This window comes from Octopus sinensis, linkage group LG12, assembly GCF_006345805.1.
Source record: "Octopus sinensis linkage group LG12, ASM634580v1, whole genome shotgun sequence".
NCBI lineage: Eukaryota > Metazoa > Mollusca > Cephalopoda > Octopoda > Octopodidae > Octopus > Octopus sinensis.
In genome coordinates this window covers 3,032,148-3,104,236 of record NC_043008.1, presented here as the reverse complement: position 1 = coordinate 3,104,236, position 72,089 = coordinate 3,032,148, and the positions used below count along the sequence as shown (strand labels likewise).

General features: G+C 34.5%; 1 long non-coding RNA gene across 2 annotated transcripts; it reads left to right on the top strand.

Annotated features, from left to right (window-relative positions):
- Nucleotides 1-18,145: 18,145 nt before the first annotated feature.
- LOC118765503 lies at nt 18,146-59,559 on the top strand. 2 transcript variants are annotated; one of them, XR_005001365.1, is made up of 3 exons: nt 18,146-18,256; nt 52,019-52,276; nt 56,348-56,475. It is a non-coding gene; the product is annotated as an uncharacterized LOC118765503 (long non-coding RNA). The 2 variants fall into 2 exon arrangements; XR_005001364.1 differs by lacking the exon at nt 56,348-56,475 and adding an exon at nt 59,226-59,559 and having other exon boundaries at nt 18,149-18,256.
- The last annotated feature ends 12,530 nt before the right edge of the window (nt 59,560-72,089 follow it).

Genomic DNA, 72,089 nt, shown 5'->3' with positions numbered 1-72,089 from the left:
TATTTGTGTTCTTTTATTTCATTTAGTTCTCGGGTATATATTGCTTACACTTATTTATAACCTTCAGAAATAAAGAATGAAAAATTATCATCGGTAAGGAGGTGATGAGGAACATTTTTACCGTTTCTTCTGTCTTTTTATGCAGTCTCTCCGTTCGTGCTTGAATTTTGTTTTCCATTTCGATATCGACATACATAGCCGCTCCTTTTCACATGGCGTAATATTTGATTATTTCTGTGAATTCTCATTCTCTCTCTCAATCTGTCTCCTCTCTCTCTTCCTCTCTAATAAGCAACTTCTTACCTTCCGGGTCTGAGCAGTTAGCTTTCTCTCTCCTCAAAAACATTAATCTCTCATTCCTACTGCTTCGTCTTTATTTGATATGCAATTCGAGCATTTATTGCTCTTTATCCCAATCGTCACGCCTTTACAAAATCATATTAAGTAATCTGCTTTCGTTATAGGTTTCTGTAAAGCATTAAATATACTTTCTGTCCTTCAGTTCGGATCTATAAAGCTTAAGACGATATATTTTTTCGTACTCATTGACTTTTATCTATTCCAGTAGATAAGATGTACAGAGCATCCAATTTCCAATGTGTACAACCGTATCCGTCATATGCAATGATTGATCAGATTGCTTCAGTTACCAAAGACAAATCATAATTCCAGAGTGGACAGGTAGGAGAATTTTACGATTTCACTTCATCTCTTGACTCAGCCATGTTATCCCTATTCTACGTTATGCACAACGACTTCTAGGTATCATTCGCATTGATATCTTTGGAAGTTCTCAGATATTATACTTTGAAGCTTGCTGTTCCATCTTGATCCAATTTATTTTCTACTCTCTCACTCTCAGGTTTGATAGACTCTAGTTTGGAAGAGAGCAGACCAGAAAGCAGCAAAGATGGATCTGTAAAAATTCTGTACCTTCTTGGCGGTATGGTTGGAAGCACCATCATGTACTACACATAATCGCCCTCCAGCTAGTTGACGTTAAGCCATAGCAAGACATCATAACGTAGCATTTGTAGTAGGGTCAACATCAACATTTTCACTGATCCTCTAGAAGTAGACCAGCATCTTTCTTCTGCCGGAGGCCACAATACTAAAGCCCTTGAACTGGACTGGATATTTTGTTCTTAAGGTGCCCCTGACGTCAGCTGTTGAATCAGAGATGTAGCGGTCGTTTCTGCGCTTCATAACGGCATCCACAGTGAAGATGCGTCAGAGAAATGTTTCACAATGGTTCCGTTCTTCCTGCACTTTTGTGCACTTTTCCTCGCCTTCTCAGGTTCTGTCAGCAAGTGTCTCAGTGTCCTGGGGTAGGACTTCATCCCCTAGTCCTCAGTCACAGCGGTTCGGTAAAAGTGACCGATGGGATAAGTACTAGGCTTTCAAAGAATAAGCTCCTGGGGTCGACTACAGGCGCTGTTCCAGCATGGCCGCAGTCAAGAGACTGAAACTACTAAGAGAATAAAAGAATAAAAGAATACTCATATTGCGTTCTATTTTTCTGTTTGCATAAACACATACACGCACAAATACATACAGGTATATACACGTATACATGCATATATATATATAATTTCTTATATATATATCTGTATATATACATATATATATATATATGTATGTATGTATGTATATATGTATATATATATACATCTCTCTCTCTCTCTATATATATATATATATATATATATATATATGTATGTGTGCGTGTGTGTGTGTGTGTTTATATATTTATATATATGTATGTTCATATACGTACATATGTACATGAATACATACATAGATAAATATACATTTGTGTCTGTGTGATCAAGTTGCGTTGTCTCGGTGCCTATTTATTTGTCTGTGGTTCTGTTGTGTTGTGTGTATGTGTGTAGCGAATAATTATGCTTTAGTTTACAGTGTACTTTCCTACTTTCTAATATAAATTCTAGCATTGCACTGATATCAGAAAATAGCTGTTGCAATAGCAAAAATTAATGAAAGATTTAATAATTTTACATGAACTATGGCATATTTCCTAATTATCTGTGACTTCAAATTTGTTTTCATAATTTTATGATTGCGTCTTTCCAAAGGTCAATGTTCATGAAGATATCTGAAATAAAATTAAATTTTAAGAAATCTGCTGGCGCTAAGATACTATGAGGATGTGATGTTAATCCAATTAAAGAGAGTTATATATTTCGCAATTGACCCCTATGCTTACACGAGGAATTCATAAGAGTCTCCTGGTTTCGTGAATATTATAATGAAACCAAATGTGATTCTTCAATCAGATCTAACTTTAATATCGCAAATTTTAGAAGCTTACTGCTTCTAATAAAATGATTTCTCATAAATTAAAGCGTGGTACCGTTTTTGAAAAAAGACCCTCTACATGTAACGGATTTCTTTGCAAGTCTGTGGCTCGAAAGTGAAAATCAGATTAATCTTTATATATCTATATATTCATAAACACTCTTATTACAGAAACAACAGGGTTTATAGGACTGCAGGGTTTATAGGACCGGATCTGTTGAGCAGGAATAATTGTGTTCTCCACGACGATAATGCACCCTATCATCGAACTCTTCTCGCTCGTGAATTTCTCAACCAAAACAACAAGGTACCGCTTCTGCACCAGCCCAATTCGAACGATTTAGCACCTGCAGACTTCCGTCTCTTCCCCAAGATAAAAGTCGCCGTTTTAATATCGTTGTGCAGATTAAGCGTGAATTGCAGAAGGTCCTCTACACGCTAACGGAAAACGACTTTCAGGCCGGACCCCTGACGTGGCAGGAATGATGTCACCTCTGTATTGTTGCGCAAAATAACTGTTTCGAAGATGATGTTAAAACTTATGTAAATAAGTTATTTTTTTACTAAACATACCTAATCCGGGAACTTTTTGGATACCGAATTTTTCCTGATAAATAGGTAATTTCTTAGTAGACCAATGTAACATTACAGACAACCTGAATTTCTTACAAATATTTCTGTTTCAACTGTTTTCTTATATAAACTGGACGGATTACAAAAGATAACTTTGCGTCTCTATAGCAGGAATGTATGAATGATCAGTTACTAGAAGCTCTGTAGCGTTCTTGGCATTATAGGCTTGACAGTGCTATGACGGAATAAAATGTTAGTGAATATAAAACTTTTGAGCGTCCCTGTATGACTAAATTATATATATAATTCTTTCACATTCAAAGACTGTATCTGCATAGAGTGTATAGCTTGCATAACTCCTAAACACAAACACACACATATGTTTGCTTGATGATATATAACCATAGGACGCGTAAAACCACTTGAATATTCGTAACGTTATTCACTAATATAATTATGAAAGACAATAGGATACTCTTTATTTTAACTGTCATGAAATAATTTGTTAGTTTTCCTGAGACAGCGTTGTACACAAAAATTGGTTGTTATATCCTGATTGCGAAGTAACAGGAATGCAACAAATGTAAGGACCGAAGTTAAGCAACATTACAAAAGCAACAATTCTCTTTGGGTTTCGTGTTTACAATTTCTCTTTAGAAATATGCCATTTCTTTGAAGAACATTACAATTTTACCGACTGAAATTGAATCTCTTCCAAATATTTCTGTTTCTACAGTATTATATAAGCCGGGGATAAAAAGTTAAAATCTAATACATTGCTTTTTACAGATAGTTCTTGAAAATCTTCAGATAAGGAGTTCAATGTCGTCGGGAATTATTCGATCAGATCTTCTACCAGCACGACACCAAAGGAACTTCCTCCGACATATCATCACTGGATTGAATTATATGTTGATTTATTGGCCAGAATGTGGAGATAGCTTTAGATTGCAACATAATGCATCTTAATGTAATGCATTGATATAGACTGCCGAGAGAACGGGAAAAACTATAGTTTTCAAACAAAACTCTATTTGAATTTTGTCGTGCACAAATAGCAAATGCTGTCTCATTTGACTCTAACCATTTTGCATAGAGGTAACCATTGATTGACACGGTGGAACGGTAAATACGACGAAGTTGCTATTGTTCTCAAATAAAATAAAATCATTTCAATAACTCAGTTTTCGCTTATAACTATTTGTTTTACATTCATTTGCCTTTATTCTCAGCAAGTCACGATTATCGCCTTGTAAATACGTGTGTGCATATATACTTCTCCACAATCTTATTGTAGATGTACAAATAAAATGTCAATCTATCTGTGTAAATCCGTTCTTTCTCTACCTATGTATTACTTCTCTATGTCTCTGTGAATACATACCAAGATACACATGCGTACACGCACACACAGAGAAATACAGACAGAGAAACACACGACGAACAGATACAGAAACAGACTTCTTTATTATCTAGTACGTTTCCAATATGGAGTATGTATATACGAAACATACAAGCTGATTAGCATTAGTAAAATGGAAGAAAATTAAAAAAAGTATATATACGAATGTAGAGGCGACAACTGTTAATTACTTTATAATCGGAGACAATAATGAGAGAGGAAAAAAAATACATTCAACAGCCAAACAAATATCTGACATTTTGCTAACTTCCTGACATTGCCAGAATGTTCAACACCTGTATCTGGCTATAATCGCTTACCTTTGATTGACAGTTTCAATAAAGATTCTTTAGATAAGCCAGTAATTTAAACGTAATGGTGTAACTACACATTGGAAAACATTTCTCACGGGCATTGCTGTATATCATAGACTCTGCCGCCGCCGCCTCCCTCTGCTCATCCCGCTCCTGCTGATTCTTCTCCGCCAGTTCCTCCCGCCCCTGCTGATCCGCCTTCTCCCGTCCCTGTCGCAGCTCCTCCACCTCTTCCTCCTGCTACTCCTCCTTCCTTCTTTTCTACCGCCACCAGCGCCACCACCACCACTACTACTACTACTACTACTACTACTACTACTACTACTACTACTACTACTACTACTACTACTACTACTTACTACTACTACATTTCTTTGTTTATTGTTATTTTTATTGTTGTTGTTGTTGCTGCTGTTCTTCTTTTTCTTCTTCTTCTTCTAACATTATTCGTTTCTTTTGTAGCCACAAAGTCTGCGTGGGGGAACATCGAGGCCAGTACTCAGATAATATTTATTTCATGGATCTCGACCACCACCACCACTACTACCACCAAAACCATCTCCACTACCACCACCACCACCACCACCACAACAACAACAACAACAACTACTACTACTACTACTAACTACTACTACTACTACTACTACTAGTACTACTATTACTAGGCAGAATAAAAGTCATGACAAATGTGGAAGAGGATTAATCGGTGACATGGACCCTATCGACTGTTGCTTCTTTTATCGGGGACGGGTGGATGAAGGGCAATGTTAAGCTCGTTTGGATTTGAACTCAGAGCATAAACGACAACAAAAACTTACTCAACGAATGTTTTATGGAGGGTGTGACCGTTCTGCTAATCCACCGCCCTGCAGTTAATAATTATTCCTCCTAATTTAGGTCCGAGATAAGCAATTTCAAGAGAAGGTTGTTTACGATAACACGGACACCACAGGCGCGAAATGTGAAATTGAAACCGGCATGATTTGAACAGTATTTATAATAGAAATACTGACATTCAGAGCATTTACAGTATTCATAGTAATAGTAGTTTCTAGAAGTGTTAATGCTGTTGTTTCTCTTAATATTATAAACCAACCAGACTGGAAAATTGTGAAAGGAAAAAGAAATAAATTACGGAGATGAATGCGCGTTAAAAGACTGAATACAAAGAAGTTAGAGTAGGAGGAGACGGGGGAACCAACGCCCACAAACCCCACACAAATACAATTACAAATATCGTTAACATTACATAAACCTCAACAAACAAAAATACATAGCGATCCAAACCAACAACATGAACAGAACTCCAAAGGCATCACTCCAAAGTACACGTCCATAGACACACGCAACAAGGACTTAAAGCATATTCAAAAATGCACAGACATTACGCTAAATGAACACTTACCGCACATAAGAGCCTTATTTACAGAAAAATTATAAAAACAACGGATTTTTTGGGGGTGGGACTTTTTGAATTGTTCTTTTATTTTTATAGCTTTGGCTGTGGTTGAGAGTTTTCGTAATTGTGCAGTTTTTATATATTGGCAAGTGTTTATCTCCTTATATTTTGTCGTGAATCCAATTTATTGGGTTCATTTGAGGACTTCTCTTTTGGATTATTTGTGAACTGTTATCTCATCAGCTTGCACTTCTTAATTTATCTGTATGTATTTATGCAATTACTTCTCCCCCGACTCTGATTTGGGCACGGAATTACATTATTATATGTGTATATATATATACATACATACATACATACATACATACATATATATATATATATATATATATATATATATATATATATATATATATATATATATATACATATATATAAATTTGAAAGAGGCAAGTTCCAAGGTCAGTAATACTGCTCATCAATACCCACACATATCTAAACACAGAGGGCATATATGAGCAATTATAAGCATGCGAAAAACATAATATACAAACACACACACACGCATATATGCATGTGGGCGTATGTATTTGCGTATATCTGTATATATTCTTATGTACACATGTAAATACGTACAGATAACATACGAAAGTACAACCATCTACATATATTCATTGAGAGTGCGAGAGTAAGTGTATTGCGAAAAAGTAGGAGAGAGAGAGAGAGAGAGAGAGAAATATAGAGAAAGATAGAGAAAGAATGAAAGATAGAAATAGTACAATGAAGCTACAATTAAATTCTACAGTAATTGTAGTTGATACGTGTCAATAATTCTTGTCGGTCAGTCATAAAATAGATTTAAAAAAAGAAAGAAAATGAATTTGGAAGCGAGAGAGAGAGAGAGAGAGAGAGAGAGAGAGAGAGAGAGAGAGAGAGAGAGAGAGCGTAAAGAAATATCTAAAGGGTGTGTTTTTATTATTATTATTATTATTATATTGTGTTTCTGCTGTGTCTTTCTTATTGAATTAGTAAAATATAAAATGTAGCTGTCATTTTCCTACTGCTTTAGTAATTTACCTCTCAGTCGTTTCGGAATGTCAGTAAGCTGTAAGATTTCAAGTATAGCTATAAGACAACAGAATTGCTAAACTTCTTCAATTGTATATAACTGTCAATCGAATATTTTGCCTTGAAAAAAGTCGTTGTCTAAAAGGTTATTGTTCCACACAGCTCTTGTTTTGAAGACCAATTTATCGTTGCCAATATTTGAGTACATATGTAATAATGTGAATTCTATAGTCTCACTTTCCTGCCTTTTCCTTGTTTTCCACCGAAGGGGGAAAAATGCTCATATTTTTTCAGATAATTTTTTTTATTGACACCATGTCTGTTTTTTTTGTTTGTTTATCAATATATGAGAAATTCTACAATTTTGTGTCTGCTTATTACATGCACTGATTATTAAATTTCAAACATTTTCACTGGTCCGCTAGACTTTTCCAGGTTTCCTGTATAACAGATTACCCCTGACTGACTCGTAGATGCATCACAACATTCTTTAGCAATATATAATACACAATGATATTTCAAAATGCAATAAAAATGTAATATATCGGAACATGCTTCGTTTAATGACAATATTCTCAATGTTCTCTAACGCAGAATATTATGTACCGTTATTTCTTGAATTTCTGCTAGCATTTTTCCCTATTTTAGTAGGAAAACTTTCTATAATTAAGACTAATGCTTTTTTTATGGGACTAACTTTTGAATGCTACCACTGACTTTCGTGTGTTTCTGCTGCAATTTCGTCTCATACTTTCATTGCTTTCTGTGTCATTAACATCACAGCTTGTAGGTATGCAATAATATATGCTACATAAGTTTTCCAACACTATCTACATATCTGAGTATTGGTTAATGTTATATAGAAGCCCTTTGATTCTAAAACCACTCACTTTTACTTCTTCCAATATTTTACGCTTCCGCAATCTGTATTACTCTATGCTTACACACACAAACACACACGTACATGTATGTATTCATACATATAGACATATATACATTGGGGGACTTGATATAGGTATTATCATACACAAAACCCACTTAAACAGTTATGCAGGTGTGTTTTGCAAACTAAGAAGGACACACAATCACATATGTACGCGCGAGAGGTGATGGTTGTAATGCTGCTTGTACTGGAAGCGAACCCCTTGTCAGCCTTGTTATCGAAATGCCAAGGTTACTTGCTGGGATATGCATAAAATAATAAAATTAATGTTATCCAGCCCATTCTTGTTGATGACCTAAAGATATAGTATGTTTGCATGAACGACATTGTATATACATACATAGGTACATAAATACTTACATAAAACATGCTAACATTCATTTATGCATTCATACCTGTTCGCATTGGTATACTCACATAGACACACATGCACATATATATATGCATGAATATATATGCATATATATGTTTATGTGTCTATATATATATTTACATATGTATACAAATATATATTTATACATACATATGGCGCCGTCAACATCGCACGTGCAGATGTAGAGGACCGTTTAAAAAGTTCGTCTTGAACGCCTTCCTCTAGTAATAGGCTGATCTCTCCAGCCTAAATTGGTAATTGGTTTATTTCTCCAATAATTAATAAGAGAAACACCTTTTACCCACCAACGTAGCATTATTATGAACAGATTTTACAATATACATCTACACCACGTGTATTTTCGCTAACACGGTTATGGCTGAAACTTACATCATAACAGATGAAACCAACAACGTCACCATCGATGAAAACAGAACTACTTTGCCAGTAAGCTATTTAAGAAGATGTCAGTACTCTCTACTCTCTACAATTTACTTGGACTTCCAGAAAGGGCAGTCGACCGGCCAATTCCTACATTACAAGTGCAATCTGTGAGTGGAGCAGTAAAAAATTGCAAAATCTTTCTCAAGTTCGAAATATGAACTTGTCTGTGTTAACTACATCCCAAAGATGGAGCCTTTTATCTCCTCAGTGGAAGATTTATAATAATAAAAAAATAGAAGGGATACATACATACATACATGCATACATACATACATACATACATACATATATATATATATATATATATATGGAAAAGGGTCAAGGTAGAAAATGCTAAAATAATGTTATTTAAAACATTTCAGTACCGGTTTCGGTCATTGAGACTTTTTCAACTGTAAGTATGGAAAACGATTAAGTTTTCGAGAAATTTATTGAAAAGTATCTTAAAAGACTATTTGCATAGTATTCAAATAAAAGGGGCATTTTCCTTGTTTCTGCCTGTCTCTGTCTCTCAAAATATGTATATATACATATTTATTAATTTATGTATATGTATATATATATATATACAGCAACACAGACACATACATATACACTGACAGACGCATCATACATACATGTTTCTGTAACGCTAATACCATACATCTCTGAAGTTGGAGTGAAAGTAAATGAAGAAAACGTCATTAGAGAACATAACATTAACGCATATCTTTAGTCCGTATACCTCGACGTAGAACAAGGGCCGTAGATTACTTTTAGAGTTGCATACAATAAATCGTGCAAGTTGCAAAGATAATTTTTGAACATCTGTATATAAAACAATATGTACTGAGCCAAGGAAACTACAAAACATATTAAATGAGGTGAGCTTCAAATCTAGTATCCATTACAACTGTTTGCTTTATATATAATATTCTTTCCTTCATTATAGCATGATTTGCACTTGGGAGAACAAACAGATATTAGGAAGAAAGAAAAAAATATCAAACAGAAACGAAAAGACTAAAGGCCTATATACACGTGGAATATTTGTACGTAACCAAGCCATTCTATTTTAAGAAACAAAATGGGCATAAAATTCACCTTTTATGTTCTTTTATTAACAAGAGTTATGATTCGTATATCGTTACTTTGAACCTGTAGTTATTTGATAGAAGTTAATGTCATCAATCTCTATGGAATTGGTTTACCCAAAATAATTCTGTCTTTGAATTTATTAGCAATAATTATTTCCACAAATTTCTGTTTCAATAATAAAGAAAAAAACAATAATAAACAAACATATGCTAAATAGACACACACACACACACACACACACACATATATATATATATATATATATATATATATGTATATATATATATATAATATATATATATATATATATATATATATACATATATATATATACATACACCCACAAACACATACACACATACATATGCATATGTGCGTATATTTACACACACACACACATATATATGTATATACGCATTCATATATATGTGTGCGTGTGTGTCTGTCTGTCTATCTATCTATCTATCTGTTTGTCTGTCTTTCTTTCTCTCTCTCTCTCTCTCTCTTTATATATATATATATATATATATATATAATATGTCCATGTTAGCGTATATCTTCTGTAATTTGTTTTTAGATCCTCATCTAATTATCATCAGCCACAACAACAACGCAAAGACTATTGCAGCGATATCTATCACCCGCATCACAACGAACACACCACCACTACCACCACTACCACCACTACTAACCAAACAACTGAAATAGTTACGGCCACCACAAATGTTACAAAGACAACAGAAACGACCTCGCTGCCACCACCAGCACTTCCGTTAGAACCGCCTCATTATTACAGCAACAAATACAGTCAGCGTTTCGATCGCTACTTTCATTATCCTCCTTGCCTCCATCTTTATCACTACCTCATTCGTTACTCACCTTCTGCATCCACATCGCCGTCGTAGTAGTTATTTTCTCTTTCATTTACTTTGCTTCCACATTACCTCAATTAATCAGCAGCTACAAAAGTCAACGTTCCTCATCTGCATCACATAACAGCACGAGTTGCTTTAACACAAATACACATTTATCTACGATTTGAGTCAATCTTTTCTGTGCGTCATTTAAAGGCCACGTGATATATTTACTATCGTTCAATCTCCGTGTTGGAAATGACACATATATACGGTGAGTGTCGAACTCGAGAAATGACGTAAAATATTTATCGACATTCATGTTTGAAGTGTCACATCTGCATGCCAAGCATTTCCATCTGAATTGGAAATTATTTTCATTTCACATACATGCATGCACGCATGCCTACTTTCATGCATGCACACATACGTACATACATAAACCAAACGAACGCACACAAACACACATATTTTGTACGTAGGGGGGTGAATGCATACGTACGTATGCGTGTATGTATCTGGTATATGTAATTCAGGTGGAATTAAATGAAAATAGCCAACTAGGTATCATACTGAAAGCATATAATGCAAGAAAGAAATTATCAATGGCGTATGCACATGAATGATAAATAGATGGCTCTTATTCTCTCACACTCTCCTGCTGCATCTGCCTTTATATGTATATAAGTTTATAGATATATGTATGCGTGTGCGAACACATGTACATATGTGTCTGTGTGTGAAAAATATGTACACACACACACACACACACACATATATATATATATATATATATATATATATATACATACAGATATTTTTCACAAACCCACATGTATGCATGTGTCGCACACACATAGATATGTACATATACTATTATATATATATATATATATATATATATATATATATATATATATATATATATATGTATTTATATATATTTTTCATCAGTTCAGCTCAAAGCTGTGCCCAGGCTAGGGCACCACCGTAATTATTAAGACCCTCTTCTGATACGTGGCATTTGGTGAATAAGGGAGTTTGATGTTGCTGCCCTCATTTGCACCTCCTGCCGTGGGGTAGGTTCAGCTGGGACTCTCGACAAGAAGAGATGCTGTCTTCATTTGAAAACACCTATATCCTCTTTATGTAGGTCCCTCAGGATCCTTGGGAGAATATTAAAACAGATGTGGGCGTTTGAAACCCAGGCTATTGCAGTAACTGGTCCTTAAGCGCGATGACATTGCTGGGATCTTTTGCACTGTGCAGTGGCATCCGTTCCGGCATTTGTGTAGCTTTCAATGCCAAAATTTGGCACAATATCAGGTCACTGTCAATAACAAAAATGAGGTTGAGTTGTATTAGGATGAGATGAACTTCACCTGCCAATAAATGAAAACACGTTTGCATCTGAAAAAGAATCTGTGTAATTTCTTGTACAGAATGTGCAGAGAATTATATGGATCAAACCGAATTGATCCTTGGAACAAGACATTTCTCTACATAGCTCACAAGTTAAAATGTGAGAAAACAGAAAATAAGACACATGAACATATAGATATATGAACAGCAAGTAAGAAACCACCAAATATGCATTTTTCCTTTGTATATCGATGTAGCAATTACACAACAGAGCAACAAGGTATCAGCACGGAACAATCTTTATAAACAAATACCGACCACTTCTAATTACCTGTGGGAAAGGAGATGAGAGAGCAACTGTCATTCGTACTGCAGGTTTTTCTGAATTTGTCACTATTACTACTGTAATTAAATTATACAAGCAGGACTAACATAGCAACCAGCATTGCTATTGCTCTTACAAATAATAACAACTCCTACAACTTCTGCTACCTCTGATAGCCACTCCGTTTGTTTTACCACTACTACAACGCAACATTAATCAGAGGGGAACGGAATCTCAGCATCTCTAGGAGTTGTGTAAGAAAAACGTGAACTTTCAGAACCAATCTCTAAATCGGATTTTTAAGCGATTGAAATTGGAAGCATATTTTGATAGAAATATAAATAAATGCAGCAAATGATGTACGTTGATGCCTGTTGTTGCTTAGAGTTTGTAGATCCTTCACTGAACAAAATGAATCGTTAAAAGCATCAAAGCAGTGGTAATTCTGTCATATTTTCAAGGATACATTTTCTACTCATATAAATCCGTCTAAAGCAAAAGTGTCCCGTTATTTAATTAACTGTTTACGTTTAATTGTTGGGGTTAAATGTTATGGTTTCATAAGACACCCCAACACACAGATGGAGATTTAAAAGTTATTTTCTAATAAAATAAGCAGAAGCTGATTTCTTAAGGAAGTGTATCTCTGAAGTCAAGCTACATTCAATGTAATTATATTTAAGATAAAAATTGGTAAAACAACAAAATTTTAAAGTGAGATGAAGCGATGACCGTTCAGCGTTCAACCCATATTAAACGAGAAATGGCATATTGATTAGAAACCACAACTTTAGAGATGTAACTGATGCAAAAGTTGATTGAGTAGAGATTAGGAAACATGGAGATTTAGAAAATGTTTTTGTTTTTATTTGTTCTAAAGAAGAAAGATCATTTGTAAATATGAGTATTGAGCTGCTAATCTACAGCGGTGGTCCCTAAAGGAATATGTTCTTTTACAAAATTCCCGAAATTGCTAACATACCAGATACTTGAAATGAATAGCTGTCCTGTTGTATTGTACGTGAATGAATAAGAAAAAGGCGTGGAGTTAAAAAAGGGGGTGAGATGGGAAGTTACTTCCGAAAATAATGCAAATTGAATATTTGGTAAAGCAAAACGTTAATAACCTAATTAGACACAGAATGCTGGTGACGAAGAGGGGGCTGAATGGCTAAACAATCATCAGGGTCACATGACATGAAATAGATGCGCTAAGTCGAAATCCATTAGACTTTGTTTCTTTCTTTCTCCCTCTTTCTATTTCTCTCTCTCTCTTCTCTTTGTGTATATAAATTCATAGGAAAAATAGAACTCAGAATATGTGTATATGTATATATATATATATATATATATATATATATATATATATATATATGTGTGTGTGTGTGTGTGTGTATGTGTATTCGTGTGTGTGTGCGCGCATATAGACACGAATAAATGCGTTTAGATACACGCACAGAGAAACCTATCTATTGGTGACGTATGATAGATTACTATTTATTTCGTGTGAAGCAATCGTCTATTAATAATCAATGGATGGCTTTATTCAATAACTGGTTCTCTGATTGAAGAATGGACATCATCGGCAATAATCAAGAAGAAGAATCGACACATGCATTCGATCGGTTCTGTACAGTCTAATGTCATTACCGAAGGGCTGCTGCAGACCGTTTTCGTAATGTCAACATCGATATATTTTGTGAAATATTTATAAAAAAATTCATTTTACTATTACATATATATAATTTGTAAACGATGCGTTTATTTTCATACAAGCGCACTTACATACATACACATGGGTTTACATACACATACACATGCATACGTATGCGCAGACGTGCATGTATACATTTACAAACATGTATTCATACAGAGACAAATACACACAGAGAAACACACACACAAGCGCCTCCACGCACGCATTAACACATATGAAACGTACCATATCTCTGAAAATGGTGTATTTCGAACATTATCATCCGTATGAAAGTTTGTTCAGCTTTGATAGTAAACTTGCAGAAAATTGTCATTTTATTTTTATTGCGCATAATACATGATACTCAATGATACCAGATCGTAATTTAGTTCAATATATACGTATTTATGTGTCTCCATAAGAAAAGTTGTGGGTTGTTTTAAGTGTTGCTATGATTAGATTTAAGAGAGAAGTTAGTGTGCTATTTCTTTCTTAATTACAGTAAATATAATTTTTTCCTTTATTCTGTTCATAAATTGATACTTGGTATCATTCACCTTACCTATGGGATTCCTCGTATTTACGCCTGTGTCCGTTTGTAGTTTGGCGCATTGATGAGTGTGCTATCAACATAACACAATATTTTCTGCGTATCAATGGTCTATTTATGAATTCTTTCAATGAAACACTTCGTTTTCTGTTTGTCTCTATTGCTTTCCTAATTCTTCTTCTCGGTGATGAGATGAGAATTTATTGTTAAGATTTATAGGATAGCGCACAGAAGAAATAGACGGTTGCAAGTAAAGTAATGGAGATAAAGAAAACACTGGAATAACATCAAACTGTTCTGACAGTGAAGCTAATAAATTGTGACTCATAAAGTTTCTTATATACATTATTGTTAAATAGCATACGCAAAGTCTCGTCTTCATGCAGATTGTTTCACACTCATGTGTGTGTATCTACATAAGCATTTCTATGTAGGCGTTTTCATACCTGTGTATATATATATATATAACCCAAAAAACACTCACATATGTATATATGCATATGTGTGTATACATATATATTTGTATGCATATATGCATGTGTCTGCATACACACACACACACATATATATATATATATATATATATATGTATATATGCCTGTGTGTGAGAGAGTGCGTGTGTATATAGACATGTATACACATATATTCACTCCTAGATATGGACTTATATGCATGTTTATATGTATGTGTCTGATTGTGTGTTTTTGTGCTCTATGTGTGTGTGCGCGTCGGCGACGGCTGAGAAATAAAATTCTGTGGCATAAACAGGAACTAATAAAGAAATTCTTTGACATGGGTTCCAACATTACTCCAGCTCACAAGAAACCAACATTGACACAATATGGGGGCGGAAATTTCACTTAAAATATAAATAAGCCATATTGGAGAAGTGTCTAAAACATTTAGAAATCATCTTAATCTTCCTCCAAATGTATCTTGATTCTAGTGAGAACGACTTTCACCAAATTGTTCCCCAAAAGATTGATGCACCACGATGAATGCAAATTTCTAATGTTGCAGTTTTGAAAATCCGAAATCAAACTAAAGCATAATGCCCAGCAGAACTTGAGATTTATATTTGTCAAATCATTCTTACTATCAATTAGAATCCGGTTCTTCGTATCTGGGAATACAGAAAATAACCTACAGATTTTAAGCAAGTGTAAACTATACCCAAACATAGTATCATTACAAATATACAAATGTATTCACTCTAATTCAGTAAAAAAAAAATGTCTCAAATTCTTTTCGACCTTTGGTTGTTACAGAAAGTATTTTCCGTGATGTTTGTGCCTGTCATGGGACTGGTAGATATGATCTTTTACTCACGATAAATCCGGGGAAAATAACTTTAGAGACCTTATTCTTTGAGTGCAATGATGCACGCTGCCATGAACGCACCATGTTCTGTGTAATTTATATATTGAGAGTTGCAAAGGCTATTCATGAATATACGAATGAACGAATAGAATATATAAAAAAAGAATCGTTTTCCTTCCTGCAACGCCCATTAAAAGGCGATATATTTTCCGCCGATACATTTAATGTATACTGTTCAGATATGATATGATAAATATTACAAATCTAAACTGCAATGCTGTTCGCTCTTATTATGATAAGAGAGTCTTCAACTTTCGCAAATGGACATGAACAATGTTTATATTTATTTTGCGTTTCACATGCTTGAGATAACGCCATCATAGCGTAGAGTTCTTAATATGTATAAGAGCTTTCAGACATATTTGTGGATGATTACGAATGATTTGTTTTTCGAGACGTTAATGCAAATGTATCAAGGAATTTGTGCATCTCCACCTAAAATGGAAAGTACACTGCCGTATTAAAGTTACATTCATGAGACCTTGAAGTATTTTAGCATTTTGTTACCTAATGTTTATCTTCAGATGTAATCGTATTCAATAATGTTTTGAAATCTAACTCGTTTTTAACATCGAACTTTTCAGAAAACTGCACAAGATCGAAACGGTACGAACTGGATATACTTCAACTCTTCTTTAGGCACGAAGACTGTGCATTATTGCTAACAAAACTGTTAATTTGGAACTCTACAAACAAACGATGAGAAATATTCTGTTCTTATGGAGACAAAACATGGCTCCGAATTGTGAAAATATTGACTGTATTAGATGTCACAGTATTGGAACGAAATTCTTACATCACAAGCTCCGATGGGTCGGAGAGTTTGCAAAATGACCGCAGAAGATTACGATTTTTAAGAACGGAAACGGTGATGATACAGTGAGCAGAATACTCACTAAATGGATTATTTCGCAGCTCGAATCATCTGAATTTCCACTCAAGCGAGTAGAAATTGTCACATCGGAAGGTATTTCCTACAGAATATAAACTCAAAGTATATGTAAGAAAAGTTGATTTGGACGAAGGCAATCAGGTACGGAAAGTAGACTCTTCGATAGAGATGGAAACTTATATTAGTGCATAAACTGTCGGTACTATTAGGTCCAGAACAGAAACTTGAATTCTTCATGGAATACATATCTGTTTTGATAAAATTGATTTGGGACAGTTTATCAGTAGACGTCAGTCTGCGCTGGTCACTACGCATTCCTCCTCTCTCAACTCGACCTACACAGATTTAAGCCGGCCAATAAACTTTCTCGACAGGTAAACTTTTTACTCGGTCATGTCACCAGGTCGACCGAACGAAAGGCTGAGAAGGGGGTGAGAAGGTGTGTATGAAAATGTATGTGTGTTTATGTGGGGTGACGGAAGATATACAAAGAATTCACAACGACCTCGAACCCACTAAACAACTCAGACACCACCCATATTGCTTGGGAGTCCGTCTAGTGCATCCTGCATATTGTTCTCAAACCGATCTCTGTCTTCCGCATTTTTTTTTGCAATATTTTAAACTATATATATATAAATACGATCTAGGGATGGCAACTAACCAATTCGGTGGAGTTGAATTTGAGATTACGAGCAGCAAAGTAATCTTGCTGTCATTCATGGAATCCAAGCTGGATGATTAGCTACGTTGACTGGAATAACTTGCATGATATCAAGAGGTTCAGCTATAAAAGTGACATATGTAGCGTATATTTTACTTTTCCACACCTTCAATTTGGGTTCTTCCCCCCCCCCACACACATATACACACGAACACACACACATATACATACATATATATTTAGATAAATATATACACATATATACATATATGTATATATATATATATATATATATATATATATATATATATATATATATATATAAATATAAATATATATACATGCATATATATAATAATATATATTTATATATGGATATATATATATATATATATAATATATATATATGGATGTGTGTGTGTGTGTGTGAACATAGGTCTAAGAGAGAGCAAAGGTGTTTGAAAGACTATGACGTACCTACTGCAATCTATTCTCGCTGTGCTCTGAAACATATTACAAATTTTCTCAATTTGATCATTGGTTGCTTATCACCACATCATAAATGAAAACAGCTTCGTAAGTCATAAACGCGCCGTATTATGTGCTAAGTGATTTGGAAAAGTGTTTATAGCGTTTCTTAAATTTTAAGACAAGCAAAAAATTTCTATTTGACCTTTTCTGTAATCCTTTAATTCCTCATGTCCATATAATATATTGTTTATGTATCTATAGTTTTGAAGTCTCTCCAGGTTTCAGTGAGCAGTTTAATGCATAGGCTATATGTTCCGGTAAACACACATACACACATTATATATATATATATATATATATATATATATATATATATATATATATATATATATATATATATATATACATATATATATAATGTGTGTGTGTGTGTGTAGATATATACATATATACAATTTATGTTTGTATATATGCATGTATGTTTATACATATATGTATATATCAATATACTCGTCTGTATCCTTCCCTGTATATATGTTATTTATATGCATCATTTACTTAGAAGCATGTGTATGTGTGGGTTTGGGTGTGCCCATTTGTGTGTATGTGTCTGTGTGTGTACATGTATAAATATATCTATATATTTTCATAGGTGTATATATGTATGTTTACACACCTATACAATGAAAATTCGTTAGAGAGTGCGATAGAGATATAAGAGACAGTATTTTATTAGCACACAATACACATCAATGCAAAACGCTCATAGATAACATTATTTGAAGACATTCAGTCGAACTGGTTGCCAATCGGTGCCATTGAGAGGTGTAGCTTACTGGAAGCAATTATATCACTGTGTGGCTGCCAAATATTTTATTGTTTTGCAATACGTGTCTTTAAAGTTTAGCGCGAGAGACTATTAGTGACTCACAGCAGTCGATTCAAACTCGCTGGAATTACATTTATAGTCGCACATTGTATATATTTGTGTTAAATGACTTTATTCCACCACGTCCAGAGAGGAAACGTTGCTTGTTCGACTCTGAATTTCATCAGTGTGCAGTAATATTGGTACCACTAATTCTACGATCTCCAATGCTTGGTATATTTTTATCTGTCCGGCACTTAATGTTATCATCTCTGTTATCGAGAATTTGGTCTGTGTCATAAAAGATATCAGTATCCATAAATGGTTTCTAAAAATGGTACGAGATGCTCCATTACGAAGGAGAATTGCAGGGCAGTGAGATGGTAGAATTGTTAGTATGCCGGAAAACATGCTTCGCGGCATTTTGTCCGTGTTTACGCTTTGAGTTCAAACTCCGTCGAGATAGATTTTGCATTTCCGTCTTCATTTCGGTGTTGATAAAATAAGAACCGGTCAAGTACTGGAGGTCAATGAAATCGACTGGGTCTTCCACTAGGATTTCAGACCTTGTGACTCTAGTAGAATGGATTAGGAAAGAGAATTAGCCTATTAACTACATTCCGTTTTTTTTTTTGCTTAAATTAAAGTAAAAGAATAAAAGTATGCTTACTTAGGATAATTTGAATAGAGTAGAAAAGGTAGTTCGATGGCCACATTCGAATATGACTGACATTGCTTTTCACATGTCTGTTCAACATCAGGAATTTTGCAGTCATAATTCGCTAAGATTTAATATTCACAAATTGACCGAGTGTCTTTTTGTAAATGCAAAATAAATGATTTGTGGTCATGGAATGAATCGGAATGCCACGTTTCATAGTGTGTACCAGCAATATACTGTGTGATGCATCAATTCAGCCGCCTTTCTACTAACCCCGCCCATACAAATTTGTTTTCTTTTACTAAGCTCATAAATCAATATTTTTGATGAAATCAGCGATTGCACATCTCTCTCTCTATCGAAGTCTCTGTTGTTCGTGTGCGTGTGCGAGAACATCTGATCTTCCTTTGTACCAACATATTCTGTGTTTATTTTATTCTTTTGCTATATATAACTAATTAATCACAAGGTTTTCACCCTATTCGTCTGTCTGATACACTAACCAACAAGTGGATCCTTAATATATTCATTAAATTTTTACTACTGGTTTGTCAAATACAATTTTCATCCATTCAACTAGCAGGCTGTGCATGATTTCTCTTATGCGATAACATCAATGCCAAAACTAAAGGAACTGTAAAGGATCAACCAATCAATAAACTTCAGAGGGAGGTTTGATTTCCACATTGACAGGTATTACTTATTGATGCAGCACTAACATCCATGATTAGAGACGCATGGAATAGATTAATGCAAACTTGCATTGCAAGGATTATAAACATGCAATGTAGCATAGATCGGCCACCATTGAAAGAATGAGAAGTCAACTGTTAGCCTAACGTGTTTTCACAGTCTGTCGAAATAATATGGAAATGGTGCAATAGGAATAATGTAAACCATTAATGTCTTTCAATTTTTTTACGTTTTCCCAGCAGTATTTTATATTGTAGATACTGCCTTGACCGACTGATGCACATATGGGTATATATATTTGTAATATTTAAGTCTATGTAATCACACAGACACACATACACACGCACCATAATATATGTGCATATACTAATACATACATACATGTACGTGTGTGTATATTTACACAAACACACACACACACACATATATATATATATATACATACATGAATACATACTTATATATGTATGAATACATACTTATATATATATGTATGTACACAGAGATAGATAGATAGAACTCAGAATATGTGTATATGTATATATATATATATATATATATATATATATATATATGTGTGTGTGTGTGTGTGTACACAGAGATAGATAGATGTATAAAATTAAATTACTCTGAACAAAATGCAAGATGACGACTCCCAAAAGGGGCTCGTTTCAAGCCCATTTTTTGTATATATTTATACAGTCTTACAAGAATTCCCTTGTATTCGTTTATCTGAAAAGATGTGAAAAGGGTATATATAACCATTTATATTTGAGTGATTATATCTAGAATACAAGATTTCATTCATTCACCTTTGCTACGTGTAACGTTGAAGGGGGGGAAATGACGTCATCTGACGCTGCCCAATGATCAGTAAGTGGAATGATCTTGAACAGTACCACACCTGAGTTGGGAGGTCGAATGAAGAGGCTAAATCCTTGTTTATCTTCTCTATGCTTCCTGCTTAACTCCTCTGTCTAGCTCCATATTCACTAATGTCCTCTTTCAGACGCTTTTTCTATGCTGTGCACATCTACCTTTTTTCCCTTATAATTAATACAATGTCTCTACAAACTAATTGAACAAGTATTTCTACACATGTGAACAACATGCTTACAATCCATTCTATTTGCAAATGTGCAAAACATTATATATACATCCCCCACCACATATATATATATATATATATAATATATATATATATATATACATATATATATAGAATGGTTGTATACTGTCAATCTAACGTGAACGTGGCAGTAGAGGATTACACCACCGCTGTTCAGCCCTAGGAAGCATCGACGCTTCCTGATGGCTTCGACACATTTTTTTTCCTGTGTCCTTATATATTTACGAAAGGAGACAAACACCCCAGCAGCCAGGCCTGCATGTAGAGACACACATGTTTCAGGATCTGACACAGGAAAAAATGTGTCGAAGCCATCAGGAAGCGTCGATGCTTCCTAGGGCTAAACAGTGGTGTTGTAATCCCCTACTGTCACGTACACGTTAGATTGACAGTATACAAACCAATCTATCGCCCCACCACCGTACTTATCTCTATGAGATATTTAGAAATTTAATATTTCTTATATATATATATATATATATATATATATATATAACAACAACAACAATTGAGGAACGGCTATAATAGGCCGTTCGACCCACTAGAAATGGCAGCTAGGGCTGCAACCGCAAATAGTATTAAATCCGAAATCAGAGAAAAATTAAAAAAAAAATATATATATATATACATATATTGACGGAGAAAGACCATCACTGAGGATTGTCATACAAAATGCCAGTGCATCAGGTTATTGCACCACCAGTTAGCTTTACCTGGGTTCATAATCCCGGTTTCCATTCTCGGCGCGGTGCCCTCCTACTCGACTTAGCATCCCATAGGTGACTCACTAGCCCTTACCCAATCTAAAATTTTAGGTCCAATAGATTCGGCACACTAGCTCACAGACCCTCTCCACTCTAGTGTCATAGACAAGTTCACAGAGAAGCCATTTTAAGTCATCCCGTACTAATATGGGTTGCAAGTTCAGGAATGTGGGAAAACCATACTCTGAAGCTGGGGCACATCTCCATTCCTTGCACTTCTAGATTTATGTCACAGTGACTCTTTCATTAGGATATATTTTCACAAATGCTAACGGGTGTCTCATGTCCAGTAGTTTTCCAGCACGACAGACACCAGCCCGGAATTTCTAAGGGTCCGTTCTATTGCCAGATAGAGCCTACACTCCGTTCATCAGTACTTTCCACAAGTTTCGCTTTTACTCATGGTCAAAATAGGGTCCGTGGTAATTACTGACATTCAACACCTATCTAGGACTATGCTAAGTATAATGTCCCTTTCTGTTAAGGTAGTTGGTAATGGTCAAGAGAGGTTTGATAGGGATTTCTGACAACGAACATAAAAGATCGTGAAACAACTGCATGCAACGGGAGACGGAAACATTCGTATCCAGAGACAGACCTATCAAACACTGATGCATTGATTATTCGACAAAGTATATTTTACTACGACATAGGCATCCATGAACAGTAATTGAATAATTCATATTCTACTATTTCCAAATATTTCAATTGAAAGTTTGTTTGGATCACAAGAGTCATTGCTTGATGATCCCTTTGATTTCAACTTTACTTTCTAAAACTGCGGAATGGTAGCAATAGAAAGGAAAGCATACGGATTTGAATGTAGATTTTGTTCTTGATGTCGGGGAAAGAAAGTAATTTTTCGACTCGTTTCCGAATAAGCGGTGGCTACAATGCCTTCATGGAAAGATTCACTATCTCTGTTTTATCATGGGCTTGGTGATGCATAATTAGAAATTGCCTTTCAGAGAGATTCACAATTTAATACATATCCTTCTTAATGGTGCATTTAGAGTAGTACGTTCTATAAGAAATAATTAGGCGTCATTCCTTCAGCAGATTAATGTTATCACGACTTTACGATATATTGGGATTCCATATCAATACCTCATGTCTCTTATCTAATCTCGAATCTTATCTCTCAGTAGCAGATAAAACGCCCATCGCATTATTTTGCTCAGCAGAGAAACCTCACCCATTACTTTTAGTGCATCTCTGCCAAAGAAACAACAAAACAAACCACCAGACATCCTAACAGACACAGCTCTAAGCTACACGCACTTCATGAACACCTATTTCATACACATAGGTACACAACTTGTTTTCTCAGATTGCTCGTCCCTCCCATATCTTTAAACAATGTGCGAAAGAACTGACTCTATCGCTGAAAAGCACCACCGATGACTTTCAGCATAGTTATGTATATCCGCCTTTGTAATCTCACTAAAATTTATTTCAATACAAAGAAGATCAAATCAGAAGGTTCCGTTAACTATAGTTATATTGTACTCACTGGGAATCATCAGTAATAAACGACACGGGCATCTCGAAATGATCTTTTCACTTAATGACAGCTGTTATTCCGTTCCTAACTTCAGAACTACAGGTCATATATTCCCCCAAACTATCATTTTTTACAGTGGGTTCATTACCACCTGGATATGAATAGTTGTGTCTGATGTGCAAACGCCTCTTGGTCTATTTCTGGGTAACTTCCTCTTAAAGTTCCCGTGCGAAATGTTGTCTAATAGGCCCCTGTTTTGTCAACCACGTTGAACGTCAGATTAACTGTTGATATCCACATATTCTTCTATACGCCCACAGCCTATTTGATGTCTCACCCAAAAACGGCGGCTGTTTTGTTATTTTTCGTGAATAATTCTAAATACTACACATGAAACATCTCTCACGTGCAATCTGGAAACTTTAACACAAAGGTGTAAATACACCTTAAGAAGCCCACAGAAAACAACTTTCAATGACAACACACCGACTATGGTGCTTTTGGTAACACACCGCCTGAATTACGTATACATAACAGGAAAATATCATCGTATCGGAACCTTCCCGTTAAGGTGCTACAAATTTTATGTATATATGGATATCACTTAATATATCCCTTGCTCAGGGAACATTTTCAGCGTATGATACTAAGTGCTGTGTTCCTCTGTGTACAGTTTTGATTCGGGAACGCATATGCATGCATTATAGCGGTACCACTTAGCATGATAATGATTTATCCGCCACTTTGTTTTACAAAACAGTTCATCCCTTGATAGTAACACTCAACAGATATTAAAATGGTCTCAAAATAGGGATAGCTTCCACATCTGCAACATTGCTTTTGTATCATGTCTGTACATCGATAATCGCATTACTAAATTCTCTTCCACGTTATTAGTTATAAATTCGATCAGAAATCTATGCCAAATCTATCCCAAATTTTCGACTCGTCAATCACTGCTGCAATGTTCCACATCAGTGAGGTGTCTAGCTGGGTGTCATCTTAAATCTGATATTTCCGATCTATTAATGTTTTCCTTCGAGAAGTATCTTGTGCCTTCTATGATTTTCACTACCTGACATACCCTGTCGATGGAGCTCAAAACTTAGCTCTGAAGGGTTCATCATTGCCAATATTTCCATGAGATCCTCAGTTTCCAAATGTTTTCCACGAACCTTATCGATGTCGATTTACGGGTGTTACTCGTTCGCTAGACGCAAGTGGACAAAAATATTTCGTACTAAATCAATAAAATATTAATAAAATACTATCAGTTACAAATTCAGTTTCTTGGAGCACTTTATATTTTGAAGACTGGCAAGATATATTCTCTATTATTAGTTCACAATCTCATTTGATAAGTACCATAGGTTATGAACTTAGAAATAACAAATACGAAGTCACATCAAGACAAATATAAGTATGTACGCAACCATACACCCATGTGTACACACAAACACATATAGACACACACACACATATACTTAGTGAGGCATACAGACGCATAAATACAGGTAGAGATTGACTTTCAGAGAATTTTATCTAAATGGAGTTTCTCGCTCGGATTGTGACATACAGATTATTGTGCGAAATGTATCAAAACTTTAATCTGAGTAAATAGATCAACAGTAGAATCGTATATACTTCAATATTCAGGCTCTTCCTCAATTTCTTCAAATGTTAATCTCTACTCAGAAGTTTGCAGTTATCATTTAACAATCGGAATCTTATCTATTTATGTGAGATTGCCATCAGTTCACTTATGGAAATATTCACATCTAAATTCATCTTTCAATTATTATGAAATGCTAATATTTCAATCATTCTTATAATAATTAGTTGCTAACTTTCTCAGTCGAATTCTCACAGAGTCTGACAAACATTGCTATGGATACCGCAATAATGGTGCTCTGTTTTGTTATCTTTTCAACTCAGAAATATTCTGAAGATAAAACTCTTTCAAAATGGAAGTGTGTATGCAAATGATGATGTGATAACAATTTTTAATTTTCTATTGTACTCCTGCATACGCGCGCACGTACACACACAGACACGCACATACACAGACACACACACATACACACACAGATATACACACACACAGACATACACACATACACTCACAAACACATACACACACACACTCATCTGCACACTCACATATTTATGCATACAAATATATTTTATGTATATATATATGCGTATGTGTGTGTGTATATATCAATATACATACTAACATATATGTATGTAAAAATTTGTATATATATATATATATATATATACGTACATTCGTACACATTATATATAAATGAATACAAATGAATGTGTCTCTGCGTGTATATCTGTAAATATGTGTGGGTGCAATTGATTGCTCGTATTCACCAATCTACTCTTTCAATATCTCTCTCTCTCTCTCTCTATCTCTTTCCATGATTCTTTCTGTATGAACACACACACACGCGCACACACACGTACACGTACGTAGCCGTTTGTGCATATATGTATCTATGTGTGACTGCTGGTTTTGTGTGCATGGGCATGTGGGAGTGTACGTATATTTACAAAGATGTAACTATCATCATCAACATCATCATCAACATCATCAACATCATCATCATCATCATCATCAACATCATCATCATCATCATCACCATCACCATTATCATCATCATCAGCATCAACGACCACAGTTTCACATCAAATGTGTAGTTATCGACATGTGTAATTGCCATATATCTATTACTGTCGCTAACTGCTGCTGATTGTTTCCCCCCTCGGAGTTGCATAATTGGTTAAGCACCAAACAGATACGATACATTATGGTTTGCAGTTGCTTACCAATATTTTGTTTTGAGTTCAAAAGTTGTTAACATCAACTACACATTCCATTCGAAATAATAAAGTATACCAGTTAAGTAATGAGGTTGATGGTATCCACTAACTTCCTTCCAACAGCTGTTTGTTACTGTTATTATTATTATTATTATTATTATTATTATTATTATTATTATTATTATTATTATTATTACTATTATTATTATTATTATTATTATTATTATTATTATTATTATTATTACTATTATTATTATTACTATTATTATTATTATTATTATCATTATTATCGTTGCTCTCCAAGGCGGCGAGCTGGCAGAATCGTTAACACGCCGGGCGAAATGCGTAGCCGTATCTCGTCTACCGTTACGTTCTGAGTTCAAATTCCGCCGAGGTTGACTTTGCCTTTCATCCTTTCGGAGTCGAATAAATAAGTACCAGTTACGCACTGGGGTCGATATAATCGACTTAATCCGTTTTTCTGTCCTCGTTTGTCCCTTCTGTGTCTAGCCACTTGTGGGTAGTAAAGAAATATGTATTTTGCCAGTCACTAGTTTCCGAGTTCAAATTCCGCCGAGATCGACTTTACTTTTCATCATTTCGGAGTCGATAAATTTAGTACCAGTTGAGCACTGGAGTCGATGTGATCAACTGTCCCTCTCCCCCATATGTCAGGCCCTGTGCCTATAATAGAAAGGATTTTTATTCTTGTAATTTATGTTTAATCTGCAAGTTTGTTATCGAGACACACCCAGCCTCCTAAGATGTGTAAAGGATAAGAGATGTCAGAGTAACCTGAAAGAATGAGGAGAAGTAACAGGGGTAGTAGCGAAATATTCCTGCGTAATACAACACAAACATTTAAATTGATAGAGTTTTTTCTAATGATGTGAGTAGTACTTTTCAGCACAATCTTTTGAATTACTCTGAGAAATGGTTCTCCTGGAATGTTATCTAGATGTTGTTGTTGTTGTTCGTTATTATTATTGTTATTAATTTTATTTTTACTTTTAATCTGCATGTTTGTTAGAGTCACTTGCCGAGACACACCCAGTGTCCTGGGGCGAGTGAAAGATAAGGGATGGTACAGTATGACTGCCAGGTTGAGGATGGGAAGTAGCGAAATATCTTCATGTAATACAACGCAAATTTAAATGGATAGGGTTTTCTAAGGATGTGGGCAGTAATTGTCTGTACAGTCTTATGGATTTCTCTGAGACATGGTTCCACTGGGATGTTATCTAGATGATTCTGACATCTCCTTTTTATTATACCTAGGGTACCCACAATTACAGTTTTCGTGTTAAGATGCCACGTCTTTTGTATTTCAATATCCAGGTCTTTATATTTACTTTGTTTGTCAAATTCCTTTGCAGATATATTTTTATCAGTGGAAACAAATCAATTAGTCTACAAGTATTTTCTTTCCTGTTTTAAATATTTATGTCTGGTCGATTAGCCTGGATTGTTCTGTCATTGTTGATTGGAAAATTCTAGAGCGTAGTGACATTTTTACCTTTAGCGACTGGCACAGGATGATTTTCATAGCAGCAAGCAGGAGTACTGATTTGTAATGTTTATCCAATGTAAATACTGTCCTACAGTATCCATAAGTTTTCCGTATTCTTGCAAGTGCTTCGAACCCTTCTGATAACCCTTGCTGTCCCCAAGAGAAACCTTTCTGCAGGATCTCTACTGCGCACTCTATTCCAATTCGTTGTTTCGTGTATGCGGTATAGGAGTTAGCTCCCCTGTATTTATGACCGTCCAGAATTGTTCAAGTTCTGCGTTAAACTGTTTTATTTAATCTTATCTCAGAGTAATTCTTTCACTTTCCCAACATTATTTTACTTCCATTGCTGAAAGCACAGCATACATCTCCAATACATTTTTACCAAGGTTTTTACTAGAATCGTTTTGCATTAGAATAAAACTGTTTTGTTCAAAGAATCCTTATCTTTTCCTTTTTATGACGAAATTCTTTCAGTTTTAGGCGTATTTTATTTCGCGTACATCTTGTTTTGCTGTGGTTGTTGCTTTCCGTTTCTGTCGTCGAGTAATGTTGTCTTGATTTGACGATGTGTTGATAGATCCTATCTCTTATTATCTATCTTATTTCTTAATATTTATTTTCCATGGTATTTACTGGAACTTTGATCCACCTCTTATTTGGGTGCATCATCATCATCATCATCATCTTCATCATCATCATCACCATCATCATCATAATCCTGCTCATCCTCCTCCTCATCATCATCATCATCACCACCATCATTACGAGTGATTATCAAACTCGTTACTGTATCGGCGAAAAAGTTTTTCTATTATGTGGTCTGGCGCTTTACATTTTAGGTTGAAATCAAACCGAGGTTACCTTTGAAACAGAAGTCAGGTCCTGGAGCCGATGGTTCTGATTAAATGTACTTCCCAGGTGTTGCACGTAAATTAGAAATCATTATTAAAATCAATGGCAAAAAACCCCTGATGTTACTTTTAAGCTGGTACCTTATTTCCATAATTCTCTGCATTTTCCCGATTAAGACTCCTAAAATCGTTGCATTTTGTTTTCAAACATAGCAGAGCATCTCCTGTCTTGAGTACGGAATGGTCTACATTGTTTAACAGATTTATTGATTGTAAAATTGCTGTTCGTATTTTAGGTTTAATTTTCCAACAATGCTGAATTATTTTCAAACACGTTGTCTACTGAATAAAAGGGGTTGTGGATATATTCACTCAAACTTTATCGTTTAACGAATCAACTGATATTCCTGTTATAAAGAAAAGTGACTTTACTGGGAAAGAAGTCAAGCCTCAAGAGACTCCACACTGCTCAGCAAGTGTCATCATGAAATACAACAATTACAATAAGAAGAAATCCAAGTTAGTTAGTTAGGTAATTTTTTGGCTCAGAAAGCAAAAAGCAAGGCCATGTAGGGGGACATGGAATTATGTACAAGTGCGAACAGCACAGCATTGCATAGCCATTCCAGACCGTATTGTCAAGGAAAAGAAACAAACAATTTAAATGACTTAGCTTCAGTCGCTCTGGGTTTTCAGGTGGACCAGCAAAGAGGCGATTTATGGAACAGACTGGTAGTCTGTTACTCTACTCCTTGCTGAACGGATTTGTTTTATAGATACCCACTCCATCTTTTGCCAGTATCTACAGTAAATTGAACTCCGCATGCAAAGTGTACTGAGGTGCAATAAAGGCGTCACAGAGAAAATGTTAGTGCACTCTAGACTTGAGAATACTTTCAGATGCTTACTGCCCCTATTAGTTGATTAAGGCAATTGATGTGTGTTGCATTTTAGAGGGGAGGTTAACAGCGAATGAAACCCTCAGTATGAAAGAGAGCGAAGCGAGTGGCTTGTTTCGGAAAACTTTTGAGTCAAAGCTTCTATATGTAACTTCCAGATATTCTTTCCGTGATGGTGTTGCCGATGGACATTATCATTTGAAGAAATCTCCACATGCACACGCATTGATCCTATTTTGAACTGGCCGAGAGGAAAACAGATCGACCAAATTGTCCTTCTTCGAGTGCAGTATCAGAACATCATTAATTTGTGGACATCCCTTGAGTGGCTGTTGTGAAATATAGTGAATGAGTTGCAGGAAAATGTGGTGATAAAAAGAAGGCGAAAGATCAGGTTATATAAAATGCGAACATAACACATACTAACAACATCCCATTTGTTGATGCTATCTAACTACTCACTACAGGAGCGGGAATATTTTACTGTTCATTTAAACTCAGATAATAGGGATCCAAACTGAAGGAAACGATCGAAATCCTCGGAGTTGTGGAGTACCTCGATCTGATAGAGGGGTTAGACATTCATACCCGTGCGAGTGGAATTCCACCCATTTATGTAACTCTGCATTCGTCTGTCATATACTCTATCACTTGTTTGCCACCCCTCCGATATATATATATATATATATATTATATATATATATATATATATATATATGTGTGGTGTGTGTATATATGTATATATATATATATGTATATATATATATACGCACACACATATTATATATAATTATATAATGTATAAATATTTAATATATATCCTCTCTCTCCACCGCATATGTATATATATATATATATATATATATATATATACATATATATTTATATAGGTATATATATTTGTTCATAATTATATTTGCTTATATATATACGTACACACATATATATAATGTATAAATATTTAATATATATATCCTCTCTCTCCACCCCCATACGTATATATAAATATATGTATACATACATATATATATATATAATATATATATATACATACATACATATATATATATATATATATATATATATATATATATTATATATATATATATATATATATATAGATATATATATATATATATATATATAATATATATACATATATATATACTTGTTTATATTTATATTTACTTATATTTATACAGACGTATTTTCTAACACGTTCTATATAATGCGTTTTGTATTGCATGCTTCAGCCCTTGTTTGTGGACAATAAAGGAATTATTTTTTCACATTATTGTTGTTATCATCATATCATGTAATAACCGGGTGTTGAGAGGTGGAAATACGAGTTAAATTAAATGTAGTACAAATAATAAAACATTTCAGGAGGAAAGATTAAAATTAAAAACTGGAAAAATAATTAAAATAAATATTTTATGAAAGCAATCATTTTTCCATTCTATTGGCTTAAATTGAAGGATGATGATAGGATAATATAAATATTAAGTGATTATACATAGAAAACGAGAGATACGTGGCTATATAAAGATACAGGAAGAGAAGAGTACTGTTACAATAGCATTACTTATCTATCTACATTTTATTAATAAGGAAATTTATGAAAGAAATTTAACAATCCTATAAACAAACACTACAAAATATTGCGTCAATATAGTCGACATGAAAATTAATCAATACTCAAAGAAAGAACCAAAAGATAAATAAGCCATTATCAAACATTTCCATCAATATCTAACCGTGTAATATCGGTATTGGCTATATCTGGCTCAAAATATTCTAAAAGTAATTTTATTATCACACATCACGTCTTTGATGTTAAAAAAAGTTATATGGAATAATGTATGTATATTTATGTGTATATCTGTATTCTCTTCTCTGTGTCTGCCCCTCTCTCTCTCTCTGTTCTCTCTCTCTCTCTCTCTCTCTCTCTCTCTATATATATATATATATATATATGTATATATATATATATATATATATATATATATAATATATATATATTTGTATGTACATGTATAAATATAAATATATATGTCTATATATATGTATATGTATGAATGCATTCATGTATATATGTATGTATGTGTGAGGATATTTGTGGGCGTTTGTGTTGTGTATATATGCAAATGTTTGTGCGTATTTTCAGTATAAAACATCTCAGATTTGAAAATATCATACGTTTAAATTACAAATGTAGCGTGTCTTGTATTTGATGTTTGAAATGTTGGAGGTATTCTTTATGAAGGTTCCGTTGTTTTCCAAATTCAAAACATCAATTCAATAAAGAATAATAGGAGCTTCTGCTGTAAATGACAAGACCCAAAAAATAACGAAAACCAGCTGACATAAACAAAGATTAGATTTTGCTAATAATTTGAGATTTAATATCTACACTGATAAACAGGCCCACGCACAGCACACACATTAGCAAAATCATATTAAGCCATAAAGAACAAAACAATAAAAAATAGTCTCTTAATACTTCCTGCCCACTCAGGTCTAATAATGCGTGTGTGTGTGTGTGTGTGTGCAGGCGAATAAGTAGGATATAGATACACGAAGCAACGAGCACTTCGTAGTATATGATTCGACGAATTCATATATATATAATATATATATATATATATATATATACAAACATGCATATATAGTGTGTGTCTGTGTACTTATATGGAAAATTGTCTGATCCTCCTATAATGATCCCGATACATTCGCAGGCATTTTGGCCACGCCCATTTTTTTGTTACAAGAAACGAGGGAATTGCAAATGTCGTTGGTATTTGGGCGTACATCATACACAGTGACACCTATGACTATCGAATGTTAAAACTCGGGGGTAAATCCTGTGAATAATTAGTGACAGCGAAATCGAATGGGCGGTTACGCTCATTTTAAGGCTGGAAACATGTGCACAGGTGTCGTAGGCTTATAGGGGCCTTCGTTATTGGAGGAAAATAGTCTTGTTTCTGGCTGAGCCATGAGTAACCGAGCAGCGTTGTCACTATGAGTACCCTGCATGCAATTGGGAATTGGTAACTGGATCGCATATTGTGCATCAGATAATTTTGTTCTTTCAATTTTCGATTGCAAACTGCAACTGACGGTGCTCACATTTGCCTGATCGAATACCACAAAAGGAGAAACGAAATGTTCATAAACTTCACAACAATATAAATATAAATAAAACGCATGAAAACGCTGCATTACCTACATGAGAACTAATTCAGTGGATGGTGGAAGTGATGGATCGGAAATTGTGAGATTGTATAAAACAGGTCGACGTGTGAAAACCAAGCAATGCTCATATATTACGTCGTGATGAAAAGTGTCCAATGTTTGGCGCGGCCTTATCGTTCCGATTGTATCTTGGAGAAGAAAAAAAGGCAACAGTCATCGGAAGAATCTCAGTGTACCACAAATGATATGAATTGTAACAAGATTTTTAACTTCCGTTCTGATGTTAGGGAAATAATTAATTATTGCATATCCAAATCAAGTTCAGAGAAGACCGCAACAACAAATTACTACTTCTTTGCACAATATGGAGCTTCAATGAAGGATTCAATACCAGCATCGTAGAGCACCTGAATATCTAGGAGAAAATTTCCTGGATACACCCCAGTTGCGAGCACTAAAATCTCATGTACCTCCCCAAATTCACGACGAGGAATTCGCTAAGCTTGAGGGAAGAAAAAGGACCGATTCCTGGACAGACTGTTACCAGATTGCGTGTGAGAGCAAAGCATCTGTAAACTCACAGAAACATTCCAGGGGAACAAATGTGCCAATACGCTTCGTATATCCACGCTCGATTAACAATCTTCGTCATCTTCTATCACTGAAAGTTTTAAAATTATTTCCCTCGATCTGCTGAAAATTTTGAACATGATTAGCCAGGCTGACAAATTGCAGTAGATTCAGTTGCAGGGTTGCACAAACTCATAGATTATCATGGATTGGCAATTTCACAAAGCCAGATGGTGCATTTAACGGATGGAGGAGATATAACAGACGCTTTCCCAGTGACAAATAACGTCCAAATATCGGTACCTTAACATTTCCAGCATGATATATGCGAAAATGTTGACAAGTAATTTTGATTAAAAAAAACACAAGCAACCTTATTAGATTCAGTATTACTGTGAAATTTCGCTGCATTCTCTCACTTCAGGTTGACACTAAAGTAAAAATAGAAACGAAACACTGTTTACGGGGATTTAGTGTTTGCCAAACGCCGCTGAAACTTTTCTTATAACGAACGTGTGATGTAGAGTGGGATGCACACATTCTCAAATGCCGGGAACAACCTGGGTCGCTGAAAGTAAATAAAGAAGATTTAGATCTTATTGTTATGGTTATTGATAGCGTAGATAATTTTGCTGTTGCTATTATAGTTTAGTACATTAGTAGCCAAATTTGGGTAGAAAGTTGATCAAAGTAATTCCTCTCTTGTTCATCTGTCCTTTATGTTCATGTAGGTTTATCGTATCTAATATGGAATGCACATATACAAGTTTGAGAAAGAGTTGGTCGAAACTTTTTTGTGGGTTCGTTAAACATCTAGCGGTTCCAAACGGCTTTCCTCTGCCAGTGTAGTTTGCTGAAATAGATACACATATAGATATTTCGTTGTACATATGCATACATATATACAACTTAATGCGGTTTTGAACGCTCATTCTCGTTGTTTGCCACGTATGCATAGGTATTTATCTATCCATCCCTTTCTCTTCTCCTCTCTCTATCTCTCTCTCTGTATACACACACACACGCACGTACGCACACACTCGCGCGCACACACGTACACACACACACACACAAAAATATCCCGTGAACAAATGCATCAAAAATTAAATGGAGAAGTCCTTGATTAGATGACATGCTTAATGAGATCAAATTGGCTGCTCATCCGTTGGGAACGTGTTCTACAAAATGTTTTGCATAAAGTTTCCGTATTTTGCGCATATATTCCTGGCGCAAACTATAGAGCCTCTTTTTCTACCTGCTGGAAACGGCCTAAATTTTGTTGATATGGAACAAAGTTAGATGAACAGCAGTCCTGGAATTCATCACATTTGTTCGTCGGCTGTCATACATTTTCATCCTCTGCTTCCAAAGCAAAACGCGCTTCGGCGACTACGACATACATTTCATTTTCGCCATCGAGGATTTTGCAAACAAAACGTGAGAGAGTGAGAGAGAGAGAGAGAGAGAGAGAGAGAGAGAGAGAGAAGAGAGAAGAGAGAATTTGATAGGAGCCACGCCGTTTTCCTATTTTCTCTCACTGTTTATTTCTGTGTTCCTTTCTGTCGAAGAGTTTAGGCTCGAAACGTAAAAGACTTTTCCATTTTCCGAGCGTTAAACTATGACATCAGTTTGTTGTTTACACACTCGTTTTCGTCTTTTGTTGTCTTTCTTTTGTAAATTCTTTCTCCTCTCTCTCTCTCTCTCTTTCTCTCTATCTCTCTCTCTCTCTCTTCTCTCTCTATATATATATATATATATATATATATATTATATATATATATATATACATATATATAGTTAATCCAAACATGAACAAAGAGAAAACACAACAACGCGAGCACGTGGAACAAGTATAGTGTTATTGGACGATCAGAAAATGAAAGAAAGAAGGAGGATTTAACGTTTCGAGCTCAGCTCTTCGTCAGAAACATAGAAAAAGGAAAGGTCCAAGGCAGGGAAGACAGAAAAAGAAAATCGCCAACGATACACACGCGGTCATATATATATATATATATATATATATATATATATATATATATATATATATATATATATATATATATATTATATATATACTCGTTAACAATAAGTAGATCCTGATGCTTTCCCTGATTAGAGAGAACCACATGCACAATTTATCTGCCGTATGTGAAATCCCTCTCCGAAAAGATACAAAAGACATGACGGCACATATGACGTCAGGACAGTATTTAAGAGTAATACAACACCTCGCAAATATTTCCTTCGAGAAAAACCAACAATAGAAGAGACTATGACGAAAGGCTGCGCGTACTCCATCCCATGCAGCTGTGGTAGGTTTTACACTGACGAAACATGCCACCCCCTCAAAATAAGGGTAGACGAAAATCGCAAAGCTGTGACACGAGGAGATATTGATAAATCAGGTATAGCTGATCATGTATAGAAAAATTGAGACCACCTCCCCCTGTGGGATGAAGTTAAAATAATAGACAGAGAACACCACTGGAAAATACGAAAACTAAAAGAAGCAGCACATATGCTAGGACGCAACAACCTCCTAAGCAGACTGAGTGCAGATATGAGTGGCATATGGGAACTGGTATTAAGGAAGGATAGGAAAATATTAGATTTATAAGCTCTAAAATCAACTCCATAATTACTCACGGGCATATGGCGTAGTGGTTAAGAGTGCAGGCTGCTAACCCCAAGATTCTGAGTTTGATTCAGTGAACTGAATAATAATAACAATAACATAAAAAATACCTTAAGAATGAGAACCTAGGTTCGAAATTTCCCCAATACACCTAATGAAGGCTGGAGGGTATATGAAGCGAAACATTGTGTTAACAACAGATATGATGAGAACAAATATCCGTCAAATGTAAATAATGTACTATTCTATATATTACGCAGGTAGGTCGACTTCATAGAGTACACAGTGACCAATAAACAATTACTTTTCAGCATTCTTTCAGTAAGCAAATCCTCAGGTTAAATACTATCCTGTAATGCAAATAGCCATGGTAAGACTTTCCGCTCTCATTGATAACAAAACATTCATCATTAAATAAGGTTGTGTTGGATACTAAAATGCAATTTAGAATGTGTTTGTGTGCATCTCTCTCTCTCTCTCTCTCTCTCTCTCTCTCTATCTCTCTCTCTCTTTATATATATATATATATATATATATATATATATATGTGTGTGTGTATGTATATGTTTGTATTCATGATGAATATGTGAATTATTTTTATAAAGGACGGTCATGTTTCCCATGATGTTACAAATATGGCCTTTCAAATTGTGCAGGGAGAATTTTCTAATTAATTCACATATCACACACACACACACATACATACACACACGCACACACACACACACACACACACACACAAACAGGCGCATATATACACACGCCAGCGCGTTCACAGATACATGCGCACACACGTGTGTGTGTTTGTGTGTGTGTGTATGCGTGATTCTATCCATATATAATTAAATGTTGAACAATTAAATAGTTGATAGGACGAGACTTATGGAATAAATATGTTAAAATTCATGATGTAAAGACAGGTAGTTTAATAAACTTCCGTTTTTTTTTTTTAATTAGAGGTATAACCACAAACTTTGAAAATTAAGATTATGTGGGGAATGTTAAAGGGTGGATAATGACGTACGTAAATGAATTTTCTACCAGAAGTTACGAATAATCGAACGGACGTGCCGTTTGAGGACATGCCTTGCAGTATTTGTTTACGACTCTTTGCTATCTGAGTTCCAATTTTGCTTAAGCAGTTTTTAACTTTTATCCTTCTGGATCGTTATAATGGGTTGTATTGTATTACTGAGGTTGAAATTATAGCATGTCCTACTACTCGAAAATTATTGCCATGCAACCATTGTCAGACATCTTTAGTAAAGCTGATAATCCTCTAATAAATCTCCCAGACATTGTGTAAGTTCCAAAATTTTCTTTTTATTTCCCATGGACATTCTGGTTCAAATACTGCAATAATTTTAATATGCTGATTTGATTGGTTTGAAATTTACTTGTTGAAGATATTCTTCAGATGTTTCTGTGCTTTAATTATCCTTTACATATTTGTTTTTTACTTAAGTTGCAATTACTTTGATAAATTGTTTTAATTAATAATTAAATCGTTATTAATTTAGTAAGTAATTAGCTAATAAATACTTAATTATCTTTTCTTTTAAAACAATTACTTTTTTTCTGATGTTTTCAAAATAATTTCATACTCTTTGAATCTTCCTTGTTTTTCGTTCGCTACATATTGTTGTATTGAACATACTTAGCATGTGAGACGGGTGAGTACAAAACACACTGGAATACATGGTCGATGCCTTATTATCTCAAATCGAAAAATTACAGTGATTCTGTAATTTTTTTAAACTCTTACTGGCAGATTCTAATTAATGGTAAATATATATACTGTGATGTCGCCAGTAAGCAATATATGGTTTCGCTTTAACCTTCATAATCAATTTATGTATAATTGATTCATTTGGCCCATTGGCAGAACGGGGACATCTTAGAATACTACGAGAAATTTTTGAAAGTATTAAATCGGAATATATTTTTGGAAATCTGAATATGTTTTTGTTGGCAGTTAACGTTTTGATGTAAATAAATTTGTATTCAAGAAATGAATATTCTACAAAATGTTCAGACATATCACATCAAGCCTTAACTTATCCAAATATCAGCTAAAATTGAAATAAGTTGTGATTTACAACTGAGGAAAAGATAGAGAGAAAGGAGGGAGAGTAAGAGAGGAATAGTTTACTGTAAAGTTAAGGAAGCTTAATCTTCACGTGCCCCGTAGCAATCTTCACGTTTGAGCCTGTAGGGAAATATTCTGTGCGAAGAGATAAAGAAGAACCCAGGGAAAAATGAATTAAAATAAAAACGAAAACAATTACACTGCCATTTTACATTTCAGCTGCTGTTCCTGGGTCCTTGTTGAATTCTAGAATTGAAGTTTAATTTATTTCGATTATATCTCGGACTTCACATATTCTCAAAAGAATTTATAGAGTATTGGGTCTTGAAAGTCGTATGAATACTTAGATAAATAAAAGCTATTTAAAGCGATAGCGTTTCCCTAAATATTGAGACTCAGCCATGTTTTAACGACACGAATTGTAGCTCTCGTTCAAATTTTGATTTTTGTTTTCACTCAAACCTGTATCCGTCGGTCTCTCGAATTCTAAGTAAACCGTTTTCTCAAACGTTTGGTCTAGCTCTCCAATTAAATTGTGATTCCTGCTGGTATTTATCGTTCCATTTCAGCACCATTTTACATCCTGGTTCTACGTACTCAAATCATGAGAGTGCTTCGCCCATCCTGGCTCATGTGTGGCTGTGTGCTAGAAAGCATGTTTCCCAGCCACATTGTTCCGGGTTCAGTCCCACTGCGTGGCAATTTCTACACGTGTCCTCTACTCTGCCCTCAAACCAACCAAAGCCTTGTGATTATATTTGGAAGACGGAAACTGATAGAAGATTGGATATGTATATATATATATTATATATATATATATATATATATATATATATATATATAATATATATATATATATATATATATATATATATATATATATATATGTCTATATGAGTTAGAGGTTAAGCAACCATCAAAGGGATTATAAGTATCCAATATACTATTGGATGTTTACCTACGTATTTATATTCAAGTGCTTACTGTTGCAGGGCAACAGTGCAATTGGTACAGATATGAGTGGGGGTAAATTAGAAACGTATCCATAATTTATAAGGCAAATATGAAAATGGAGAGGATAATCAATTGACAAATATCAGACTGTAAACATTCATTTGGATCTATTTATTAATTAATTACAATTACATGTATAAGTAATCAAAATAAATAAACATATAAACAATTAAATAAATAATACGAACCTGGGTAAATTGGACAACCCCATAGTAGAAACAGGTGTAAGAGGCGGCGGGCGAAATGCTTAGCGGTATTTCGTCTGCCGTTACGTTCTGAGTTCAAATTCCGCCGAGGTCGTCTTTGCCTTTCATCCTTGTGTGTCCCCTCGGTGTGTAGCCCCTTGTGGGCAGTAAAGAAATAAGAAACAGCTGTAAGAGTGTAGTCTTTTTCATTCATTTATATCTATTTATTTATTTACTTCTTTTTTCTGTTTGTTGAGGGAAACCCCTGATTCATTTTCGCCGGCTGGAAATGTTGATTCCTTCCAGTTTGACATTTGCTTAATGATTTTCAACTTTGCAATAATTGGACATCTAGAAACTCTAATGGTATTCATATTTCTACGCATGTGACTACAAATCTTTGTATCTAAAATTTAAATCCTCATAAAAATCTTGAGTAGAACTATTATAAAAAAATTATTGCTAGACATGTCTCCATGAAAATGCTTACAAAGAAAACATCACTTTGTTTCTACGAGTGTAGTTTTAATCTTCATTAATCTCTTAATAATCTTTATATAAAGTACCGCTTTCTCATTGGGGCTAATACCACTGGTTTTCTCTTTGTTTCTTTGTTGGAATCGAAATTTTCAATATTATTTGTTCCGTTTTAGAAAATGTCAAAAAACTCCTGTGAAGCTCCTCCTAAGGGTATCTATTATGTGATTTGTCTATCTTCTACTTCTCATCTATTTCCTCTCTTCCCGCTTATAAAGAGTGTTTTTCTTTAAATGACCTATTTCTCTCACCATTTCTATGCATTTTTCTTTTCGTTTCTCCGAAAGATATGATGCTAATTATTTTAACTATTGTGCTGATAGCTTTACACCGTTTTTTGTATAACATTGTTTTCTTTTCCAACAGTAACCTTGAATAAACGAACACGTGAATTCGATACCATAATTTCTTTTAAACAGAAATCTCCCTTGGAAGGTTTCTATTTAAGAAGAATAGAAGGAATTATACATAGAAGAAATATACAGAAGAATTTGTTCAGGGCGTTGTTAACTAACGTTTACTCTTAGTAATAGTGAATACTGCTGTGTCAATGTATTGTTGTCTTAGTTCCTTCGTAAACACTAATTATTCACTAATATACTGAGCGTTCTTTGCTCATTTGCGCACTAGAAAGACTATTTACTTTACAGCTCTCCTAAGCAAATTTCCTCGGGGCTGTACTAAGTATTACTCTTTATTTACAGGTAGCTTAGGTACAGTTCTATTCTAAGCAATATTTTCGCAGTGATAATAAAGTGTTTTAGGAAACACCATTGTGCCAATGATATTGTGTAATGATATTCTGAACGTGAGATGTTCGTTTTATCCTTCCCAAAACCCTGAGTTTGAATTTGGTAGACGGAAACTGAAGGAGAGTCGGAGTATATACATACCAATATATATATATAATATATATATATTATATATATATATTAATAATAATAATAATAATAATAATAATAATAATAATAATAATAATAATATAATAATAATAATAATATGAGAACAAAAGAATGAATGAACCCTCCATATTATGTAAATAGAAGAATATATAATATATATAATATATATAAATATATAATATAGGACAATCAGTTAGTAGTGGTAATAATACTCAGAGTTTCAGATGTCTTAATAACTGATGAGGATGTCTCGTAGATTTTAGCTCTGGCATCTAAAACTCTGAGTATTATTCTGACAACTAACTGATCGCCATATACATATGCATACATACCTACATACATATATATATATACATATATATATATATACACACACACACACATATATATATATATATAATATATATATATATATATATATATATATATATATATATATATATATATATATATACATATGCATACATATATGCATACATATATATATATGTGTGTGTGTACGCGCGAGTGTTGCGTGTTTGTGTGTGTTTGTCTCTTCCTCTGCAGCGCTTGACGAACGGTTTCGGTGTGTTTTTACGTAGCCGTACGTCACAGGTTTGGCAAAAGGGACCGATATGGTAAATACTGAGCTTTACAAAAGTAAGTACAGGGATGACCCCAATCTAATGTCTGAAAGAGGTGAAAGATAAAAGATAAAGATTAGCCAAATTCTGCCCTATCACTTTGTCATGTTTTCAGTCTTGAAAAACTGCGGTTCAAAAAAGGAGGCTCACCGTCCTCATCACGATCTACAAACTTATATTTACATATTTCATGGAATGATGTTTTTCCTACGGAGATAATCACTAACTTAGGACTGTGACTTTTGATTGTTCATCATCAACCGATCAGTAAAATATTTCCTGGCAAAATGCGGTCGGCAAACGAAACAGTAAATTCATGTTTAATCGTCTATATTTGTTTGGCAATGAAGTAATAAAAAATTCTTTATATATAATTTTCGTTTTTTATTGTTTTGATTTAGTGATATAATTTGTCTAGAGACTCTCCTGTTTTCTTCCTTGATCAACTCCTTTCTCTCTCTCTCTATCTCACGTATCATACTTTTTCACGTTGCTTTCAAAATTTCTTGGAAAACAGCCTAGAACGTCAATATATTATACGAGTATTATTGTCTCAAAATACAAGAGTAGTCTTATTTATGTGACATCATAACAGAACCCTTGCGCGAACAGAAACGTATACATCATTCCCTGTTCTAGACTATGACAAATAAATTTATGTAACTAAACATTAAAACATTTGGTTATAGAAACGGATGATTAGTTTTTAGGTTTCCTGAATATTCTGATTTTAATAGATATTTTTATTTAGTTTATCATAAAAAAGATCTTTACCATAAAATTATATTTCAAGCGTTCAAATGCTTGTCAAGAAACTCACTCTAAAAGACAATCATTTCTCGTTAAAATAAGCGAAATATTTTAAAGGAAAATCATTCATATTATGTTAGTTATATTTCTAAATATATTTCGCCCTCTGGTAAAATTTGTTAATCTGCCAAGTATAAAACATCATTTACACAAATTTGTGGTAGGGAAAATTTTGCCTTTGAGAATTATGTTATGTTTCGGGGTACAGAGAAGTCACCCGAAGACAGACAGTCATCTGAAAGTCCTATTCTTGAGTGGTATATAAAGCGCTGCCATTAGAATAATGAATGTTCATGATCCAACAAAGAAGGACAGTTTTATTGTCCAGACGTATCTTAAAAGTCATGCTGCGGGTGTCCGAAATCTGCGGAGTCGAAGAGCATTTTAAAAGCATAGCAGGGTTGTCTGATACTTGCATATGGAAGAGAGGGATTCAAAATACTCGAAAATTTACTTAGATATTGTCGCTCTGAGAGGAAGAAACAGGATTTCTCTGGTACCAAATTTAGGCATAAAACAACCATAAATATTCGTCCTTACAATACTAGGAAAATCTTTGTGACACCAGTGGATAGCGATACCATTGTATATTGACACTGCAGATTGATCGACTGCACAGACCTTAAGTTTGCAATAAGAAAAGTGGTTTATAACTTTATACAGAGAGCTGGGTATTAGTTGTTGAACGCATATGTACAGCTGCTCAATGACTACAATGAGATGATTAGTGCATTTGTTAATTAGCCAGGACACATTTGACGTGGGCAGACAGCAACTGCTAGCTTTGGTGTACCTGGATTGGGGAGATATCATTATAAATAGCGTTCAACGGATAGCAAGTGCTATACAGAAACAGACAAGAGGAAAACAATTCGACTATGATGAAGAGACGGAAAGTTCACAGACGCAGAAATACAAGAGGTAATGAGTAATTACACGTGGAGGAGTACAAGGCCGATTCAAATGGAATTTCTTTCGAGATTTACGAATTCGTGCCAGATGTATTAGGCGACCTCTTGACGAGCATCTGCAGGAGATGGGGGCAGACGAAGAGAATTGCTAAAGCTGAATGTCAGGAAGATTTAACGTAGTGAAAAGACGCAGACAAGAGAACATGGCAAACAACTGCTGAACAAATATTTAAAGTGAAACGTTGATGCATCTCATCTGTAGTCTGGGCGGAGAAGCACAAAAGTTGGCAATCTAGGTGAACGACCGTATGTCGAAGTATGAAATTTGAGCATAGGACTTCCGTCGATGTTAAGCATAGAACTTCCGTCGACGTTAAGCATAGAACTTCCGTCGACGTTAAGCATCATCTTCTGATTCCCAAAGCGGCTCTGGATCGCAGTCCTCTTGCAATAGGTTTCTTTGTATTCATTCGATTTAGTGATTAAAAACCCAACCATTTATATTCCCGCAATCCCAACACCACCACCTCCACTACTACTACTACTACTACTACTACTACTACTACTACTACTACTACTGCTGCTGCTGCTGCTGCTGCTGCTGTTGCTGCTACCGCTGCTACAGCTGCTGCTGCTGCTACTACTACTACTACTACTACTACTACTACCACCACCACCACTACTACTTTTACTCAACATAGCCATATCTGGTTGTCGTCGTCGTCATCGTTTTCAATCCGAATACCGTCGTGGCCACCACCTCCGCCGTCGTCATCATTATTGAAAATGTGTATTTGTAAAGAATAATTATTTTCAAGAAATTGGTATTATTTGCGAGGAATCATTATCTATAAGAAATTATTTTCTAAGAAAATTATTAATTAATTAGTTTGGAATGAAAATTCTCATCATTTAAACGCAGAATGTGGGCGACAACGGTATTCGTTGCATCAAAAGCAATGATTTTCGTTGGCATATTCCAGACGATAACGTAACTAAATATGATTTAAAAGAACATTGTTAGATCAACATGAAATTTGTACAAGAACATACTGACACAAAAGCAAATGTCTGATAGAATCCTATAAAGTAACACTATGCAACCTTGACTGAAGAACATATTCAAGAGTTTGCAAGAGCACTGATACGTTTTTTTGTACACTTAAATAACTGAAACACATTGAGATTCTTGATCTATCTGTTTATTTATTACCCACAAGGGGCTAAATATAGAGGGGACAAACAAGGACAGACAAAGGGATTAAATCGATTACATCGACCACAGTGCGTAACTGGTACTTAATTTATCGACCCCGGAAGGATGAAAGGCAAAGTCGACCTCGGCAGAATTTGAACTCAGAACGTAACGGCAGACAAAATACGGCTACGCATTTCAACCGGTGTGCTAACGATTCTGCCAACTCACCGCCTTCAAAGATCATTGATATATCAAAATGCGGGTAGTAAATGTATTGTAATAATCTCGTGGCGAAGTGTGTTTTTGGTTATTACATGTAATTCATGATAGTCTTTTGGCGGAGTCAAAGCTTTTGCACCAGAGCGTAATGAAGTAGGGCAGCAGATGGACCCGTGTATCAGTGCGATGAGGCGTCCGTGCAATGCTTCCCTTGCAAACTTCATATTTAGTACACTACAAAACCTGACTTGACACTCAGCAGAAGACACGAGAAAACGACAACCCACCTGCTCTCTGATAAGCATTCGCGTACAGACGATAGAGAAGGCCTTTTGTCAGCCTCCCATGGGCAGACCTAACAAGTCATTTGGGGAACGATTCATAGTTAAAACTGTTTACAGTCGTTCCATTTTCTGTAACCCCACATTGTTCTGTCTTGTATAGTCCTCAGTGAGGTTTTTCTGATATGAACACTTAGTCATTAATAAAGAAGACATTCTTCTTCTTCTTCTTCTTCTTCTTCTTCTTCTTCTTCTTCTTCTTCTTCTTCTTCTTCTTCTTTTTCTCCTCCTTTTTCATTTTCTTCTTCTTAAACAGGCACTTGTTTACATGAATGCTCTTTAAAATACCTTATAATACTTGGACATTTAAGGTGATAGTTCTCTTCGTAAAATGTGCACAGTGCCATTCTTTTAAGCATGTATTTTGCGCTGCTTGATGTCTCTGGACTTTTCTGTTTCGAACTGTTTCATTGTGGGCCTCGACGATAACAGGTATCGCAATGCTTTTCATATTGTTTTTTTTTTCATAATAGCTTTATAATAACTGTTATAATTATTATTATTGTTGTACAAGGCGGCGAGATGGCAGAAACGTTAGCACGCCGGGCGAAATGCTTAGCTGTATTTAGTCTGCCGTTACGTTCTGAGTTCAAATTCCGCCGAGGTCGACTTTGCCTTTCATCCTTTCGGGGTCGATTAAATAAGTACCAGTTACGCACTGTGGTCGATATAATCGACTTAGCCCGTTTGTCTGTCCTTGTTTGTCCCCTCTGTGTTTAGCCCCTTGTGGGCAGTAAAGAAATAGGTATTTCTTCCGTCTTCATGTTCTGCGTTCAAATTCCGCTGAGGTCGACTTTTCCTTTCATCCTTTGGGAGTCAATAAAATAGATACCAGTTGAGTACTGGGGTCGATGTAATCAATTATTCCTCTACCTTAAATGTCAGGACTTGTGCCTATAATAAAGAGGATTGTTATGATTGATGTTGATCATCTTCGCCGTCGTCGCCGTGGTGTTTGTTATTCATATTTTAATATGACTGAGCACCAGGTGTTTGTGCAGAGTTTTCCTGGGGTCTTCTTCTTTCAATGTATTGCAACATCCCACATAATAATTGTTTTCCGGCGAGCAGTGCTAGGTTTCTCAATGTTTTGCATATTTGTAAGTTTTGTAGTTGGAGCTACGTATTTGCTTTTATATTTGTGATATTCCCGAAGGGCCTTCTTTAATAGAGATTCCTTATCCACACATTCGGGATGTATCTTCTCTAAATATTTATATCTAATAATTACTCCAGCTATTGAAAAAATACATTATCGTCTGTTGGGACTGATGTATTTGGCCGCTTCTCCTTCCCCTTCACCGTCTTTGTTCATTTGCATATCTCCGAATATGTTTGTTTTTGGTATCTTTTTGTCATATAGGTCTTCACCATCTCTTTGATGTTGGTCATGATTATTATCTTCGTCTCTACAATTATTATTGCAATACATCATCATCATCATCATCATCATCATCGTCATCATCATTATTATTATTATTATTATTATTATTATTATTATTATTATTATTATTATTATTATTATTATTATTATTATTATTATAAGGCGGCGAGCTGGCAGAAACGTTAGCACGCTGGAAAAATGCTGAGTGGCATTTCGTCAGTCTCCACGTTCTGAGTTCAAATTCCGCCGAGGCTGACTTTGCATTTCATATTTCGGGGTCGATAAAGTATCAGTTGCGTACTGGGGTCGATTTAATCAACTGGACCCATGGGGTAGAAAATAATGTAATCTTATTGTTGGCAGAATCGTTAGCACGCCGGCCAAAATGTGTCTCAAAAGTCGCTAAGTTCTGAGTTCAAATTCCGCCGAGGTCAACTTTACCTTTCATCTTTTCGCGGTCGATAAATTCAGTAGCAGTGAAACTCTGAGATCGATTACATCGATTAGTACCCCTCCCATCAAATTTCAGACGTTTCCCTCTAATAGAAAAGATTATTATTATTATTCTTTTGTTGTTTTGCAGTTAAGTGACGGAATTATAAAAAAGCCGTTTAAAATGGTTCAAGGACTGTAGTTATGCCACGGCACAATATTCTATAAATTATTTCCACAGTTCAAGATCTGAGTTCGAGTCAAGCGCTTGAAGAAAATGTTATTCAAAACTTTCGTTTTCAAACATGTGTGACTTCATCATACTTTGAAAATAAATCAGGTTCGTTATGACAAGCATACAAAGACATGCTTTAAAATACATTTGTCTTTATATTTCATATATTAAATAAGTCTTTTTAAAGAAATATTTTCCCCTCGGGTTAGATCTCACCATCAATAAATATCTTCAACGTCGCTTTTTCTCATTTTTACTTTTTGATCATAATAATAACATAGTCGTCGTCGCCATCATCATCATCACCAGCTACTCCCTCCTGGCCCCCCACGTCCTCCTTTCCGTCGTCGTACTCCACCTCCTCGTCCTCCACCTCGTCTTCCTCCTCGTTGTTGTCGTCGTCGTCGTCGTCGTCCTACTCCTTCACATTATTGTTGTTATTATTATTATTATTATTGTTGTTGTTGTTGTTGTTATTATTATTCTTCTTATCATTATTCATATCAGTTCATAATTCTATTGAGAATTTTATAAAAGATTTCTTAGCAATTCTCAAGCAATAAATGCATATTTCATTTATTTTTTTATTTAGAAATACAAGACTTCAAATACAAACAATATCAACAATTACATACACAGGAAATGAGCTTTATTTTTGCTAAAATTGTCATTCACTGAAACAGAAAGACGATATGTCCTTCAGCTTTCCTCGTCTATTTAATACGTAATTATAATTTTGTTCTAAAATATATTTAGCAAAATATTTTTTCTGGTGAAATCACAAAATTCCATTTACCAATTGTAGTTATAAATAAATTTCTATGTAGTATGAATATTTGGAGATATTTATAGGTCAGTTGAGTTTTAAAGATCAACTTTTGTTCAGCTAACATGATGCAATGTTTTATGATCTAAAGTATCTTTTAAAATCAATTTCTACTAAATAAATAGAAAGAGAGAGAGAGAAAAAAAGCATTTCATAAAATTAGAGTTAATATATCTTTAAAATCTTCTTGTTCTATGCTGTCTGTCAAGAGGAAAGACAAAAATAGCTAAAATATTTCTCTTCCAGCCTCATTTATTTCGAAGAATTTTTCTGCATCATTTCAATGATTTAGTTTGTTGTCATTTCCGCATCGTTACATAAAGATTAATATTGAAATTCGCTATGTCTTATTCCTGGAAGCGTCACTTGCCATTATCACTGCTGATTATACTAGCTGCAAATTTTAGACGCCGGAAATAAGTCTAGGCACTGCTAGTAACTTATTAACAATGTGTTGGTTTCATTGTTCACTGCATAGTTTTTCTTCACTCAGTAAATGGAACCATTATTCGTGTGAATTCGTCTTTCACTACCATTAACCGATGCTTCAATAATTATCAAAACAAATAAAAACACAACGTTGCTGCTTTTTAATGCTGCCAAGTTAAAATAATAAATTTATATTTATTTTTTCATTTGGATTGTCTTTAAATGAAGAGATGACACGTTGAATTAGTCATTTTCTATTGCTGCCTAACACTCGCTGCCACCATTCTGTTTCGCAGTAATACGTATTGAAAGCGTTAAATATAAAGGCTGGAAAAAGCCTTCTTCTTTATAATCTGATGGTGTTTTCCACCGCATAACAGAATACCTTCAGTATGAAACGGTATTGTGTGGTATATTGCGGTCCACATACAGGGATTCTTTACACGTCTTTCTAGTCTGACGTCAGTTCGATGCATGATCTTTGGTAAAGTTCACTAATCCTCGAAAATGAGAGTAGAGAAAGAAAGATTCTAGGTTTTCTTATGATTTGCATCCAACACTAACTTGCATACACGAAAGAGATATACTAGCATAGGTTTTACAATGATAGAAAAAGTATAGCAAACAATAACACATACAAGTGATAATCCATCAAAAACTTCGTTTCGTGTGTCAGCATCTTCCCTAGCTCTCTTCATATGACCATCGGTCACCTTAAAGGAACATGATTCAAGCAATGTTTTTTTTTATATCTAAAAGTTTTCCACATGATCTTGTTTATATTCTGAACAAAGTCCATATCTATTTTATTGACAAAAATATAAGTTAACTCTATCCACAACACGGTGAGTCTCTCTGATATAACCGAGAAATAATCAGCGTTTCAGCATAATTTGAAAAATGTTCCGATATCATATTCCTTTGGGTGCTCTTTAATTCTGACTCTTTGTTTATCGCTTCATTTCTCTCTTGCACAATTTACTGCAGCAGCAAATCTATTGGAAACTTTCAAATTTGTTGGTTGTGTTTGAAAATTTCAGTAAAACAATTTCGTTACACATGATGTGATATCAATCTGTAAAGAATTTGACCTATTGAGACTCAAAATAAACACAATTCCCTCAACGTAGGTTCCTTTGCATTATCGCTCGGTCATCAAGAAACAATAGTCACCTCTCTCTCTCTCTCATGCCATGCTCTACCATTTCTGATAACAGAATGACATATCGGATATCAATAGCCCTTGATATATTATTTCCGAATAATAATGGTTTCAAATATTGGCAACAGGTCAGCAATTTCCAGAGAGAAGTTAGTCGATTACCTCGACCCCAGTCTTCAGCTGGTACTTATTTTATCGACCTCGAAAGGATGAAAGGAAGGAATTGGCAGAATTTGTGCTCAGAACGCTAACACGTACAAAACGCTGCTGTGTATTTTGCGCAGCCTGCTAACGATTCTGGCAGCTTGTCGCGAAATTATTTCTGAATAATATAAATAAAAATAAATGAAAGGCCAGTGCTGAAAACATTATAGTTTTCTAACTGATGGAATCAAGTCTAGCCTCGGCTAAAATGTTATAAAAATCTGCTATCGCCTTAGAATCATAATATTTCTTTATAAAAAAAAACCCATATTAGATGTTATTCAAAACCAACTTGTCCTCCTGATTCGCAAACGCACACACCAACCTACAGCCATTTTGTGAAAATCAAAGTTTTTGCTATAGATTCCCTGTCTTTCTTTCTTCCATATATGTTATCAATGCTACAATTGCCCCAATTTCGTTCGTACGTTCGACCATCCGTGGGAAGATTCGCCGTAGGAAAATGCCTGGTATGAAATTTCCCCGCATAGGAAAATTCCCTGTAAAACAAATTCACCGTCTGGACGGTGAATATAAAGCATATTGTATCAGCATTTTTTGGTAAAATAAGAAAAGAATAAAAGTTTATATGAAAGCATTAACTAGACGAGGCTTTATCTAACGTCAAATATTAAATAGGTCAAGATGTGTTCATTTAAAAGAAATGAAAAATTCCAAGCAATGCTGCAGATTTTATCGAAGCATTAATATCACTATGCACTTTCTTCATCTCTGCCGCATCTAAATCACGTGATTTCTTTTCGCTAAACTCTCTTCCGTTTTCAAATAATTTATGAGTTTCAAGAAATTTGTACGGCAAATTTTCATCTGTTTCCGTTAAACTTTCCAATATCAGACAAGACTCATTTGTATCTGTCCTCCTGTTACTCAATCTTTTTCTCTCTCATCAAATCACACTCTTATAACCTTGTTCAATATTTACTCACCTGCTTGCAAAATCTCCGGACATCCGTTCCTGCTTGAATTGCTATCGGTGATGGCGATAAATCACAGCCATCCAGAGTCCAAAGCGCAGATTAGTTTCCACAAAGGTCAATTGTAATACAATATGAAATACTTACACAGCAATATTTAAAACTCACTGTTGTCGAAGGACTTGCACGATATCGCAGAGAAATCTTTCTTAAATCCCAATTGTTTACAAACCAAAGAAAAAGAGAAATTGAGCGGGGAATGCGAAAGTGATACATAGAGAAATAGATAAATTGATAGGTAGAGAGAGAGTGTGAGAGAGACACACACAGAGCGAGAGACGAAAAATAAGGGAGCGAATGGAAGAATGTCTTATATGAGCAAACTTTATAACAGAGACGAGGGTGTTATCATTGAATCATTTTGATCATATTTATTGACCTCTGGGTTATCATGCGGCAAGTTATTGAACAATAGCAGCAGTAACAACAATAATAAAATGAAAAACAACCAGAATCTTCCTGACAGTAAAACCAATTTAACAATTTCAGTTTAATTCATATGGTGTATTCCAGTAATAGGTATAGACCCATTAAAGGCAAAATGGTCGTCATTATTTATCAGGTTAATAATTTGCTTACCTGAATCGTTGGTGGCTGTTTATATATTCTTCTCAGCGAGAGTTATATATTGCAAAACCTGGACATTAAAATAATATCATAAAATATTTCTGAATTATTAGGAAATGAATTGGTTCCAGAATTACATTATAGCACACAGCTACAGAATGCAGCAGAAAGAAAAAAATAATCTCCATTAATTCATTGAAAAAGTAGACCACAGAAAACTTAAAGAATACTCTCCTAAAATGAGAAAATGTTTATAGAATTCTGAAATAGGTTATGTCAAATAATCTTTGCTAAACTAAACCATGTATTATCATTTCAACTCTCTTTAGAATTCTCAAGCTTTATCTAATTCTGAAGTCTCTCAATTGGGGATAAAATTGGATAGTATTTGAATAAAATTACATGAAGCATTTATATAATTGATATGTGTTTATTTTTACTATTTCAAGATAAATATTCAACATATTCAGAGAATCAACTGTGTAATGAGATCTGATTTGTCACATATATCGTACAATAACATTTTTGAAGATGTAGACAATATGGCGTTGCTATGCGAAGAGTAAATACTTGTCATGTCTTCATTTAAATTATATTTCTTAAATTCAGTGAATTAATGAAATGTCGAATGTTAGGAAATCCTGAAACAATATTGAGAGAAACTGATTCTGCTTTCTCTAGAATTCACTTTTTAGTACAGAATTAATCTTAGGTTTATCATTTATGTTACAGATATAATGTTCAACACGACATTCTCTGCCAAGTAATCCTGCAACCAAGTACCGTATGCAGCTGGTAGACAAATAGAATCATTTGTTTTTAGAACATAACTGGTATGTATATAGTTAAGGAAGTTGTTTGAGTTAACAAAATCGATAACCCTTAACTGGTATGACCGGTAGATGGCAGCTCAGCTAGCGATAGATATTCAATTTGTATAACGTCAAAGGTACTTTTAATCTTGTCTGAATCAAAGTGGATAGTTACAAGGTAAAATATAATTTTACATTAACCAATTATTTTCTAAAACCGTCTTAAACATTAAGAATAGTTAAAAAGCCTGTCTATCAAGTATTTCTTCTACAATAAACGTTTACTCTATAATCTAGACATATGTTAATCCTGCGATTTATCTTTGAGATAGATAAATTACTTTAGATCTGCTTCAAACCAAATATGTAGGGAACAAATTGAAAATGTTTCTCTGCTTCTTTAATGTGATCAGATTTTGGTTGTAATTCATGGAATCTCTTTGGGGAAGATCAAAACATATTGTACTTAAGTGTATTTACTTTTCTTAGCAATTCTTTCTTTTTGTACCAAACGTGAGTGATAAATGTAACATAGCATGCAGTTCAAAGAGAACCAGAATTGGAATACTTTTATTGAACTGTGTCAAATCTAACTTTGAACTCTGCAATGTAATGTAAGACGTAATCTAGGCCCATGTCAGTCCAGTGTTATTCAGTAACAAGACTGCTATAAATAAATATCTAGATTTGAAGAGAAGCTGGATTCCAGAACGAAATTGTATTCTTTATAGAAATACTTAAAATATTAAGACATTGTGTTGTATATATATATATATATATATATATATATATTATATATATATATATATATATATATATATATATATATATATACCACTTACATACACGAAAATGAATGCAGTTTAACACAGTTCAGACTTACATACATACACACTTACATACATACAGACATATCTACATACATACAACACTCATATATATATATATATATATATATATATATATATATATATATATATATATATATATATATATGTAGTCGTCTTTGTGCGCATATCAATACACAACACACCCAAGAATATACATATGGATGCATTTTTTTAGGTTTGTAATTCGAGTTTCTTACCATAAAAGAAAGAATCGTATTCTAGATTAGAATAAAAATTCATTGGAATAAAGAAAACACTAACAGTGAAGACATATATAAATGTGTGTATAAATATAGACATACATACATACATACACATACATACATATATACACACATACATAGATACATACATATATATATGAATATGTATGTGGGGGACCCTTGGTGAAATTACAGTGGCTAGGATGCATAACTGCGTACGGAGTAATGTGTAGTTGCTGCATTTGAAACATATGTTCGTCTATATGCTGTAGAAAACTTTTTAATGAAAAATTCTGGATGTGAATATAACTCCACTGTCCTTTTGGTTTGCTATTATTTACATGTGTATGTATGTAGAAGGTGGAAAAGGAACACATAAGTTGATATATATATGGAAAAAAGTCAAGGTGGAAAATGCTAAAATAATTTTATAAAAAACATTTCAGTACCGGTTTCAGTCATTGATACTTTTTCAACTGTAAGCATGGAAAACAAATTTTAGAAAAATTAAAAGAAAAGTTTTTTAAAAGAATATTTGCAGAGTGCTGAAATACAAGGGGCATTTCCCTTGTTTCTGCCTGTCTCTCTTGTTTACTGTTGTGGGTTCGAGGTCGTTCTGAATTCTTGGTAAGGAGGAAGAAGAAGAAGAAGAAGAAGAAGAAGAAGAAGAAGAAGAAGAAGAAGAAGAAGAAGAAGAAGAAGAAGAAGAAGAAAAAGAAGGATGAGGTGGAGGAGAATAAAAAGAAGGAGGAGGAGCAAATGTCTATGTGTTATTGTCGCAAACGTCTAAAATGCTATTTTTCTGTTTTGGGGAATTTTCATCTGGGATCTGTGAAGAGCCATTCTTTTACGTAGACTATTTTTTGTTTGGTCTATGTATTGCTCTCGACACGCAGAGCAGGTTAGTGCTTATATCAGGTACTCCGAAGCACATGTGAAGCTGCTTTTCATTGTGAAACGTTCTGCCTGTTTATATATATATATATATATATATATATATATATATATATATATATATATATATATATATATATATATATGTATGTATCATGAAGAAATAAGTGATATAGATATCCACGTTATACAGCCCGACCGATTAGCGCTCCGAGAGAGCTTCAGAAATATAAAATTAGGAGGAGAGAAAACACATTCTATCTATCTATGAATTTTTATATATTTATGCATTTTCGTGTACATGTATGTATTTGTAAATTGATAGATTTTTTTTATATATCATACAGGTGAATGTATCCATGTATGTACTTTGTATACCCTGGAGAATTTCGTTAATATGGATTGAATGAGTATATACATAGACCGTGGAATTTTTCCTCTCCTCCTTAATTGTATACATATATGTATATACATATGTATGGATATTCATGCACGCATGGATTACCTGCTTCGAGGTCTCTGTCTATAAAACGATGCACCACCTGCCAACACAAGCAGGTACAGCTACATATCTTAACACACACACACACAACACACACACACACACACACACACACACGCATAAACATTTTTGTTTATGCAAACACTTTTCGGAAACAAACATTTATATCAGCAATAACCTGTGAAACAGTCGCATGTTGATTTGGAGAGAAATAGTTTGGGGAACAAACAACTAGATGTAGAGTAAGAACTACAGGAACGTGCATTTATGTATGAGTTCTTCTAGTTTTAAATATATTGATTTTAACACACTCTTTCGAATCAGAACTTCTGCAAAGTTATTTCAATATATACATTTATTGCCAGCGTCATAAAATACAACGTTATTTTCACTTCCAATGACATAATGAAAACACTGAACGAAATGTAGGTAAGTTTATCACAGGGTTCTGTAGTCGCTCCCTTAGCAAATATTATCCCAGCTTTCACTTCCTTAAAAAGGGATTTCAATATATTGTGAATGATAGACTGACGCCTGATTTTCCTTTTCTCTTCGAACATTGTTTTCATTGAATATTTGACGAACATCTCACAACATTCCATTTTGTTGTTCCAATATGTATTTTATTGGTTTAGGAGCAGTTCCATGTGCAATATATTCCAGAGATTCGATTCCTTCAACTCGTTTTCGAGCTTCTGAAATGTTGCTTGTAACGTGTGTAATACCATATTCTTGAAACACTGCACCATTCTTGTCACTACCTTTCGTTGGAATAAATTAGTAATATTCCCTAAGCATTAGCAGACAGTACGCAGCACATTGGTTATACTACTTCTACTATAACAATGGGACGCTGTAGGCTTTGGGAATGGATTTCCTTGAGGGAGACTGAAAGAAGCTGTTGTATACACACAAGCGCGCACATGTATATACGCATATATTTCTATCTATCTATCTCTATCTATCTATCTATCTATCTATCTATCTATCTATCTATCTATCTATCTATCTATCTATTTGTTTGTCTCTCTGTCTATCTATCTATTTGTTTGGCTGCCTGTCTATCTATCTGCCTGTCTGTCTGTTCTTCTATCAAAGATCGCTTGGATAGAATATATAAACATTTAACGCCTCAACACGCGTACTTCCACATATTATATGTTTCTTAATATTGCAGTCCTTATTCCTGGTTGTGATTACAGTGTAGTCTGTACTATCCGTGATTATCGAGTAGATCATCTTCATGGATTCATATGGTTATCCTACGTTATTGGCTTGATGCAAAACGAAAGAAACTGGTTCACCAGTCAGTAATGTTAGGCTGTAGTCGAAATAATGGAATTGGAACTTTATTTGCTTATACAAAAATGTTTTAAATATATACATGTATATATATGTGTGTAAGCATGCGTGCTCGCATGTATGTACATGAGTCTATGTTATTGCGTTTGTGTCCTTCCCAATCACAGATTGGCAACCGGTGTTGGTTTGTTGTTTACGTCCTGTAATCAAGCAGCAGAACAAATAGAAAGTAATCGCAGTGATAAGATTCCAGCCTTGTGGTATTTTGGAGAAGAGATTATATTCAACTTTATTTCCAGTCAAGCTTTGTTAGCTAAATTGTCTTGACAACGCAATTTAATATGATTTACCATGTTTTTATCTGCACCGTAAATGATCAAATTTGACATACAATGATATCCACCTACATAAGTCTCTATTAATAATATTTCATTTCCATCCATTTGCATATATACAAGGTCATAAGTACAAGGTCCGGCATACTCACTTGGACGCCACCCACCCGGATGAACAACCGAAAACACAAGAGCAGAATTACCATAAAAGTCATTCCAGCCGCAACTTCTGCGTCGCAGAATATCTTTTCTTAACTATTGAAAATGTCTTCTTTCTAAGAATTATGTTATGGATGTGCGATATATAGAGAAGCTCACACTAAAACCAGCAATCTGTGTTTTTGATAGTATATTATTCTAAAAGTAAATACTCCAAGGTTAAAAAATTTAAGAATCAGATTCTTTATAATTGCTAACTTGGAAACATGAACACCGAAGTCACACACCCTCGTCTCACTCGGTCTTCCGACTTGGCAACAGTCATCAAAAAGCCAACCTCTGTATAGATTCTTGGTTTTAAAATCGATAGAAATACCTTTTGAGGAACAGATATAACTATAGATTACTTCGACTTGTGAAGGATTTCTTCTTAAATAAAAAAAAGTCACGCTGCAGGAAATAGGTCTGTCCATGGTGTTCAAATGTACATTAGAAAACTTCGTTATCAACAGCGAAAGACTAAACTAATGGGGTGAGATTTTGTTAAACTTCCGCACTGACTGTTCATTGTACTGATCATATCCCTAATGCCATTAGCCTACAGATACTGTAAACACATATTATTTTCCTAAATGAGCAGAGGATTCATTTCGTAGTCATTCAGACTTTTAGAAAAACCGACCGCCGATCATACTCTGTTATCTTATAGGAAAAATAATACATTAGGTAAATACTTGTAGATAGAATAAAACAGATTAATACAATGTTCGAAAGACTAATAGGCCTTATTGTAAGAACTGATTCGCAGCGAAAATCGGTATGAACATTATGAAAACATTAATAGATAACTTGTTCTGCGTTGTATGCAGGGTCAGAGTTAAGACCACGCTTTGTAAGTAAATAGCATCAATTGTCTTTTACAAGCATTTTTATGAATGCTTTATTGAATTTGCTAAGAAATTACTTGGTGGCAGTCGCTCCAAAACTATTGAACGCTTAAGTATTAGAGTAGAGAGAAGTGTGAACAAAAGTTCCTGTGTTGTCACATTCGTTCTATCACTTGACATAGAAAGTCTATATCTAATTTTGATCCAAATTATTCCGAAAATATGCGAGATAAATCCAATATATTCAGGAAAATGGGCATTTGCAACATAGCGATAGCCGATGACAGAAAAGAAATATAAGAAAATAACTGCAAACAATTTGATAAGTCTTGGCAATTCTATAAAATAACAGCTAGGTATAGGAATGGAGAAAGAAGAGTGAGAGAGACAGAGTGAAGAGAGAGAGAGAGAGAGAGAGAGAGAGAGAGAGAGAGCGGTTGAGAGAGGGAGAATGTTAGAAAGTGAGAATGAAGGTAGAGAGAGCGAGAGAAGTGTAACCTCCATGCCAAAAGAGAAATAAAGGCAGCACAAGGGAAGAAATACAAAGGCAGCAGAACATCAGGATGGAATAAAGAGCTCTCAGAAAATTTTCGTAATTTTCAGAATAGTTATGCAGCAAATTCACAAAATGTTTTGTATGAAGTAGAAATAGATATCTTACCGAAAATGGTCTTCATTCTAGAACTGACACCACTGTTATATGATGCAATACTACCTGAAACGCCTAACAAACGCTGCAAGACTTCATTCAATTTCTTATTGCTCTACCTATTGAATATTTTAGTGGAAGATAAATTATATCTATAAGAGCAAAGGGAATGTTTTAGGTTGAAGCATATTTCATCATACATCTTGTAGACGAAAGCTAAATAAAAAACGAAATCGTATGAAAAAAACTAGACGCCAGCAGATAAATAGCTTTAATTCGAAATGTGAAAAATATTGCTTATTACAAGTGTGCTTACCTGAAGTGAATTATTACTCCACCATGGATAAGGAATGTATATGAACGTTTGAGTAGTAGTGGTGTGGGTGTTTGGCTTATGACAGTTACTTCCCGGTTTCTATTCTCGAGGCATGAACTTTCTTTAACTTTCATTCCACTCAGCGACGTTCCAGCCAATGTCTAATGTTAAATACTTAATAAAATTTGAGTATTTCTTTTATCTTTCTTTGGTTTCAGTCATTAGACTGTGACCATGCTGGGGCTACACCTTCAATAATTCTTTTTAGTCTAATGAATCGATCCTAGTACTCATTCTATCAACCCCCTTTTACTGAACCGCTAAGTTATGGGTATGTAAACTGTACAACACTAGTTGACAAGCGGAGTACAAACAAACACACACACACACACACACACACATATACACATATATACGACGGGCTTCTTTCAGTTTCCTCTACCAAATCCACTCATGAGGTTTTGGTCAGCCCGAGGCTATTGTAGAAGAAACTTGTTTAGGGTGCCATCCCGTGGGATTGAACCCGGAACTATGCGGTTTGGAACTATGTTTCTTACCGCACAAGTACGTTTCCACTTACCTGAGGTAAACTCTGATCACGCCAGTAAATCGTGGATTAAATCCGTGGCAGTCATATCCATAGCAGCTCCTTGTACATAAATGGGTATATTTCATAGGAGTTTTGTAATGTAAAAAGTCAAACAGGCAAAGCAGAATCCCTTAATTATCGGCCTCAAAATACTAATGAAAATGCTGAATCGGAAATCATGAAACATATGTCAAACACAATGCTTTCAGTCAGAAGTAATAAATTTGTATTTGAAAGCCAAAAGGTAACTTGTGATCACTTGAGTGGAAGGTAACAGGGTTTTAGCTTTTGTTGATGTTGTGGTTATATAGTGTGAGGACATCTATTGTCAGCAACTGTTCTTGCGAACATTAGGTATTCCAGCCTTAACCATCTTGGCTATTTTATTCCTTCTTTTACAGATACACACTATCTGGTTTCATACCTTGGAATATGTAATTTCTTCGTCGACTGCTTTTCTTTCGGAAAACATGGTCTACATCCGATTTGGATATTATTTCAAAAATGAAGATGCGATACAGTCAGAAAATCGAGTGACGGATACAAGTAATATCTACCTGCCAATCACTTGCTGACTGACAGCTGACATGCATGAATATCTAGCGAACAGAACCAGGAATATTTGAGGCACTGCAAGAATCCTAATGGAATTACAAGGTGACAGATGGACTGATGTGTATTGACAATTGATGAAAACCATGAAAAACTTTGAAAGGGAATAAATATTAAAGATTCCTATGGCATGATTCCCATTTTCCGGATTGTTAAGTGCCTTAAATTATTTGGCAGTCATGTTGGAATACAAAATGGTATTCAAGTGAGCAGGAGATGTCAGCGAATCACACCGGCGTATTTCAAGTGATCTAGATTAAATTGGGGATCAAAGTAGAGAATTTTAATTGACCCTCATTATCTCCATTTAATTTTCTTATTAATTTTGTAAGAGAGCGAATCAGCATAACAGCTACTTAAAATTAATTATTATATGTAATGCCAATATATGATTCCATGATTAGTAAAGGTTATCAAAATATTTGGGTTTGTTACAATGCGATATAATTTTCATATAGAATTCTGAGCTATAGTTTGGGATTAACAAATAGTTCGTAAATACAACAAAAACAAAGACATGGATGAGGTCCAGAATAATCTCTTTCGAAATAGAAAAGCAACGGGATTACCTGGAAGAAACATAACCTAACCCTAGGGTTGACCGTAGCCCCCAATTTACATTTTAAAGCTCGGTGTTTCCTTGTTTAACAGCCAAATCGTTTCCAACACTGACCACTTGTTCCTGGTATTGCTGTTGTGTAGTATTAAGTTATCCATAAACCAGCAGAATTATTCTAGCTTTATGAAGCTTGTAATGCTGGATGCAGAACACTGCCGTTTCTTCTTAGAAGTTGGCTAAGCACAAGCGGGAGCTCTTACTTGAGCGTGGTAACGCTACGCAAGGATGTGTTAACAATTGTTACACAACATTACTGACCTAGTAATAACTTGGAACAACTAACAATGGCCATTGATTTTGAATTGAGCATTAAGGTGACGCTGGGTTGTTCCTTTATTGACCCCAGAGAGAAGAAATGCCAAGTTAACCGTGATTAGATTGGTTGTATCGAAGCATAAAGAGTTTTAACAATTCACGTGGCAGTTTTCCTACGTTCTGACTAAATCGCAAGCTTATCACCCTATTTGGAATAAGTAATAGTAATATCTTATTCAGGCAAAAGAGTAGCAATGGGGAGGTGATGCTCCTCGCCGATATTGTCCTCGTGATTACTTTGAACGACGATTCATTAATTCTTCGACACTGAAAATTGAGTTGACAGGGTTTGAACTCAGTTTATAGAGAGAAAGATCAAATAGTTGGAATCTGTTTCTTCGACACTCTGATGTACCTGTTATTTTGCCACTCCTATTTAAAATATGTAACGGAAAATGATACGAGTTGATAACAAGATATACTGCGTAAATTTTCGAGATTAAACTTTCTCCATAGAGACAAAAGTTCTACATTTTCATTGCCAAAGGTATTCACCAGAGAATAAAATACACGATGACGGTCGTCATGGGGCAGTTTATTCATTAATGCGTACAAGTACCGAATTCCTCTATATTAGATTCCATCCAAACTCCTGTTCGATATATTTGATCATTGATCTCTTTTGGTGTCATTTTCCCGGAAGCGTACGAAGCACCAGACAGTTGTGATGTAAGTATTGCAATATAATTGATCTCCAAAGATGAAGTTAATAATCCGACAAATTATATAATCCTATTAACAAGATCTTGATTCAGACTTTGGTGCATTAAAAATTATTTCAGTTGGGGAGAAATATTTACATTTATTTATTTGTGTTATTATTCTAGATCATTATAATTCTGTCTTTTTTGTATTAATTTTCGTCATAATCTACCTTGTTTTACGTGGTAAAAGAAATGTTTACATGCATATGAGATAAGTTTATTTTTTCCTTTTCTATTGAGGAACATGCTGTCTTCTAAAAGTATGGTTGCATCATTTATTCAACGAAGAATTTAAATCTTGCTTAGTGTGCTGATCACATCTTGTTAGTAGACAGTGCTGCCAAATGAAATCAATATAGCTGTCAACTCGCAATGCCGTCGTTTCTCTGCCGTTGAACAACAAGCAATATCATTTCTCTACATTAACTCATTCTGACTATATGTTATCTTTTGAGAAATACAACTGACTTGCACATTTAACATATATAAATAGTATCTCTGTAATAAATAAGACAGACAGAATCGTGAGTATATCGACTCTTACATTCCGTCTGGTGTCGCTGCTATTTTTTCTTTCCTTTTAGCGATAGCTGTTACATTTACACCATGCTGTATAGATGTTGTAAACGCTGTTACACATAACACACGTCGTAAACACCGAGAACATGTGAGATACGATTATTCATATTACATGCACGCTTCATATCCCAAATCCAATAAGTTTTTTGCCGTAATCGTGTGTGATAGCATAGGTTTAACGCTTCTTATTTCAGAGTAAATAATTCTCTTCCAGGTTGTGGTCGCTTCATCATCGGCAATGGAATCGTAGTTATTGCCGATCTGGGGCGAGAGTGAACGATAAAAGCAGCAAATGAAATCCTGAAAATGTAATAAACCAACGAAATTCTATATTAGAAAGAATTAACCGAAATCTGTTGGTAAAATAATCACAGCGGTTTTGGTGATGGTAGAGGTGATATTGGGAACCCAATCGGTTCTCCCAATAAGTATTTAGTTGTCTTAATTCATCGTAACATTACTGTGTAAACGATTGCTATGTGGTAGGTGTTCCTCTTAATGTCAAATTCCAGGCGAATCATCCTGACGCTATGTGAAAAATCCGGGATGTTAAATTCCCATATTTAAATTATAAAAGCAAAAGCGAGAAAATACAACAATCGAAAAGGAATCTTCCTTTATGGAAGCTGAATTAATGAAAGGCAAAGTTGTCCTGCACAGCATTTGAACTCCGAACAGGAAGACGTAACGAATAGCAGAAGCCTATTATATCGGACGCTGCAGCAGATCTGCGCATGTATTTTAATTATATACGTTTAATAACCGTGTGTATTATATAGACGTTGCCTCCTCCCATACCAGAAATACAAGCATCCGCTTGACGACGCAATTGTGCTGTTTACCGTAGCGCTATGATAAAAGTGGTTTTGATTCAGATTCTTTTGAACTTAACTATTTAATATGTTAGCAAAATTTTTGATTGAGAAATATGTTTAACACTTTTTAATGTTTATCTGATAAGAAAATTTATTCTTATATCTTTCGCCAATGTATATGAAAGAAAGTAAAGCACATACAATCAAGCACACACTCACACACACACACACATACACGCACATACATCCATTTGTGAGTATATACAACCAATAGATTATTTTTCAAACCTTTCAGTGTTTGCGTAGTGGCCGCGCTGGGGCATCGCATTGCAAGTTTCAGACGATCAATTCCACTCCTGTAGACATCATTTTATATCTGCAACCTATTCACTAAAGCGATTTTCCCAAACTTTTAATTGGTGGATGTAAAAGATACTAACCCTCTTACATAGTTTGCGTTATTCAAATTCGTTTACGGAGCGCAGTTCGACCAAACGTTATATTAGAAGATTTCCGCTACATTTCGGCACCGTAAGACTAAACCTGGAACAAGTTGGTAGCAAAAGAAGCATTCAGGCCCACGGTCACATCTCAAGACAATCCTTCCCCTGTTTATAAAGTGCGACTGACTGAATCGCTAAGAAGTTCTCGCTAATTTAAAAAAAGAATGTGATTTACTACTGAAACTCTTGAAAATGACGTCGAATTGTGCAAAATGGAATCGAAAGGAATTGAAAAAATATGAAATAAAGGAGACATTGGAAACATTGATACTGGACGTAATATCGCTTTTTATTGATTTACTTTTCCCATACTTAGCATTTCTAATTCTTGATACTGTTATCATAGACAAACCTCCAACCCACAATGGTAATTGTCTTCCCAATAGCTAAACCCAACCATCCGTGACATATGGCTGTATCAGCTGCAGCCATGCCACCTAATGTCTTTCGAAGAACCTCATAACCTACTCTGGCCATTCGTTGTTAATCTCTCCTTTACTGACCAAATCGTTAAACGTACAATTAACAGATACAGTATTTTATCTTATTAGATTCTTAACCTCTACACCTTCTATTCTGAAGGATATTCTATATGATTGTCGTACTACAACATACTATAAGCTGGATATTCATCTTGGTGCTTGATTGCTTAACGTAAAGGAAAATGTGCTCATACCTGTTCGTTATATCGAGAAAGCTAAACCCAATCTTCCCGGAATCATTCATGCACTCAGATAGTAGATATGACATGTTAAGAAGTATTTAGCAGCAAATTAATGCTAAATGCTTCTTAAAATATGATGAGCCTAACTGCATATATATATATATATATATATATATATATGTGTGTGTGTGTGGTGTGTGTGTGTGTTGTGTGTGTGTGTGTGTGTGTGTATGTATGTATACATTGATCTTAGATATACTCAATCAAAATCTATGCACTGCTTAATATCAGCAACAACACCACTAACATTAAGGCATTTTATTAGATAAATCTCACGAAAGTCTTATTGTTACATGCCAAATTTACTTTCTCTGTTCACTTGAAATAACAGCTTATGTAGAAGAGGCAAAAATATGGCAGGTGTAGAATAATGTAAGAGAACAATCTCCAGTCATATTACATCTAAAGTGAGGCTTCGAACAGGTAATGTATTAAATCGAAAAAAACCTTTGATGAAACGTTTGATATTTAACTCTATAAATTGTGCACGCAACACACAAATGCATAAACATCCATACACACACTCTTACTCTCGCACACACTCGAAATATGGAAGTCGGGGTGCATATATAAGCTAAAAGTAACAAAAGAAGAAAATAACGGGATGGCAGAGATAATGCTGGAGATCTCAGAACCTGTCATCAATTCGAATACAGTTAGCAGGCAAATGGATTCTCTGTACCAATTAATCAACGGCAGTAAATTAGTGCTGCACAATTAATTGTCCTTCGATGGAAGAAAGTGTTGTCAATTCTGTGCGAATTTGAACTTAAATAATACAGAGTTAAGAAAAAAAGCTTTATGTTATCGCATTACCGTTTATCCTGACGCATCACTCTTATTGGAAATCTAAGTTTGATATAGATCTGGTTTGAGACATATTATCCTGTTGTTTGCGCTATTCATTTTCACACCATTTGCATTGTGTCTCACCCACTGTTATATACATAGATTCTTTCATAAAACATCTTTGAAGAGCTACACTGGTAAAAGAATGCAATTCTTATATTAAAAATAGCTTTGCTGTAATAATAATAATAATAATAATAATAATAATAATAATAATAATAGTAATAATAATAATAAAAATAATTATAATAATAATAATAATAATAATAATAATAATAATAATAATAATAATAATAAAAATAATAATAATAATAACAATAATAAAAATAACAACAAAATTTATAATGAAACTTATTGATATTAATAGTATCCTCACAATTATTATTATTATTATTAGTATTATTATTATTATTATTATTATTATTAGTATTATTATTATCATTATTATTATTATTATTATTAGCATCATCATCATCATCATCATCATAATCATTATCATTATTGTTGTTGTTGTTTTTACTATTACAGTGAATGCCTAATATAGACTGAAAATATTTGGAAATAGCACGCATCAAAGGGATGAAGTGTTTTATTGGACAGTAGAAGATTCCAATATCTCTGAAGGCAATGGTTGTTTTTTTATTTAAATTCATTATTATTTTTTTTTTATTTTTGATATTTTCTGACCTTTTGTTTCTTTTCAAGTCATCATGGTGTCTTGTTCTTTTTGTTGTTGTTATTATAGACTTTTCTACGAACTTACAACACTTTTGAACCTTGGGTCATTTTAAGTATAATACATGAAAAAAGTGATGAAAAAAATAAATGGTAATATGTTTCAAAGATTTGCAGAAATCACGTACAAAATAGTATTCCTTGCGATGTTTTACTTACCGTTTTCTACACACACAAACACTTCCGCACACTCCCGCACTCACACACACACATACGCCAACCTGTATGTACATTTATGTTTAAATACATGAAGTAAAAGCTATACATATGTACAATTATGCACACGCATATACGTACATGCACTGCATATTAATATACATATACGTACACAATACACACACATATGTATTAGGTATACACACGTATGTATATTTATATGTATGCATGTATGTATGTTTGTGTATGTATGTATGTATGTATGTATATATGTTTGTGTGTCTATGTATGTTTGTGTATTTGTATGTATGTATGGCTGCATCGTGAAAAAATATGTTGTGAAAGAACGGAGCGAAAATCACAATGAACTCTCAGAATTCCTAGTCTTGAAGTGACCCCTACTTTCTAACTTTCATGCCTACAGATGTTGAAGATTAATTTAAAGTCTGACTTTCCTTCCGATAATTACGAATTTCCATCTGTTTTTACGGAAATGTCTATCTTCGTGTTTTATCCGATTATTTTATTGGTGTTGATGTTATTGCTGTTTTCGATTTTGTTTTGCCTTCCCTTCTATTCACTTTATTTATGGTTTTGGATTTGCTTCGATCGATCCGAACTATAATTAAACCCGGTGCCACTACAAAAACATCTTTTAGTCTGCTTCCTGTCAGAATAACTAAATAGTCCGGGTGTTATGTTGCACATAGTTAAATCGTTGGAATTCATCCTCGGTTCGAGCTAAGCTTTGTGTCCTCTGGGTAGGAACTTCATTTCACGTTATTTCAGTTAACTCAACGAAAAGAAGAATGATTAATTGCGGCAGCCCTACGAATAAATTAGCGACCTTTTCAGCTGATGAGGTAATAAATGCTGGGAAAGCCGAGATAAGGGCTGTACGGTTCTGTAAGCTCGCTGCAGACCCATAATGTGTAGAGAAACTCAACATTATAATAATTTTGTATTTTATATAGAAGAGAAATGGTGATATACGAACTGGACTTTTTCAGTAAAAGTCAACCGACCAGGTGGAATGCCTGTCTTCGAATTTATTATTTTACGTGTTAATGGATCTCAGGCACTGAGCAATTTTCCTGAAAAGATTTTGATCAATTTCTAGCGACGACAATAGTTCAGATATATTTGACCGTTATTTATGATCAATCTTGGAAATGCAAAAACCAAAAGGTAAAGTTACGCCACCAACAGACAAAATATTAATCCGTTTTTATGGAAAAATTTACTATTCTGCCTACGTTTGATACGCATTTAGAAAAATGCCAATCTTAGCATTAATAACTATATTGCTTTAGTTCTCTAATTTTTTTACCATGACCAGTGGCATTTTCAGCTTTATGTACGAGGGGGAATTTAAAGTCCGCGGATGAGTCACGTTTAATAAAAGATAACATATTTACCTAAATTTTAGCATCATCTCCTTCGAGATAGTCAGCTTGCGCAAAAATACATCGATCCCAGCGTTCCTACCGCTTTTGGAATCCAGCCTGGAAGTCGTTTTCCGGAAGCGAGTCAAGGAACTCTTGTGATTCGTTGCGAATCTCGGTAAAGGTGTTAAAACGGTGACTTTTGAGCTGCTTTTTCATCTTGGAGAAGAGATGGAATTCCGCAGGTGCTAAATCTGGCGAATAGCTGGAAGCGGAAATGATACCATGTTGTTTGAGGGAGAAACTCGCAAGTGTGGAGAGGCCAGTGACAAGGTGCAGAATCCAATTCTTCGCGCTCCAAAGAATCGTTCGCTTTCGCCAAATGTCCTCCAACAAACGCTTCAATGCGTCCCATTAAAACTGTCAATTGACAGTCTGGCCCTTAAGACGAATTCTCGATGCGCAATGCCACAGGTAATGACGCCCGTGGCAGGTTATCTAGATCGCTCATCGTCTTCTATGGACGTATTTCCGCTTTTCAAGCTACTGTGCCACTCAAAGCATTGCGTACAACACATACCTCGACACCGTAAGCTTGCCGAAGCATGATCAATGTCTCAATATGCAGACTTCCCAGGGTAAACGCGAAAGTTTACGTTGACTCTTTGTTCCAACTCCCTTTCCGCAACAAACCCGCTGACTACAGCACACACCTGACCTCAAAAACATAAATTTCACAATCTGCGAACTAAATAGACAGATGTCACTCAGAACGTTACTTCCTAATGGTTACTGCTGGCTGTAAATGTACACGAAACTGTGTCCTACCATCTCTTAGCGCACTACAGAGCTTAACCAGGAAATTTTAAATGGCACATCGTAAAACAATGCTTTATAGGCAATACTGTTTTACCTGGACATGTCTTTGTGTGATTTCTTATAGCAATACAATCTTCTTGCGTCCCTGTATTTTTGTTTCCATGCACACTGCTTGATTTGGCTTCGTTATAACAATCTGTATGACTTGATGCCAGTACAGTCGTGCCAATCCAGAGCCAAATTAAGCGGATACTCATTCAGCAATTTGGACTAGATTATTATATTTGACTGAAGATGAAAATTCTGGTTGCGTTCATATATATACATATACATACATACACACACACACATATATATATATATATATATAATACATATGTGTGTATATATGTATATATATGTATATATATTAGTATGTATATATATATATACATATGTATATATATATATATAATATATATATATATATATATATATATATATAATATATATATATATATAATATATATATATATATATATGTTTGTATTTAGATGAGTTAGATTACTTCATCAAGACGAAAGGTGGTCATTTGAAAATAAAATTACTCCAGGAGATTCAAAATTTACACTAGAACATGTGCGCCAAATTTCATTATTCTAGCATAACTTTATTTTTGAAGAATTAAGAAATATCAATGGCTAAATCTTTCTCGAACACCCTGCACAAACACACATACACACACACACAGACACACATACACACACATGCATGCACATACACATACACACACATACACACAGACACACAGACACACAGACACACACACACGTACACACATACACACACAGACATATGCACATACACATATATTTAGACATCTAATTTTATGCAAAGGCTAACATCCTTACAAAATTGACTTTTGCTTGAATAAGCATGTGTAGATTTAGATGCATCTCAGTGCATTATAAATAAGTGTATATATATATATATATATATATATATATATATATATATATATATATACATATATAAATGGTTTTCTATGCATGCATATAGATATGTTTTCCTGTATATACATGTAGGACATGTATGTATATTTTCTTTATTCCTGAAGTAAGGCTACCACTGGTTTCATGTTAAGAAGAGTTGGAAACAATCTTGTATTTTAAACATTTTTCAAGCCGATCACCTGGAAAAATGTGTTCGCCTCTATTTTGGATAATAATCTGGTTTCATTCACGGGAACTTTTCATAAATTCGCGTAAATGAAAGTGCAACATATGCAACATTTGCTTGCCCGTCTGTACATACAGTTCTTTGAGTAACCTCTATCCGTAGCCTGCCGTTTTCTAAGTCTAATCCTATATGCAATTTGCTGTGTAAGACATGTATTGCGACTCATGTTTGAGACACCGACGCTGTGACTGATCAGTGGATCAAATTGATTTACTTTCAAATATCCTATTACTTTACCATTATTTTTCGACTGCGCCTGCGCTGACATGATTTAGAAAAGAAAACGAAATGACAATAGATATTATGACAAGTCGAACGACTCCTTTGTTGGTTTATAAATGTTTAATCTATATTTATGCTCGAATCAATCCGAGCTATGATTAAAAGTGTTACAAGTAGTTCAAACGCATCACTTTAGATTCACGTATTCATAGTCTCTACTATTACCATCCACTATTACAGCGGTGTTTCTTTACTCAGATCGTAGAGTATAATTTAATGCAGATGAAGCTAGTATTGCGGAACAATGCATCAACCACTTAGAAACCCCTTGGATGGACCTTTGCTACAGAGGTCAGTCTCGTTGTTGGAGTTGTAGGTTAGAGTGCTGAACACTGAGTTCAAAAGACATTCCAGATGTGACTATCTCATATGTTTCACGTTTATATAACTGTACTATATTGTCTAAAAATGTTTCAGTTGTTTCACTGAGTGCTGTGTATCTAAATGGTTGATTTATCTGATTTCTCAAGCAGGGTTCGTGACTACAGAGATGACTTTCACGTCAAGTTGAATTAGTTGAATTCAAAAGCGCTGTCCTCACACAGGATGGCTATAAACTTCGGATATGTGTTGTGATAGTGATATTAATTTATAGAGGTTAGCAAAGGCACTCAGTCACTTTCTTTCTCTATCATTGATTCATTACGTATCTCTCTCTCTCTCTCTCTTTCTCTCTCTCTCTTCTTGTCTTTCACTATTTTTCTCTTCTCAACAAACACGTTGGTACAGGCTTGACCTCTATACATAGTAAAAAAATGAAAACATATTTCAAGATGACAAAACAAATATTCATTAATTCTATCACATCAATACAAACATTAGCCAATAATGTTTTCCTTTATTTTGTGAAATAAGAGCTATAAGACAAAATGTAATAACAATAAAGAAGCCAAATAAATGGCTCTTCCTCGTATTATTTGTTTTTTTTGTCTTCTATAATTGTTTCAAATGAATATCCTCTTCTATTTCTTAAGTTTTTCTGAGAGAAGTGTCCATTTTTAACTCAGCAAATATCCATTTTTGCAAAAGTGAATAAAACAATGCTATAGTAATTTTGTTTTATATCGCTTTTCGGAATGGCTCTTTGGACAATTAATAGCAGCAACCAGATTCACAGGTGTCAACTATAGCTGCTATATGTCTTTCTTTATAGCCCCAGTAACATATGTAATCGATTGCTTGATTGGTGTGACCGCGAACAGACAATTTACAATCGGAATTGTTCGAGATGTTTTGTGTTTGACGTTAAAATTACATGGTCCACCTTCAGACAACCAGAAACAATATAATGGAAGAAACAATGTTAATAGCTGGATGATTCAAAGAAATAAAGATGAATTCGTCTGTCGTAAATTATGAGTAGGCATTCTATAAAGGAAGTCTTTATGAAATATATTTAATTTCTGGTAATCATCTCTTACGATTTTAAGGGTGTCTTGTCAACAATAAATAAAATATTCACTTGTGAAAAAGAGCTGTGATTCATTATGTGTGTGAATGTGTGAATTCTAAAGTGTATATGTGTGTATGTGAATATACATATATTAGAAATATACATTTTGGTTTATTTCCATCAATGTAGGTGTATATACATTATATATACAAGTACGCATTTAGACATCAATGAATGAATGAAAATGTGTACACAGACAGAAATACATACATACATATATGTATATATATATGTATATATCGATGTGTGTGTGTATGTCTGTGTATTTGTATATGCGTGTATGCCTATATTGTGGGGGCGTGTATGCACTAATCATGCAAATAGATATTGCGCAATGATAACGTATATAAATCTTGAGGCAATATGATTTAGCGAGGGCACTCGATGAAATAGAAAACAAATACAACATTCTAAGCAATAACACGTGTGTTACTGCATTAGGATGCAAATACGATGGAGTGATACCTGAAAAAATGCCGAGAATGAGAGATATTTATGGGACACATGCGATATCTCATAACGTATTCTGGCGTTTGGACTATTGTAGATATCTATTTTTCTATACACTTTGATTATGATTTCGTGTATCTATTTGTTTTATCCGTCTCTATATTCCATACATTATAATTCTAAACATCAAAGATGGTGGATTAGTAAAATGGTGAGAGTCAGAAAAGTTTCACCCTTGTATTCAAAACCCAGTCAGAAATTTGCCTTTCATTTCCATGAAATAAATGACTGTTAAGTATTGGAGTCAGAAAATTTGAGAAATTTCGTCGGCTTCAAAATTAATAGACTTAAGTGTATATATAAAAAAAAAAAACTTTCTTTTGAACATGGTACGGTGTGTTGAATCGTTAGAGAACAGGTATTGGTGGAATTCTTGGGTACTTGTTCTACTTTCTCTTTCCTTTTGACTACAGATCCGCACAGAATATCAACCTTCAAATTCTTTCTAGTGGGTGGATAAAAAACATATCAGTCAACGACTGATTTTCATTTAATCTAAAAAAAGAAAAAATTAAAAATGATAAAGAAAAAAACCCAGTTTCACAAAATATCTGACGTTGTGTTTACTTAAGACATTTTTAAATTAAGAGAATTGGTGTGTTTAAAGCGTCGGTCAATATATATCACTGTGTTTTCTTCCGGAGGCCAATTTTACCTGACAGATTCTCGTTATCTTTAAACTATGGCACCAAGCGTTGGCTTCGTTTTCATCAACCAAAAGCATTTCCTCAATTTTCTTTCACACTTCTGACTGGTCGGCCGGAGGGTATAATAGAAGACACTTGTCTAAGATGCCGCACAGTGGGACTGAACTCGGAAGCATGTGGTTGGGAAGCAAGCTTCTTGCCTCCCAGCCATTCCTGCAACTATGTTAGTAGCATTTATCATTACTCACATTGTGCGTCGTCCTTTTGTTTTCGCCATGGCTGCATATGATATGAGGTCGATGCAGTTAATATTCCCAATATTTTATGAGACACCATCGGA